The sequence below is a fragment of the Chiloscyllium punctatum genome, chromosome 29 (genome assembly GCF_047496795.1).
Source record: "Chiloscyllium punctatum isolate Juve2018m chromosome 29, sChiPun1.3, whole genome shotgun sequence".
Lineage (NCBI taxonomy): Eukaryota > Metazoa > Chordata > Chondrichthyes > Orectolobiformes > Hemiscylliidae > Chiloscyllium > Chiloscyllium punctatum.
This window is the reverse complement of record NC_092767.1, coordinates 11,514,178-11,586,266: the sequence shown is the minus strand read 5'-3', so window position 1 is coordinate 11,586,266 and position 72,089 is coordinate 11,514,178. Positions and strand designations below refer to the sequence as shown.

The 72,089-nt window shown below is 45.1% G+C and overlaps 3 non-coding genes across 3 annotated transcripts; all 3 read left to right on the top strand.

Annotated features, from left to right (window-relative positions):
• Positions 1-38,156: 38,156 nt before the first annotated feature.
• On the top strand, positions 38,157-38,238 carry trnas-uga (transfer RNA serine (anticodon UGA)). Its single transcript has one exon. It is a non-coding gene; the product is annotated as a tRNA-Ser (tRNA).
• A 1,624-nt stretch (positions 38,239-39,862) lies between these two features.
• trnas-aga (transfer RNA serine (anticodon AGA)) lies at positions 39,863-39,944 on the top strand. The gene has a single exon. It is a non-coding gene; the product is annotated as a tRNA-Ser (tRNA).
• Positions 39,945-42,071: 2,127 nt separating this feature from the next.
• On the top strand, positions 42,072-42,144 carry trnar-ucg (transfer RNA arginine (anticodon UCG)). The gene has a single exon. It is a non-coding gene; the product is annotated as a tRNA-Arg (tRNA).
• The last annotated feature ends 29,945 nt before the right edge of the window (positions 42,145-72,089 follow it).

Here is a 72,089-nt window from a genome sequence, read left to right as displayed (position 1 = left end):
CCCATTATCCTTTGTTTTTTCTATCATTTGCTTTTCGTTTCTCTCTCTTAGTACGGAATGGGAAAGGGGGTTGGGGAGGTGGCGGTGGTTACAATTTTCTTCTCAGGTGAAGGTATGGATGGGACGTGGTTGAATGTCCACTTTTAATTTTCTTGTTGTAAGACCCACGTAACGTTTTTTAACTTTGTTTTGTGTGGGTTGGGAGCGGCTTCAGCTTAGACGAGCCATGGGGGATTAGTGGTAGGATAAGCGTCCCCTGTGGGCAAGGGGGAAAGCCTCTGCTTATTTGTGTTCTATGTTGGTTCATGGTCAAAGTAGTTGTTAGAAGTTTTGATTTGGTTGCTTTTGTCGTTATATTTTCAAGTTTATACGAACTGTTTACAGCTTTCACTCGGTGCTCTATAAATGGGATTCTTCTCTCAGTGGGTCATCGACTGCTTCGGATGGTTATGGCTAACCGCTCGTTTTAATGGTGCACCTGGAATGTTAAAGGGAGTCATTCACGGAATAAGGGAAAAAGAAATATACGTTCAAGCCTTAAAAAAGGAAATGGTTGATGTAGCCTTGCTGCAAGAAACACATCTGACTGATAAGGAACATTGAAAGTTACAGCAGGGAAGGTTCAGCCAGTTTTTTTTATCCTTTAATTCAACAAGTAGAGGAATAGCAATATTCATTCATAAGAACCTTCCACTTCAGTTGTTTGACCAAATTAAGAGTGAATGTGAGTGGTCTCTGATCCTTAAATCTTTAATACATGGAGAGGAATATGGGACCTTGATTAATATTGCCCCAGCACACCCTCTCAAATTACAAATAGATGCACTCTCCCAGTTGATGATCTTTGAAGCAAGTCATAGAATTAAGGGGAGACTTTAACTGATGTATAGACCCCGAGGTGGATAGGATGTCGAGGGGTATCGCGGGTATTTCCCCGCCACCCAGGCAGCTGGTGGTCCTGAACAGGTAGCTGGGTTGGTGGATGTGTGAGATGTCTTCACCCTGAAGATCGGGACTTCACCTTTTTTTCTAATCTACATAAATGTTATACTGGGATTGACATGTTATATGCCACATTGGTCTTTTTGAATTCGGTGCTCTACTGTAGAATTGGGAACATAGCCATTTCTGATCATGTGACAGTGTACATGGAGGTCAAGGATGGTGGCGAAGGGTCAGGCTCACGGCACTGGCACGTGGATCCTTTCCTCCTGAAGTATAGCAAATTCATTGAGTATTTTTCGGCGGAATTTAATTTGTTTTGGAACATTAACTTGTGTACGGCCAGTAATCCGACGGTGCTCTGGGAGACTGCCAAGGCCTAGTCAAGAGGTTTGATTATTTCTTACTCGGCGACTCAGAAGCGGCAGAAGGGAGAGCAGGAACGTATGCTTGAGGCTCTGCTGAAGAGAGCTGAGACACCATATTTTGTCAGACCGTCTGTAACTTAATTGTCGCAGATTACAGCCCTCCGGACTGCTCTGAATGCTGCACTCACACAGATAGCAAAGAGAGAGATTTCCTTTGCGAAACGGAAGTTATTTGAGCATGGTGATAACCAGGTAGATATTAGGAGTACTTGGCCAGAAAGAAGATTGCTGCTATTATCACCCGCGATCCCAAAACGAATAAGGCAGCGTTCAAGAAGTTCTACTCTGAGTTGTTCCAGTCAGCGGGCTGGGAGGACTGATTGGTGACGGTAGAGTCCTTTATTAAGACCTTGAACCTCCCAGGTGTCCGTTCAGAGCTGCAATTTGTCCAGGTTAATAGGAGGCCATCTCTTTAGACTGCCCCTCTGATAATCCGAGATATACAGGAGACAGCTCCAGAGTGGAAAACAACCCGGGCCCAGATGGATTTTCGGAGTGAAATTTAGAAGGAGTTGATAGACATGCGGGCTGGGCCAATGTTGGATATGTACAATTATTGTAAAGTCAGGGCTGCCTCCCATCCTTTCTGAGAGAAGGAAATATTTATCTTATTCTCAAGAGAGGGAAAGTCCCAGAATGCATATGTCATTATTAAATGTGGTCTTTAAAATTTTGTCGAAAATGCCGGCTTTGAAGGCCCATCGTGAAAGAGGACCATTTTTATTAGGGGCCGTACCCCTCTGATAACAATAGAAGAGTGCTAAATATGGGTACAGTGTGCCAGCAAGGTTCGATTCCAGGCTCGGTAATCTCCCTGGATGCAGAGAAAGCACTTGACTGGATGGAGAGGATGGGCACCTTTTATGTCCTTGAATGGTTTGGTCTTAGAGGGGTCTTCGCCAGGTGGGTGGTAATGTTATATACTGACACGAAAGCAGCGGATTTCACTAATAGTATAAGATCTGACAATTTCAGTATTGGCAGTGTTAGCCAATGAAGCTGCCCCCTTTCACCGTTACCGTTGACATTAATGATTGTGCTGTTGGCAGAAGCCATCCGAAGCGACACCAATATCACTACCATGGAGCTAGGACCAGGAAGGCATAAGATCACCCGTTCAGCAGATGGCGTTCCTTATTTTCTAACTAACCCAATGATATCTGTGTCCTGTTTAATACTAATGATTAATTTATTTGGATCTTTCTCGGGGTATAAAATTAACTTTATGAAATCAGAGGCCATCCCTGTTGGGTGTCTTATTAGAGTACCCGACCTTGGGGTGGAATCTGATTCTCTTCCAGATGGTCACAAGGAGGTTTACGTATTTTGTTTATCATCCAAACCTTCGATTAATTATATAAAGCTAACTTCGTGCAGTTGCTACAGAAGATAAGACAGAATCTTCCAATATCCTGTTTGAGTTAGTTCTGATTAAAATGAATGTTCTTCCTTGATTTGATACCCCATGTCAATGCTCCCTTTGACGCTGCCCAGGCAGGCGCTGCGGAGGATTAACACTTGGCTTTGATCTTTCACCTGGCGTCACAGATGGCCTCCTATTAACCCGGACAAATTGCGGCTTCCACAGTGAATGGGGCGTGTAGATTTTCCATAGTTTACGAAATACCAACCAAGTTCCTTGCTTTCCGATGTGGCTGATTGGACTTGTCAGGACCCCTGGTCAATTTGGCTGGAAATCGAGGCCTTCTAGGCAAATTGTCCCCTCATTAATCTGTTGTTCATGGACAAGATGAGGACTGTTATGGAGAATTGCAGAAACCGATTGTCCCTAACACAGTGAAAGCATGGAGAAACGTGGGACAATTTGAGGGCACTTTACAAAACAAAAAACTTCGGCTTTTACTCCCATTGTACGATTGGTAGGATTCCAGTGGGATTTATGGATTCTGGCTTTAGGCTCTGGGAGTCCAGATGAGTTTCCTGTTTGGGAGAATGTTTTGACAGCGAGGTCATGATGAATTTTGAGCAGCTGATCCAGGAATCTGAGGTATCTGGGAGGGACCTCGTTTGTTACTTTCAGCTTCAGGACTTGATACGGAAAAAAGACTATATTAATGGTTCATCTCTGTAAGTCAGATATGGAGACGAGAGTGCTTCGGAGTACGTGCACTCTCTCGTTCAGCGTCTTCTGTCATTTATTAGGAGGTAGTGTCTCAAAGGACATTGACCCTGTTACAACAGCACAGGAAGAGGTTATTCAGACCCTTTAGCCTAATATACAGTTACGGGAGGAGGCCAGTCAGCTCCTCGAGTCGATAACACTGGGCCCAGAGTAGGCCATGCAGCACCAGAACCCTGTTATTCAGCAATAGGATCAAACTATTTAGCCTCCTCAAGTCTGTAACATAGGAACTAGAAGAGGGACTGGAGATTGGTGCATTGGGATACCAGGAGGATTATCAGTCCCATCGAGCCTGTTGCACGGGAATTGGAGAAGGATGCAACCTATAAGATTTCTTATGGGAAAGGAGGAAGAAGTTTACATCATGTGTCTCGTGTATGGGAACAGAAGAAGGCCAATCATTCCCTCAGTTCTTTATCAGGGATGCAGGAGAGACCGTTCAGTATCTGCAGCCTGTGATGGAGGAATATGATAAGGTGTTTTCAGCCCCTCAAACTGTGACACAGCAACAGGAAGGTTGCATAAGCCCTCACGACTCTTACGCATCAACAGGAGGAGGAAAGGCAGGCCATCGAGACTGTGATGTGGAACACCAGAAAGACATCAGCCCATCGATTTTGTGTACAAGGAAGAGAATGAGTCCATTCAGCGACTCCGACCTCTTACAGAGCAATTCAGCGCAGGGCATTTCACACCATGTGCCAACTTTACAGGATTGGAGCGAACAAAGAGATTATAGAGAGGTAAGAATTTAGAATTATCACCTTCACGATGGAATATATAGTAGTGAGAAAACTGTTCAAATTTAAGAAATATTGGTAAAGTCCATTATTCAGGAATTAATGACTAGAAATTTGCAAAGTCAAACCACAATCTATCAGAATCAACATGATTTACATCATGGGGATCCGAGAGATGAAATACTTGGACTTCCAGAAGGCATTGAATAGCTCTGCACAAATGATTAATCAGCAGAATAAGATCGTTTATGGGTAAAAGTAATTTATCAACTTGGTACAGGCTTGGTGAGGCAACAAAATACAGTGAGATGGAAAAATATAGGTAATTTTCTGTTGGCAAAATTCAACGTTTAGGAAACCATATGTCTTGGTCCCCATGCCCCAACTATTTACAATCTATAGTCTTAACTGGTTGAGAGGATAGAACATGTTATATCCAATTAACAGATGACACTAACTCAGGTGAGAAATTACAATGAAGATGTAAGAAGTTAGAAAATGTATATGGATAGGTTGGGGCAACATTTGACAGAAGTAACTGAACAACGAAAAGTATGAGTGTATCCGTTTGGATCAGTGTGGCAGAAAGGCAAATTATTATCAAAATGGAGAGAGACTTCTAAATGATTAGGTGCAGAGGGACCTGGCTGTCCGGGTCCATACTACAGAATACTCAGATGTAGGTACAGCAGATAATAAGAAAGGCAAGTGCAACTTTGGCATTTATTTCTAAAAAAGTGGATTATAAAGGGAGGGAGGTGTGAGATCCCAACTGAGTACAGTGTGCAGTCTTGGTGTCCTGACTGTAGGAGGGATGTATTTACCATGGAGGCAGTTCAGAAGTGGTTTACTCGATTTACTCCAGAGATATGGAGTTTGTCCTCTGAAGAGAGATTGAGCAGTTCAGGCCAATACTGCCTGGAGTATAGGAAAATGAGAGGAGATGTCGGAGGTCTGGACGATGTTAAAGGTGATTTACAATGAAGATGTGAAGTGGATATCTCCTCATGTGGGACAATCTCTAACGATCCTAAACCATAGTTTTAGGATGAGGTGGGGGAGAAGTGAAATAGGGGTGAGGAGAACATACTTCTGTGACAGGGTTGGGAATCAGTGTAATTCACTGCCCCAGAGTACAGTAGGTGCTGGGATATTGAGTAAGTGAAGGAATATGGAGATCGGACAGGAACGTGGAACTGAAGCTGCAATGACATCAGCTATGATTGTATTCAATGTCGGAAAAGGCCTGAGGGGCTGGATTGCTGAACTGATGCTCCTCGTTCTTATTCCGTGCTATGAATGTGTTGCACATAAATGGGGGAGGACTGGTTATTAGACAGGAAGCAGGCACTCTGAAAAAATCAACCTTAGTCATTTTGACGGAACGTCACCAGTGGAGTCACACAGTGACCAGTACTGGGTCCACAGCTCTTTCCAATCTGTATCAATGATCAAGAGGAGTGGAGCAAATGTGCTGTAACTATGCATGCCGATTAAACTAAGATAAACAGGAAACTAAATTATCAAGGCAAGGTGGAGAGTCTGTAATTGGATATGGACAGGTGAAGTCAATGGATAAAAGTTTAGCAAATGGGATTAAAGATAATATATAATCTGTCATTTTCATTAGGAAGAATGGTAGGTAGGGTTCATTCTGACCCGATCAGACAGGGGAAGAGTTTCTCCATCTTCCTGATGTTCCCAGGGACCCCACTGCTCTCAACCACCATATATGTATCCTCCGTCTCCAAATGGTGATGTTGATGTCGGCATACTGGGAGATGGTGGATCTGTCACCCACTCCTGCCTGGAAAGTTCGGGATCATAGAAGCTGAGTGAAACAGTGACCCTAACAGCCACTGGCAGCACCGTCCTCCCCCTTGTGTGAAGCTGCAGGTCGTGTTGAAGGAGGTGACACCGCTCTGTGACCAGCTCCTTGTTCAATCAGTGTCCGCTCACACTCTACTCCTGAGTTAAATTTAACTTGGGAAGCTGTTCCTGAAAAACCCGGTGTGGATACAGCAGATCCCTTTCCCCAAGAACACGCACTCCGTGGTTTCAGATCTTCCTCTCTGTGCAGGCTCTGCTCCATTTGTTGTTCATCTTACAGATGCAGGTTGTAACTACAGTCCCTATGGTCCTTCCAGAGTTGGCTCACCAAATCCTCAAGTCTCCCTGAATGTCTGAGCACAACCTCTAGCAAACCATCCACTAACTTTTCAATATCAGGAATCAGTCAGAAGCCCCTCAGTTACAAGTTAGATGCCTGCTCTTTTACAATTATCCTCGAGAGGTTTCCTCGTGTTACTGACGACACAGTCATCTGAGAGTGACAAGCACAGGGGTTCAATGGACACGCACAGTCCAAGGTTCAAACCCGTGTCGAAAGCTGCCGGAACCCCTGTCCATCGATCACCACATGGGGCACACTGGGAAGTGAGCAATAGCCCAGGACACACACACTCCTGTCCATGGATCAACACATGGGGCACACCGGGAAATGAACAATATCCCAGCACACACACACCTCCCAGTCCATGGATCACCACATGGGGCACACCGAGAAGTGAATAATAGCCCAGCACACACACACACTCTTGTCCATGGATCACCATATGGGGCACACCGGGAGGTGAACATCAGCCCAGCACGCACACAACTCCCTGTCCATGGATCACCACTTGGGGCACACCGGGAAGTGAACAATAGCCCAGCACACACACACACACTTGTCCATGGATAACCACATGGGGCAAACTGGGAAGTGAACAATAACACAGGACACACACACCCCTGTCCATGGATCACCACATGGGTCACACTGGGAAGTGAACAATAGCCCAGCACACACCTCCCTGTCCATGGATCACCACATGGGGCACTCCGGGAAGTGAACAGCAGCCCAGCACACACACACCCCTGTCCATAGAAAACCACATAGGACACACCGGGCAGTGAAAAACAGCCCAGCACACACACACCCCTGTCCATCGATCACCACATGGGGCACACCGGGAAGTGAACACCAGCCCAGCACACACACAAACCTCCCTGTCCATGGATCACCATATGGGGCACACCGGGAAGTGAACAAAAGCTCAGCACACACGCACCTCCCTGTCCATGGATCACCACATGGGGCACACCGGGAAGTGAACAATAGCCAAGCACACACACATCCCTGTCCATGGATCACCATATGGGGCACACCGGGAAGTGAACAAAAGCCCAGCACAGACGCACCTCCCTGTCCATGGATCACCACATGGGGCACACCGGGAAGTGAACAATAGCCAAGCATACACACATCCCTGTCCATGGATCACAAAATGGGGCACACCGGGAAGTGAACAATAGCCCAGCACACACACACCTCTCTGTCCATGGATCACCACATGGGGCACACCGGGAAGTGAACAGTAGCCCAGCACACAAACACCCCTGTCCATGGATCACCACATGGGGCAACCAAGAAGTGAACAATAGCCCAGCACACACACCTCCCTCTTCATGGATCACCACATGGGACACGCCAGGAAGTGTTCAATAGCCCAGCACACACACACCTCCCTGTCCATGGATCACCACATGGGGCACACCGGGAAGTCAACAATAGCCCAGCACACACACACCTCCCTTTCAATGGATCGCCACATGGGGCACACTGGGAAATGAACAATAGCCCAGCACACGCACACCTCCCTGTCCATGGATCACCACATGGGGCACACCGGGAAGTGAACAGCAGCCCAGCACACACACACACCCCTGTCCATGATTCACCACATGAGGAACACTGGGAAGTGAACAATAGCCCAGCACACACACAACTCCCTGTCCATGGATCGTCACATGGGGCACACCGGGAAGTGAACAATAACCCAGCACACACACACACCCCTGTCCATGATTCACCACATGAGGAACACTGGGAAGTGAACAATAGCCCAGCACGCACACACCTCCCTGTCCATGGATCACCACATGGAACACACCGGCAAGTGAACAATAGACAAGGACACACACACCCGTCCATGGATCAATATATGGGGCACATCAGGAAGTGAACACTAGCCCAGCACATACATCCCTGTCCATGAATTACCACATGGGGCACACCGGAAAGTTAACAATAGCCCAGCACACAACTCCCTGTCCATGGATCACCTAATGGGACAGACCAGGAAGTGAACAATAGCCCCGCACACACACGCCTCCCTGTCCATGGATCACCACATGGGGAACACCGGGAAGTGAACAATAGCCCAGGACACACGCACCCCTGTCCATGGATCACCACATGGAACACACCAGCAAATAAACAATAGACAAGGACACACACATCCCTGTCCATGGATCACCACATGGGGCACACCGGGAATTGAACAATAACCCAGCACACACACACCCCTGTCCATGGAGCACAACATGGGGCACACCGGGATGTGAACGATAACCCAGCACACACACAACCCTGTCCATGGAGCACAACATGGGGCACACCGGGATGTGAACAATAACCCAGCACACACACACCCCTGTCCATGGAGCACAACATGGGGCACACTGGGATGTGAACAATAACCCAGCACACACACCCCTGTCCATGGAGCACCTTATTGCACACACCGGGAATTGAACAATAGCCCAGCACACACACACCCCTGTCCATGGATCACCACATGGGGCACACCGGGAAGTGAACAATAGACCAGCACACACACACCCCTGTCCATGGAGCACAACATGGGGCACACCGGGATGTGAACAATAACCCAGCACACACACGCCCCTGTCCATGGAGCACAACATGGGGCACACTGGGATGTGAACAATAACCCAGCACACACACACCCCTGTCCATGGAGCACCTTATTGCACACACCAGGAATTGAACAATAACCCAGCACACACACACCCCTGTCCATGGAGCACAACATGGTGCACACCGGGATGTGAACAATAACCCAGCACACACACACCCCTGTCCATGGAGCACAACATGGGGCACACCGGGATGTGAACAATAACCCAGCACACACACACCCCTGTCCATGGAGCACAACATGGGGCACACCGGGATGTGAACAATAACCCAGCACACACACACCCCTGTCCATGGAGCACCTTATTGCACGCACCGGGAATTGAACAATAACCCAGCACACACACACCCCTGTCCATGGAGCACCTTATTGCACACACCGGGAATTGAACAATAGCCCAGGACACACACACCCCTGTCCATGGATCACCACATGGTACACACCGGGAAGTGAACAATAGACCAGCACACACACATCTCCCTGTCCATGGATCACCTCATGGGGCACACCGGGAAGTGAGCAACAGTCAAACACATACATACACTCCTGTCCATGGATCACCACATGGGGCACACCATGCAGTGAACAACTGCCCAGCCCACGCCTCCCTGTCTATGGAGTATGATATATGACACACCGGGAAGTGAGCAACAGTCAAACACACACCCCTGTCCATGGAGTACCACATGAGACACACCACGAAGAGAACAACAGCCCAGCACTCACCTCCCTGTCTATGGACTACCACATGGAACACACCTGGAAGTGAACAACAGCCCAGCACACACACCCCTGTCTATGGAGCACCTCATGGAACACACGGGGAAGTGAACAGCAGTCTGACACATACTATTTCATTGTTTCTGAGCTTCGCAATGCCAGCTCTCGATACACTACGGATCCAAATGGGACCCACAGCCGGGACGTACAGGAGACCACGAGCCATACGTTTTGCACATTTTTTCTGAGCTTCATAATGAATTCCCCGGGGTTTCCAGGTTGTGAGCACCAACGGCCAGGTTAAGGTACAGAAGGACGGATATTCATGTTATAATTGGATGATTACTTGATCGACAAGTTCAGTAAACGTGGCTCTTCTCAGACAAATGGGATTAACTGGATGAGTAGTACTTTTTCAGGTCCAATAACAAAAATAAGAATATAAAGTAAATGTGGTGACAATTCAGCTGAAATCCACGTCACAGAATCAGACACCATAATCCAGATGCTATGTCTGTGCAGCATGTAGCAGTGTTCAGACCAGGCTATTGTACTGCTCAATACAACCCAGCAATCTGTGCAGACCACACCAGTCCATGAACTGCCTCTCCAGCACTGGGAGCTATGCAGTGAACAGCAGTGAATTGTCTTGCAAACCAGGAGCATTTACCCTCCCAGCATGTAGAGCAGTGTACGCCACCCCAGGGCATGGATCTGTAAACCAGGAGGAGTTACCCAACCAGCATGTAGAGCTGTGTACACTGCCCCAGTGCATTGTTCAGTAACACTGTGTTAGATCACTGCCCAGCGTGGGGAAGCCTGCAGCCCATGCTGGAAGTGACGGGATGTGCAGCTCCAATCCATTTGCAGCTCCATATCTCCATTGTATCAATGGATGTAGAATATCTCAAGAGGAAGGAGGAAAATGGCTTCGGGTTAAGTAGGCAAGGATCAGACAAGGCTCCAGAGGGTTACAAGGTAGTCAGGAAGGAAGGGAAGAATAATCTCAGGAGAGCGAAAAGCGGGCATGAAAAAGACTTGGTGAGTAGGATTAAGGTAAAACTTAAGATGTTCTATACTTTTGTGAGGAACAAGATGATTGCTTTAGTGAGGGTAGGGCTCATCAGGATAGTGGAGGGAACTTGCGCCAGAAGTCGGAGGAGAGAGGGGAACATAGAACATAGAACACTACAGCGCATACAGGCCCTTCAGCCCTCGATGTTGTGCCAACCTGTCATACCAATCTGAAGCCTATCTAACTTACACTATTCCATGTACGTCCATATGCTTGTCCAATAATGACTTAAATGTGCTTAAAGTTGGCTAATCTACGAGTGTTGCAGGCAAAGCATACCAAAGCTCTCTCTTTAGGTCTTTCTTGACTACCTTGTAACCCTCAAGTGCCCGAACTGAGCCTTCACCTCCCATCCTAACATAAGTCACCGTCTTCCTCTTGACCAGAGATTCCACTTCTTTCGTAAACCACGGCTCCCGCACTCTACAGCTTCCTCCCTGCCTGACAGGTACATACATATCAAGGACACACAGTCGCTTTTCCTTGAATAAGCTCCACATTTCTAATGTGCCCATCCCCAGCAGTTTCCTTCTCCATCATATGCTTCCTAAATCTTGCCTAGTGGCATCGTAATTGCCTTTCCCCCAGCTGTAACTCTTGCCCAGTGGTATACACCTATCCCTTTCTATCACTAAAGTAAACGTAACAGAATTGTGATTGCTATCACCAAAGTGCTCACCTACTTCCAAGTCTAACACCTGACCAGGCTCATTACCCAGCATCAAAACTAATGTGGCTTCGCCCCTTGTTGGCCTGTCTATATACTGTTTCAGGAAGACCTCCTGCACACACTGGACAAAATCTGACAAAACACTATAGTGTTCCCGTTCAATATTTCAAAATTTGAAGTTCCCCATTACATCTACCCTGTCTCTGTCACTCCTATCGAGAATCATCTTTGTTATCCTTTTCTCTACATATCTGCAACTATTCGGAGGCCGATAGAAAACTCCCAATGGGATGATCTCTCCTTTCCTGTTTCTAACTTCAGCCCATACCACCTCAGTTGACGAGTCCTCAAACATCCTTTCTGCAACTGCAATACTGTCCTTGACCAACAATGTAACATCTCCCCCTCTTTTACCATCTTCTCTGTTCTTACTGAAACATCTAAATCCTGGAACCTGCAACAACTTTTCCTGTCACTGCTCTAACCATGTCTCCAAAATGGCCACAACATTGAAGTCCCAGGTACCAACCCATGCTGCAAGTTCACCCACCTTATTCCGGATGCTCCTGGCGTTGAAGTAGACACACTTCAAACCAACTTCTTGCTTGCCGGTGCCATCTTGCGTCCTTGAAACTTGATTTTAGACCGCCCTACTCTCAACCCTTTCTATACTTGGACCACAATTTTGGTTCCCATCCACCTGCTGGATTAGTTTAAACCCACACCAACAGCCTTAGCGAATTCCACTCCCCCCCAGGATATTGGTACCCCTCCAGTTCAGATGAAGCCAATCCTGCTTGTAGGGGTCCCATCTACTCCAGAAAGAGCCCCAATTATCCAAGAAGCCAAAACCCTCCCTACTGCACCATCCCTGCAGCCATGTGTTCACCTTCTCTCTCTCCCTATTCCTTACCTCACTAGCAGGTGGCACGGGCAAGAAACCAGAGCCAATAACTCTGTTCGTCCTAGCTCTAAGCTTACATCCTAGCTCCCTGAATTTCTGCCTTTAATCCCCATCTCTCTTCCTACCTATGTCGTTGGTGCCTATGTGGACCACGACTTGGGACTGCTCCCTCTCCCCCTTAAGGATCCCCAAAACACGATAAGTGACATCACGAACTCTGGCACCTGGGAGGAAACACACCAACCGTGAGTGTCTCTCGTCCCTACTGACCCTCCTATCTGTCCCCCAAACTATGGGGTCCCCAATTACTACTGCTCAGCTCCTCTTCCCCTTTCCCTTCTGAGCAGCAGGGACAGACGCTGTGCCAGATCCCTCGACCCCACTGCTTTCCCCTGGTAAGTCCCCCCATAGTATCCAAAACGGTATATTTATTGTTGGGGTGAATGGCCACAGGGGATCCCTGCACTGCTTGCCAGTTCCCTTTCTGTCCCTGATTGTAACCCATTTACCTTTTTCTAGTACCTGAGGAGTGAGTACCTCCCTGTAACTCCTCTCAATAACGCCCACTGCCTCCCGAATGATCCGATGTTCTCGCAGCTCCAGCTCCAATTCCCTAACGCGGTTTTCAAGGAGCTGGAGTCAGGTGCACTTCCAGCAGATGTAGGCAGCAGGGACACTGGTGGTGACCCTTACCTCCCACATTCTGCAGGAGGAACATTCAATTTCCCTCACCTCCATTCCCACTAGTCTAAATTCCCAAAGAGACTGTTGAAAAATAAATAAGGAATAAAAAAAAACTTGTTAACTTTCCAAGCTGTGGCACAGGTACTTTGATTTTGGTTAGAGGAGGAGGGTGGGTGCTTTAACAGATTATAAGGCAAGGTTAGCTTTTCTGGGTGTTTGGTTTAATTCACAAACGGGTTCATTGCTGTGTCGTAACATCACACTTAGAACATTGTGTTCAGTTCTGGTTGCCTTGTTATAGGAAAGATGTAGAAGCTATAGTGAGGGTGCAGAGGAATCCCAAGGGATCAACAGAAATTTTGGCACACACCACACGATCGAGTGAAATATTGAGGAAGACACCACGCGTAAAATAAATACTGGCAGATTCTGCATGTCTGTATAAACGTCAATGTGTCAGTGTTTGTGGTGTGACTGTACTGATGTCTGTATATCTGTGTGTGCACATGCATCAGTGTATTGGCATTTCTCTCTGTGTGCTTTAGTATTTGTGTGACTGCACCAATCTCTATGTGTGCCTGTGTATCGATATGCATATCTGTGTGTATCTGCGTGTCTCTGTGCGTATCCGTGTGCACAGCGGATCTGCCAGCCTCTGTGGTGTTTAAAGTTATGCAATGTCTGCCTCTGCTGGCCTTCACACTCTACTGCATTGATGGCAGTGGAGGGAGAAAACCATAAGGGATTCAGCCTAGGAAGTGGGGAGACGGAGGTAGATCATAGCACCATCGAAACTGACAGCACCATCTGCACATGCACACACACACACACACAGAGTTGGTTACAGGGAGGATCACAATTGTACTGCGGACACTCAGAGTGGCGAATGCTCCTGAGTAATATCTGTACTCTCTCTGCAATGTGAAAGTGATTTGTCTTTGAAGGTTATTCGTTACACAGAGTGTACACCTTAAAGAATATTTCCACTGCAACTGAATCCAAGCAACTCTTACCAAGTCATCTGTAAGGTGATGCGATGAATTTATTACATGTTCTTTAAATTGAGATATTTTATAATTCACCCCTGCAAGGTGTAAGTGAGAAATGTTTGAAAAGTCCTGAAACTGACCCAGTGGTGATGGTAATATATCTAGGTATCAGACAAAACTGTTCTGTGCATCCAAAGATATTTGCAAAACCAAACAGCCATGCAATGTGAGAAATTCGCAATATTTGATGGACTCTGACAGAAAAAAAACTGACACTTGTGCAGTGGCATGGGGAGACCAGCAGAGGGTGGCATTGTATGACTATAAACTTAACAGGGGCAGGCGTAGAGGTGGAAGAGGGGAGTAAGGGCTTATGGCAATTTGAATGGATTTACCCCCAAAATCACAGAGCCATCCTTTCACAGAGATGCACACAAACATACATAGACACATTAAACACACAACACACATACATACCGATATGGAAACTTACACACAAACACATGCACACGCCCGCACACAGACACCGAGTTTTCTTTAAGATAGAGATAAGTATGCTTTTCATGACTAAGGGAATCAATGGTCAGTTGGTGAAGGCAGGAGAATGTGGCAGGGAAACATTTTAACTGTGATCAAACGGCACAGCAGATCCAAGAGGCAAAATGGCCTAATTCCGTTCCAATTTCCTATTTTGTGAAGGGATTCATTTTGGATTTCGAATTTGAATGCAGATTACTGGGTCAAAGGTAGGGTTCGTAGCAGTGTGGAGGAACAAACCGATCTTGGGGTTCATGTCTGTAGGTGTCTCAGTTGCTACCTAAGTTGATAGGGTTGTTAAGAAGGCGTATGGTGTGTTGGTTTTCATTAGCAGGTGGACTGAGTTGAAGAGCCACAAGATTATGCTGCAGGTCTGTAAAGCTCTGGTGAGACCACATTTGAAATGTTCTGTTCGCCTCAGTAAAGAAAGTATATGGAAGCTTTAGAGCGGGTGCAGAGGAGATTTACCAGAATGCTGCCTGGTCGAGAGGGCTTGTCTTATGAAGAAAGGTTCAGGGAGCAATGGCTATTCTCATTGGAGTAAAGAAGGATGAGAGGTAACTTGATAGAGCTGAACAAGATAGTGAGAGTTACAGACAGAGTAAATAGCCAGATTCTTCTTCCCAGGGCGGAAATAGTTGTCACGAGGTGAGCATAATTTTAAGATGTTTGGAGAAAGGTTTTGGAAGATGTCAAAGGCAGTGAGCCACCAGCCCCCTCCCTCTCCCCACAAACCGGGTCCCAGGTACAGTGAGACAGCTGTGCTAACCACTAAGATATCATGTCCCTCTCCCCCTCCCCCCCAAACGGGGTCGCTAGTACTGTGAGACAGCAGTGCTAATCACTGAGACATAAGGCCCCACTCCCCCTCCCCAAATCGGGTCCCTGGTACTGTGAGACAGCCGTGCTAGCCACTGAGACACCATGCCCCCACCCCATCCCCCCCAAACCGTGTCCCTGGTGCTGTGAGACAGCCATGATAACCACTGAGACGACATGCCCCCCCTCCCCATTCCCCAAAATCGGGTTCCTGGTACTTGAGACAGCCGTACTAACCAATGAGACACCATGCCCCTCTCCCCCTCCCCTCAAACCGGGTCCCTGGGACTGTGAGACAGCCGTACTAACCACTGAGACACCATGCACCGCCTCTGCCTCCCCCCAAACCAGCTCCCTAGTACTGTGAGACAGCCGTGCTAAGCACTGAGACAACAAGCCCCCTTCCCCCTCCCTCCAAACCGGGTCCCTGGTACTGTAGGACAGCCGTGCTAACCACTGAGACACCAGCCCCCCCTCCAAAACCAGGTCCCTGTACTGTGAGAAAGCCGTGCTCACCACTGAGACATCATGCCCCCCTCCCCTCTCCTCAAACCGGGTTCCTGGTACTGTGAGACAGCCGTGTTCATCACTGAGACGCCATGCCCCCCTCCCCTCCCCCCAAACCGATTCCCTGGTACTTTGAGACAGCCGTGTTAACCACTGAGACACTATGTCCCAATTCCCCACCCCCATCCCTCCAACCGGGTCCCTGGTACTGTGAGACAGCCGTGCTTACCACTGAGACACTATGCCCCTTCCCCCTCCCACCAAACCAGTTCCCTGGTACTGTGAGACAGCTGTGTTAACCGCTGAGACACAATGACCCCCCTCCCCCTCTCCTCCACTCCGGGTCCCAGGTACAGTGAGACAGCCGTGCTAACCACTAAGACACAATCCCCCCTCCCCATCCCCCCCAACGCAGGTTCCTAGTACTGTGAGACAGCCGTACTAAACACTGAGACACAGAGCCCCCTTCCCCCTCCCCCCAAACAGGGTCCCTGGTTCAGTGGGACAGCCATGCTAACCACTGAGACACCAGGACCCCCTCCTCCAAAACCAGGTCCCTGTGCTGTTAGGCAGCCATGGTCACCACTGAGACACCATGCCCCCCTCCCCTCCCCTCAAACTGGGTCCCTAGTACTGTGAGACAGCCGTGCTCACCACTGAGACACCATGCCCCCCTCCCCTTCCCTCAAACCAGGTCCCTGTACTGTGAGACAGCCGTGCGCACCACTGAGACACCATGCCCCCCCTTCCCCTCCCCCAAACCGATTCCCTGGTTCTGTGGGACAGCCGTGCTAACCACTGAGACACCATGTCCCAATTCCCCACCCCCATCCCTCCAACCGGGTCCCTGGTACTGTGAGACAACCGTGCTAACCACTGAGACACTATGCCCCCGACCCCTCCTCCCAAACCAGGTCCCTGGTATTGTGAGACAGCCGTGCTAACCACTGAGACACCATGCCCCCCTCTCCCTCCCCACAAACCGGGTCCCTGGTACTGAGAGACAGCCGGGCTAACCACAGAGACAACATGCACCCTCCCCCTCCTCCTGTCCCCTATCCGGTCCCTGGTACTGTGAAACAACCATGCTAACCACTGAGACACAATTCCCCATCCCCGCCCCTTCCCCCAAAACGGAGTCACTGTGCTCGATAATACTGGGGAAATGTAAATAAAATTGATGAGCTTAGATCTATGATGTTGTGGCCGTAATAGAGACATGGGTTTCTCGGGGTAGGAATGGTTGCTGGATGTTCCAGGGTTTAGAACATTAAAAAAAATAGGGAGGAAGTAAAAAGAGGAGGTGGTGTAGCACTGCTAATCAGAGAGGGTTTCACAGCTACAGAAGTTAACATTATCGAGGAAGGTCTGCCTACTGAGTCAGTATGGGTGGAAATTAGGAACAGTCAGGCAGCAATCACCTTACTAGGGGTTAAATACAGGCCCCCCAATAGGAGCAGGGAGATTGAAGAAAGCATAGGTCGGCAGATTTTGGAAAAAGTGTGAATGGAATAGGGTAGTTGTAATGGGTGACTAACTTTCCCAATATTGATTAGAACCTCCTTCCAGCAGATGATTTGGAAGGAGCTGTTCTTGTAAGGTGAGTTCAGGAGGGTTTCCTAACTCAGTACGTTGACAGGCCGACGAGGGGAGAGACCATTTTGGATTTGGTGCTCGGCAATGACCTGGGGCAGGTGTCATATCTTGCGTTGGGAGAGCAATTTGGTGATAGTTGCCACAACTGCTTCACCTTCTACATAGCTATGGAGAAGGAGAGAAGCAGGCACAATGGAAGGGTATTTAGTTGGGTAAAAGGAAACTATGATACTATCATACTGTGTTGCGAAGCATGGACTGGGAACAATTGTTCCATGGAAAGGGCACTATAGACATGTGGAGACGGTTTAAGGAACAGTTGTTGCGAGTGATGCACAAATGTGTTCCTTTGAGTCAGGCAGAAGGAGTAAGATAAAGGAACCTTGGATGACGAGAGCGAAGGAGCTTCTCGTCAAAAGAAAGAAGGCAACTTACGTAAGGTGGAGGAAGCAAGGGTCTTGCTCAGCTCTAGAGGATTACAGGCAGGTGAGGAAGGAGCTCAAAAAATGGTCTGAGGAGAGCCAGGATGGGGCAGGTAAAAGGCTTGGCAGGAAGGATTAGGGAGAATCTAAAAACATTTGCACAAATGTGAGGAATAAGAGAATGATCAAAGAAAGAGAATGGCCGATCAGGGATAGCTTAGGGAACTTGTGGTTCGAGTCTGAGGAGGTAGCGAAACCCCTAAATGAGTTTTTTGCTTCCGTCTTTAAGAAAGAAAAGGTCTTTGTAGTGAATGAAACCATTGAGGAGCAGGTAATCCTGCTGCAACAGATAGATTGAGGAAGGTGATGTGTTGAATATTTTGACAAACAATAATATGAATAAGTCGCCAGGGCCAGACCAGATTTGGCCTCGGCTGCTATGGGAAGAGAGTAATGTGATTGCTTCGCCGCTTGCGAAGTCCTTTGCATCCTCGCTCTCCACCGGATTCGTACCTGAGGACTGGAGGGAGGCAAATGTAATTCCTCTCTTCAAGAAAGGAAATAGGGAAATCCCCGGAAATTACAGACCAGTCAGTCTCACGTCTGTCATCTGTAAGGTGTTAGAAAGGATTCTGCAGGATAGGATTTATGACCATCTGGAAGAGCATGGCTTGATTAAATGGAATCAGCACGGCTGTGTGAGGGGCAGGTCATGCCTCACGAATCTTATTGAGTTCTTTGAGGATGTTACTAGAAACGTTGATGAGGGTCGAGCGGTGGATGTTGTGTATCTGGACTTCAGCAAGGCATTTGATAAGGTTCCCCATGGTAGGCTCGTTCAGAATGTCAGGAGGAATGGGATACAGGGAAATTTAGCTGTCTGGATATAGAATTGGCTGGTCGACAGAAGACAACGAGTTGTTGTGGATCGAAATATTCGGTCAGGACGTCAGTGTTCCACGGGCTCTGTTCTTGGGCCTCTACTCGTTGTAATTTTTATTAATGACTTGGATGAGGAGATTGAAGGATGGGTTAGCAAGTTTGCAGAGGACACAAAGACTGGAGGTATCATTGACAGTATACAGGGCTGTTGCAGGCTGCAGCACGACATTGCCAGGATGCAGACATGGGCTGAGAGGTGGTAGATGGAATTCAAACTGGATAAATGCGAGGTGATGCATTTTGGAAGATCGAACTTGCAAGTTGAGTACAGGACTAAAGGCAGCATTCTTGGCAGTGTGGAGGAACAGCGGGATCTTGGTGTGCAGGTACATAGATCCCTTAAAATTTCCACCCAGGTGGTCAGGGTTGTGAAGAAAGTATATGGTGTTTTTGGCTTTCATTAACAGGGGGATTGCGTTTAAGAGCCGTGAGATCTTGTTGCAGCTCCATTTACTCATACCCCTATACTTATTCTCCCATTTCCTCATACTCCGACACTGAATTCTGATTTTTCATTTCACGATACTAATTCTGCCATTTCCTCATATCCCAGTATGATTCTCTCATTTTCTGATGCCCGAGTTCAAATCTCGCATTTAGGAGTGCCCTACTCTAATTCTACATTTTAATGGTGACTTGAACCAAATATCTAATTTAGGTCCACTCCCCACCACTTCTTCCATTAACTATGTCGCTGCAATGATTCTCCCATGTCGTGGTCCACTGCTGTAATTCTCCAATTTCGGCGTTTACTGCATCAAATTCTCAAATTGACATATTCTGCACTAATCCACCCTTTCGTCATGAACTGAAGAAACTCTCCCACTGAGTATTGCCTTGCCCCAACTCTCCTGTTTTGCTGTTTCCTGACATTCATCTTCCACATAATGGTGCACTGCTCAAAGTTTTTTCATTAATTTGGCCCTGCATCGAATGGCCACTTTCCTGCACTTTACAACATTTCTCCGACTTACTGATTCCTGCCCGTGTTCTCCAATTTAACTGTGCTCTGTTCCAACCCTGCATGCTTTAAGCACCCCACACCAATTCTCGAATTCAATATTGCCCTGAAACAATTCTCATGTTCATTGATAACCAAATCAACTGCTCCCAGTGTGGGAAACGCCACTCTGACTCTCTGAGATAGTGGTGCCATACCCCAATTCGCTGTTAAAGTTCCACTGTGCAATTTTTCCATTTTGTGGTTCGTGCAACAATTGTCCCAAATACAGCTTCACTTCCGTGCACGATTCTCCCATTTTCGAGTCCTGCAAGAATCTTCTTTTCATCAGCAACTGCACCTCCACCACATTTTATATTATTCAGCAGCAGTTCTCCCACGTCTTCCACCAATTCTCTACTTTCGTGACATCGGCACCAACTCTCCCATTATTGATGCCCTACGTCAATTGTCCCATTGCGTTGTTTCCTGATACACTTCCTCCACGTATTGGCTTCCCTGCTCCAAAGTTTTTTTTCATTTCTTAATAGGCGGACTCGAATCTCGACTTTACTGCTGCTTGCAAAATTGTTCCTTCTCAATCATTCCCGGCCCCTATTCTTCCATTTAGAGGTGTTCTGCTAAAATTCTTTAATGAATAGGCAATTTGTACTATTTCTCCAATGTAATGGCACTGTGCAACAATTCTCCCATTTACTGATACCCAACAATTCTCCCACTGCCTGACACCCTGACACCTGTCATGGAAATTTAATCGACTGGAATCAACTGCTAGCAAGGGCAAAGGAAAGGCTTTATATTTCAACCTCAGCGAAGTATTAAATTTTGCAAAACATTCTCTGACAGATTTCACAGTAAATGTTAATTTTGTTAATTTTCCATTGCATTTTTCAAATTCTTGTCATTTTACAACAAGGGCAACAACCAAATAAAAAGCCAGGTTGCTATATATCAAAAATAATTTATGAACACCAGGCATTTCCTCAGACGCCACCTCACTCTAACAAGGCTTTGTGGTGGTTTTTCCATTTCCCTGGTTTGCCCGATACACAGCCCATCTTCACACGTCACATTCGTCAACGTCGCTGTAGGGTGTGGACAAGCAATCGGATCTTCCTTCTTTGGGGCCACTGATAGTTTAACATTTCGTATCCTACTGCATTCATAAGCAAGTGGTGTAGGCAGATACACAACTAGGGTTTTATTCAAAGCAGTATGAGTAAGACCAGTCCAACAACTAGTAGAAAGATAAGGGTCCATTACCCCCATCCTCCATAAGGGACGTGAGCCATCGGGAGGAGAAGTCATCTGCTCGTGGAGGCGGTCATTTAGCTGCCTTCATACCATTTATTAAACCTGTTTTTTTTGGGGTCTCATCAGGAACATTAATACAACACGAGGTACCTAACGTTTTGCAGACATCCCCTCTCTTGGCCGTCAGGATGTCTAGTACTAATCGATTTTGTGTCACTGCTTCCTAACCGCCATTAACTCAGTGTTAATGAGTGCCAGGCCTTCCTCCATCGCATTTGCGAATACACCATATGCAAGGATGTTCTGCCAGTGTGTACCCTTTCCAATGCAGAGGGATGCCCCTTCCAGTTCGGCAATTGCTGCCTTTTCGGGCAAACACTGTTGTGTTGGTGAACAGTATCGCAGTGTAGCAGCACCCCTTTCTCCCCGGGGGAGTGGTGGTACCCTTTCTCGCCACTTGCCCATATTATTCCTGCCATCCTGATTAGATTAGATTACTTACAGTGTGGAAACAGGCTTTTCCGCCCAAGAAGTCCACACACACCAGCCGAAGCGCAACCCACCCCTACATTTACTTAACACCTAACACTACGGGCAATTTAGCATGGCCCATTCACCCGACCGGCACATCCTGGTGACTGTGGGAGGAAACTCACGCAGACACAGGGAGAATGTGCAAACTGCACACTGTCAGTCACCTGAGGCAGGAATTAAACTGGGGTCTCTGGCGCTGTGACGCAGCAATGCTAACCACTGTGCCACTATGCCGCTCATGGTCTGACCATTGATAAAGGAACAAGCAATGTTTATGGTCGTATCATTTGTGTATGTTGATGTACAAGAGTCATTGTTCAAGTACAGTATCAAGGTGCACTGGGAGATACCCAAAAGGAGTCTCCCCCGATTGGTGCAAATACACGTTTCTCCCATGCAACCCACTATGTGGAAGGCTGTGGACGGTAGCGTGTCAGGCTTGGGGCTGTAGTTAGCCTGGAGTTCCGGTGGTGACACGAGATTTGCCCAAATTGCCCCCCACTATCATGGTCAGGCTAGTCGCCTCCCGTGGAAGCAGACAGCTGGCATTTCTCGCCAGGCTCTCAGTAATTTGCTGGGCAGTCTACCTTTGGGCTGTGTGCAAACATTTCCAACAAGTGTAGCCAACGTCTAATCTCTCGTTTTGTCTTATGACCACAGCACATGCTCTGTTCCCTTCACATCTAGCAATGGCCCTTCGCAGCTCCCGACCTACTGGAGTCGCATTTACGCCAATTATATCCAGCAAGCAAATTCCCCTCCTGCTTTAAATTTGCTCTCTCGCCACGGCCGTGTCCCTTCGGGTTCGGGTGTGTCATGAATGACCTTTGCCCAGCTTGGGGTAAGGTCCATGATCTGGTTTGATTGGTTGCCATGCCCCACTGCTCCTATCGTCTGTAGTACATTCTGCACTGCATCTCGGAGGGCGCGGGTGGGGCGACTGCACCACTGTATTCACCTGTCTACAGATGTCGGAGAGGGATCTATCTACTCCACACAACGAGACACCCTCATTGCTCTTCTGAGTCTTACTTTGATCATAGAATATCTATTTCCCATGTCAGGTGCCCCTTTTGCCCTGGTGGCTACTACTAAATGCCAGTCACCGGCGCGGCGTGGATCCCTGCATAAATCTTAATTATCCAATTGATAGTTGTCCTTGTTACTGAACGGCTATGGGTCGCATGTAAAGATCTACTTCGTCCGATCAGTTAAGATTACCGTCAGCTGTTGCATCCCAGACGCCCCTGCCTTTATGAATTGTCCTACCAGGGCGCTTGCCAACAGTGTGAACTGGGGAAGCCCCGCATTTGCTTAAGTCTTCTAATAAATACTTGCTCGAAATTGGTTTTGGTGTTGTGCGATGTCTCCTCAGTCCCAGCTGCACGTTTGTAATGGCTGGCGTGCATCCACGTGGCTGTTCCGGCGACCTTAACAGCTATCTGTGCTTGTAAGACGTACTTGAAACGGTCCCAGCCACCTCTTCGCCTTCCTGTTTTCCCTCCTGAAGTATTTCGCCACCATTCAGACTCCAGGTTATAGATCGTACATCTTGCCTTCGGCTGATTGGGGTAGTGCTGTCTTCAGTTGATTCTGTATTTGGGACAGAAGTGTAGAGAGTTTCATGCAGTAACACAACATCTCATCCTCACAGTGGCCTGTTATCTGGCTTCCCTTACGTCTCGGGACAATTCCTGTGTTTGACGGCCTACCAAACAAAATTTCAAACGGGCTAAGGTTAGCTCTCCCTGTCCTCCTAGATCTCATACACATTAGCACAATTGGAAGTGCCTTTGTCCATGTCATCCCTAGTTCCTCTCAGCATTTTCTCAATATATTTTTTTCAGGTAGACTTTTCTCTTTCCGTTGCCCTACCGCTCGTTTGGTGGTAGGCACAGTGTTATCTAATGTTTATTCCCAAATACTCACTAATCTGCTGTAGGGCATTATGGACAAATTGTGTCCCACTGTCACTACTAAGCCTAGAGTGTAGGTTTGCTCGCTGAGCTGTAGGTTTGATATCTAGACGTTTCATTACCTGGCATATGGAGGTTAGTGGGCTAGTGTAGTTTAAGTGGGCTTGGATCAGCGCAACATCGAGGGCCAAAGGGCCTGTACTGCCCTGTAATTTTCTATGTTGTATGTTCTCGGTAACATCATCAGTGACGAACGCCAAGTGAAGAGAAGCTGTTGTCTCCTGCTTTCTAGATGTATGTTTGTCCAGGATGGGGTTCCTGCGGTTTGTGGTGATGCCATTTCCTGTTCGTTTTCTGAGGGGTTGATAGATGCTATCTAGATATTTGTCTTTTTTTATGGCGTTGTGGTTGGAGTGCTAGGCCTCAAGGAATTCTCTGGCATGTCTTTGCTTAGCCTGTCCCAGGATAGATGTGTTGTCCCAGTCGAAATGGTGTTTAAATTTCATCTGTGTGAAGGGCTACGAGGGAGAGAGGGTCATGTCTTTTTGTGGCCAGCTGGTGTTCTGTATCCTGGTGGCTAACTTTCTTCCTGTTTGTCCTACGTATTGTTTGTGGCAGTCCTCGCATGTAATTTTGTATATGACGTTGGTTTTGTCCATGGGTTGTACTGGGTCTTTTAAATTTGTTTGTTTTGTTTGAGACTGTTCGTGGGATTCCGAGAGGTCTTAATAGTCTGGCTGCCACTTCTGAGACTTCACTGATGTATGGAGAGGTCGATCGGGTTTCTGGCTGTGTTAGGTCTACTTGTCGTGGTTTGTTTCTGAGGAATCTGTGGACTGTATCTTTTAAGTATCCGTTCTTCTTAAATACGTTTTATCGGTGGTTCTCCTCTGTTTTCCGAAGTTCGTCTGTGCTGAAATGTGTGGTGGATTTTGGAATAGTGTTCTGATACAGCTTCCTTTTTGCGTGTTGGGATGGTTGCTGGTGTAGTTAAGTATTTGGTCAGTGTTTGTCAGTTTGCTGTATATACAGACACACCAGAGAATTCCGAGAGGCCTCTTAGTCCAATCACAACGCCATAAAAAAACACATAGATCGATTTACCATCTGTCAACCCCTCAGAAAACGAATAGGAAATGATATCACCACAAACCCCAGGAACCTCATCCATAACAAACATATAAATAGAAAGCAGGAGACAACATCTTCACTTTACTTGGAGAGCACCACTGATGATGTTACCTAGCCAGGTAATGAAACGTCTGGATAACAAACGGACAGCTCAGCGAGCAAACCGACACCATAAACTTCAACCTGAGCTATAAACCTTCACAAACCTTGGGACTACTAAGCCTCTCAGGGATGCTCCATCTCGGAATTATTTCAGTTAGGAAAGCTTTGGTTATGGCACTGGCATTTTGTTTTGCCGTGGGGAACGCTTGCACCCATTTGGAAAACATATCACCTATTACCAGACAATACCTTTTTCCTTCGCAGGGTGTTAGTTCGGTAAATTCCAGTTGTAAATGTTCAAATTGTTTTTGGGATTTCGGATGTGCTACATGACTCTCTGTATTCGTCTCCCCACATTATTGTTACAGATAACACATCGTTCACAATATTTCTGGAAGTAATGAGTAAATCCCTCATTGTACCACTGTGCTGAAATGCTGTCATATCTCCCCTCTTTTGACACATGTTCCTTACCGTGTGTCAGTTTAGCATAGAATGGAATTAATGATCGTGGAAGAAAAGGTTTAACATTGGGGCCACACCATACCCATTACCTCAAACTGCACTCTGCTTTTTTCCCACTCAAACGTGTCTTCAAGCCTGGACTTCGACTGTGACTCCCGTCCGTCTGATGTTGGGGTAAGGATTTTTGTCATTCCCATGTCAAACTGATCATTTATCGGCTGCTGGGCTGCTGTCCTTGCCGCTGAGTCTGCCCTTGCATTTCCTTGAGAAACGGAATCGTTATTTTTCGTGTGGGCATCATATGTAAACACAGCGATTGATTTAGGCATTAGGACCGCTTCCAAGAGGTCAGAAATCTGATCACGGTGTGTGGTGGGCTTTCTGGTGAAGGTCAAGGAGTCCCTATTTTTTCACAGGATTCCAACATCATGTGGGACTCCGAATCTGTATCTGCTCTCGGTTAAATATTCGCTGTCTTTCCCTTAGCCAATTTACATGGCTCAGTCAATGCAACCAGCTCCGCTGCTTGCGCTGACAGTTGTGGAGGGAGTGATCCTGCTTTGAATACCTCATGGGTAGTTACTACAGCATACCCAATACAATTCTGGCCTGTCTCCTTGCTCCTGAATGCTGACCAGTTAACAAAAAAAACGCAATATTTGCATTCTGAAGTGGTGAATTCTGCAAGTCTTGTCGAGGCAGCACATTTCATTAATTACAGCGATACAATCATGTGGGTCTCCGTCTCCTTCTCTAGTGAGAGGACTAGGAGCATGAAGGACGTTACATCGTTTTATTACAATGTTAGGCTTCTCCAAGAACACAGTATTGTATCTGAATGTATACGTGCTGCCGACGTATGTGCTGTCTTTTGCTCGGCAAGCAGTAAGGATACTGCATGTGCGATCAGTTTGGTGAAGTCGCCATAGCCGATTATATAGCAACCACAGCTCGCAGGCATTTACGCAATCCTGCCGCTACGAGGTTGGGCTTCGCCGAAAAATAAGTTGCCAGTCTGAATTTTCCCCCATGATCCTGCAACAACACAGATGTCATGCAGCCATGTTTTTCATCTACCCTTTGACAGAAGGCTTGTTTGGATTCGGAATCCCCAGTGTAGGTGTACTTTGAAACGTCTTTTTCAATTCAACTCGGCTGCTGTGATCCATTGCAACGGACCTTGGTTCTGCTACCCTTTTCCATGGGCCATGTCACTTCAGGGCGCCTCAAGATTTGTGTAATGTGGGATAAACGTTCTTCAGTAGGAGCGTATGCCCAAAAAGAATAGCAATTGTTTGCTCATGTGAGGCCTTGGAATTTGCTGAATTACTTGCACTCTGACTTGACCTTCCCTTGGTCTTCCCTTGTTCAGATATTAAGTGACTGAAGAACTTCACCTGTTGTTGCATAAATTTAAGCTTTGCGAGACTGGCTTTGTGCCCTTCCCTCGTGCAACGCAAGGGAATCCTTCTCAAACTGTTCCTCTGTCGGTGCTACTATTAGGCAATCGTCTACAGATTGCAGAAGTGCAGACCCAGGGGTTAAAACAAAAGTCTCCAGATTCCTGCATAGAGCCTCATTATATATGGTGGGTGACTCACAGTAACATTGACAAAGTCGTGTGAACTCATAACATTTCCCTTTGAATGAAAAAGTGAACCAGAATTGACTATCTGGATGCACCATTCCACTAAAGAATGTATTTGCTAAATCCACAGCAGGGAACCATTTACTGTCGGGTGGAAATTGAGCTAATACAGTATAGGGTTTGGGAACATTTGATGCGTGCGAGACAACACTGTTATTGACTGCCTGCAGGTCTTGAACAAACCTCCATTCCTCCGGTTCAATTGGAATTTTTGCCATTTTGATCAGAAAAATGGGAGTTCTCATCGGTGAGTTTACACAGGGGATTATCTCTCTAGCCTTTGGGAAGGACTGAAAGACTGGAGTAACTACGTCCATGGCCTCGGGTTTCAACGGATATTGTGCTCTGGAAGGACGATACTCCGACTTCGTGGTTTCTCGTATTGGTTCAGAACATCATGTTTGCCTTTTACCCATAATTCAGCAGGGACCGTTATTAATCTTGGGTCTGAGAGGTTTATCTGAGGGAAACGCCAGGCCAGCCTTCTAGGCTCTTCAGGGCTAGAGGGGGTTACCACGACTGTTCTATTGCCTGAGTTAGACAAATTAATTTCTTCCTATATGTCGACACGTCTGCATTGAACCACAGACCCACATCGTACCAGAACACCTAACATTTCGTTCTTTATGCCTTTAGTCCCCATGGCCCCAAATCCTGCCACCAGTCACTGGACACCTTCGCCAGTGACACGCGAGGAGCATAGCCTTCCACATCAAAAATATAGAGCTTACATGCCATCGCAGGTACTTTACATAAGTTCACACTGACTGCACATCTGCCATCCCTTCAATAAAATTCGCACAATAACAACTGACTTGGTTTAACCAATCTCGTGAACCAATACTTCTCTTATGGTTCTTCAGGGATATCGTGGTGTATGTGTGCTGTGCAGTGCAGCATATTCCCGCAAGAAAAAGCGGTGTTAATAGGATTAACATGGTTACCTGCTTCCAGGGCGAGTGAATTGCTTACTGAACTCATTGCTCTCTGGCTTAATAGCCACTCATAGACATACACCAGGGGTGGTGGGTTGTATGTTACAGTTTACACTTATGAATCTTCCCTTTGAATTACCTGCAAGCCCGTCTGAGTACTGAGCAAATGCAACCCAAGTCTCACCATGAGATTCTAAGCCATCAAATGTAAAGAACAGAATTCCGCTAACAAAATTGAGAATTAGAATGGATGCACATTACTGATTTCACACATATCTCATATCACGATGCCTGATGCCTCCATTGAGTTCAGGAACATTCCACTCATCTTTATTGGCGTCAACTCTCTGAACTGTCTTGATTTGAGGAGTGAATATGCTGGCCATGTATCTACCAAAAAGGTAACTGGTGTACCTTCCACACATAACACAGAGGTAGTTGTGGTTCTGTTCGCCGAGCTGGGAATTTGTCTTGCAAACGTTTCGTCCCCTGTCTAGGTGACATCCTCAGTGCTTGGGAGCCTCCTGTGAAGCGCTTCTGTGCTGTTTCCTCTGGCATTTATAGTGGCCTGTCTCTGCTGCTTCCGGTTGTCAGTTCGAGCTGTCCGCTGTCGTGGCCGGTATATTGGGTCCAGGTCGATGTGTTTGTTGATAGAGTCTGTGGATGAGTGCCATGCCTCTAGGAATTCCATGGCTGTTCTCTGTTTGGCTTGCCCTATAATGGTAGTATTGTCCCAGGCGAATTCATGTTGCTTGTCGTCTGTGTGTGTGGCTACTAAAGATAGCTGGTTGTGTCGTTTCGTGGCTCGTTGGTGTTCGTGTATACGGATCGTTAACTGTCTTCCTGTTTGTCTGATGTAGTGTTTTCTGCAGTCCTTGCATGGGATTTTGTACACTACATTAGATTTGCTCAAGTTGGGTATCGGGTCCTTTGTTCTGGTGAGTTGTTGTCTGAGCGTGGCTGTTGGTTTGTGTGCTGTTATGAGTGTCCTAGTGGTCGCAGTAGTCTGGCTGTCAGTTCAGAAATGCTCCTGATGTATGGTAGTGTGGCTAGTCCTTTGGGTTGTGGCATGTCCTCGTTCCGTTGTCTCTCCCTTAGGCATCTGTTGATGAAATTGCGACGGTATCCGTTTTTGGCGAATACCTTGTATAGGTGTTCCACTTCCTCTTTTTGTAGCTCTGGTGTGCTGCAGTGTGTTGTAGCCCTTTTGAATAGTGTCCTGATGCAACTTCGTTTGTGTGTGTTGGGGTGATTGCTTTCATAGTTCAGGACTTGGTCTGTGTGTGTGGCTTTCCTGTAAACCTTTGTGGTGAATTCTCTGTTCGGTGTTCTCTGTACCATCACGTCTAGGAATGGGAGTTGGTTGTCCTTTTCTTCCTCTCTAGTGAATCGGATTCCTGTGAGTGTGGCGTTGATGATCTGGTTTGTTTTCTCTATTTCTGTGTTTTTAATTATTACAAAGGTGTCATCCGCGTGTCTGACCCAGAGTTTGGGTTGAAGTTGTGGTAAGACTTTTTGTTCTAACCTTTGCATTACTGCTTCTGCTATGAGTCCAGAGATCGGTGAGCCCATGGGTGTGCCGTTGATTTGTTCGTATATTTGGTTATTGAATGTGAAGTGTGTTGTGAGGCACAAGTCCAGTAGTTTAAGTATGGCGTCTTTGTTGATATGTTCAACGTCCTGTTGTCTGTTATGTCTGTCCAGCAGGTTGGATATTGTTTCTTTGGCTCGTGTTTTGTCGATAGAGGTGAACAGTGCCGTTACATCGAATGAGACCATAGTTTCTTCCTTGTCTATGTGTATATTTCTGATGATGTCCAAGAATTCCTGTGTCGATTGTATAGATTGTCTGGATCCGCTGATCAGGTGTTTTAGTTTCTGCTGTAGTTCTTTGGCCAGTTTGTGTGATGGTGTCCCTGGTAGTGATACTATGGGTCTGAGTGGGATGTCTGGTTTGTGCACTTTGGGTAGTCTATAGAATGTGGGGGTGTTGTTGCTTTCAGGTTTCATTCTTTGTAGGTCAGACCTGGTTATCTGTTCGTTTTTTATAGATTCCTCAGTGTGTTGTTTATCCTGTTGGTGAGCTGTCGGGTGCCGTCAAACTCCCTCTTTTGGTAGGTGTTGGTATCTGCAAGTAGTTGTTGTGCTTTTTGCATGCACTCTGCTTTGTCCAGGATGACCGTCATTCTGCCTTTGTCCGCTGGTAGTATAATTATGTTCTTATCGTTTCTTAGTGATTTTAGTGCTTCCCTCTCCTTGGTGTTGAGGTTATGTGTTTGTTTTTTTCTTGTTATCAGCGGTACGATACTTTGTCTCACAGTTTGTTGTGTCTCTTCTGTCAGTCCATTGTTCCTGTGTGTGCATTCTAGTGCTGCTAGGAAGTCTGCTGTCTTGGCATCCCTGTGGTTGTCGTTGAGTCCCTTGGCCAGTATTGTTCTTTCCATGTCTGTGAGCTGTCTGTGGGAGAGGTTTTTAACCCAGGTGTGTGTTGTGGTGTCCTCTTCTTTGTGTGTTAGTTTGGCCATTTTTTCTTTTAGTACCGTTTTTTTGCAGTGTGTGGTCCTGTTCTGTCCTATGGTGACGGCCTGTTCTATGGTCCGGGTCCATTCCTGATTGGTGGTTTTTGAAATTAACGATTTTTGGCGCGCAATTTCTTGTCTGTATTTGTGTAGTCTGTTGTGAGCGTCTGTAATCATTACCTGGATCATCCTGAATCCGTTCTGTCTGGCTGTGTCCCGGACTTGTGGATTGTTGACTGGTGGTCTGTACCTGACACATGGTGGAAGGATTCGATTCTTTTGGCATTCATGCAGGAACGGGAGCTGTTTGTATGTGGCGCTTAGGCGGTTGGCACAGGATTCCCATTTCCTAGCTTGTCTTAGCATCTCTCGCCCGTAGGTGTTCAAAGTTTGGGAGAAGATTTGTAGCTCGGGTGCGCGTTGTTGTGGTTCTGTTCGCCGAGCTGGGAATTTGTCTTGCAAACGTTTCGTCCCCTGTCTACGTGACATCCTCAGGACTTGGGAGCCTCCGGTGAAGCGCTTCTGTGCTATTTCCTCCAGCATTTATCGTGGCCTGTCTCTGTTGCTTCCGCTTCCTTCTCTCTCTCCTCCAATGGTGACCTCAGCATTTGCAACTGAATATTACTAAAACTTCCTTCCTCCAGAAAAACACATTCCTTGATTTACATTTTTAACTGCTATACAGAAACTGGGCCATAATTATTTAGCATATATTGTATTTTTTCTTGACCATTCCGAGTTGTCTGTCGACCCTCTTTTTGTTCGCTCTTGCTTGCGCCGATTTTCATGGATATTGGAAAAGTGTTCATTCTCTCTGTCTGTCTCTCTAACTGTCTATCTGTCTATCTCTCTCTCTCAGGATACCATAATCTTCTCTTTGCCAATATAACTTGCTTTTACCTCCCGGAGGTCCCTTCTGATTGGGCATGACCGCCTCATTGCCTTGGTTTTCACAAACCAAGAACCCACGTAACTGGTACAGCTTTGGCGACTCCAACGCCGCCCATGGTGACTCCAAGTCTCAAACCACTGTTCATCTTGCTGTCACTTAAACTCTCTCGAGACGGCAATCCTTTCCCTTGAGTTTTACTCGAATACCGTGCGAGAGTTCACTGGTCCCTCTTCCTGGTTCGTATATTCTCTTCGAACAAGTCTCTATGTCAGATTACTTCAGCCACAACTCTTACCCTGACCCGATTTGATTCGGAACGCGACTTTGGGCTGATCCACTTATCCCCAGTCCTCTCACTCAAAAGGGCCAATTCAACGCTCGAGATGAAGTGAAAGACCGTCAAGGCAGTGGCGCGTACACCTCCTGGGAATCTTCAAAATCTTACCCAGTCGCAGGGTCCCAGAAGAGCTCCCGAGTTTACTGCCGTGGAATTTCAATCGACTCGATGCAAATGCTACCAAGAGCAAAGAAAAAGTTTATTTTTGAAATTTGCAGAATGGACCCTACACATTTGCAAGACGCCTCATAAAATGGAGCCTGACGGTTTTCACATATTCCCTTTATACTATATATCGCCTTGCCTTATCACACCTCAAGCCAAGAACCTGGATCAGTCGAGTCCCTTTCCACGCATGGAGTTGTTTTTTTCTAATTCATTGACTGCTGATATTATAGATTATTGGCATTGACAGTCAGCTATAAATTAGGTTGAACTTTACATTTTTTCTGTCTTTTTGCAATGTTAGGTCCATACTTCTTTGTTTCAACCATGCTTTCACAGATTTCACAAAAAATGATACTTTTCTATTACAGGGGATCAGGCTGACAGTGACTGATGGAGTGACCATGATAGTGACACAATGAGGGTGAGGTGTCAGTGTGGTAGTGATGCAGACTGTGTGAGTGGATCAGGCCGATAGTTACGCAGTGAAGGGGGTCAGAGTGATGGTGATGCAGTAAGTCTGAGGGATCAGACCAATAGTGACGCAGTAAGTGTGAGGTGGTCAGGATGATAGTGAAGCACTTCGTGTGAGGGGTCAGTGTGACAGTGACGCAGTAAGAGTGAGTGGTCAGGCTGATAGTGTACGCAGTAATTGGAAGGAGATCAGGCTGATAGTGATGCAGTAAGTGTTACTGTGTCAGGCTGATCCTGACACATAAAGTGGGAGTGTGAAAGTGACGTAGTAAGTGTGATGGGGTCAGGCAGAGTCTGACGCAGTTAGTGTGAGACAGTCAGGGTGATAGTGAGGGAGTAAGTGTTTGCGTTCAGGCTGGTAGTGACACAGTAAGTTGAGAGCGTCAGGCAGATAGTGGCCAATAAAAGTGAGGTGTTCGGGGAATAGTGATGCAGTGAGTGTGAGGTGTCAGGCTGTTAGTGATGCAGTAAGTGTGAGGGGTCAGTCTGATAGTGAAGCAGTAAGTGTGAGGGGGTCAGGCTGATAGAGATGCAGCAAGTGTGGTGGGGTCAGGCTGATAGTGTCACAGTATGTGTGAGGGTTCAGGCTGATAGTGATGCAGTAAGTGTCAGAAAGTCAGAGTGATCCTAATGCAGGAAGTGAGAGGGGACAGGGTGATAGTGATGCAGTGAGTGTGAGGGGGTCAGCGTGATTCTGACAGAGTAAGTGTGAGTGTTCAGGCTGATATTGATGCAGTATGTTGAGGAAGTCAGGCTAATACTGGCCAGTAAGTGTTAAGTGACAAGGTGATAGAGATCCAGGAAATGTGAGGAGTCAGACTGATAGACACGGTGAAATTGTGATGGGTCAGGTTGATAGTGATGCGGGAAGTGTGCGAGTGTCAGGCTGATAGTGACGCAGTAAGTGTGTTGGGAGCAGAGCGATAGGAACGCAATAAGTGTGAACGGCTCTGGATGATAGTGACAGGTCACTATGAGGGGGAGGATGGTGGTGGTCTAGTGAGTGTGAGGTGTCAGGATGACAGTAAAGCAGACTGTTATTGTGATGGTGACATGGCAATGTGATGGGGTCAGGGTGACAGTGACGCAGATGCTTTCAGGAGGTCAGGTTGTAGTGATGCAGTAATTGTGAGGGGTCAGGGTGATACTGACGCAGGGAGTGTGAGATGTCAGTGTGTTAGTGACGCAGAACATTTGAGGGGCCAGACTTATCGTGATGCAGTATGGGCAAGGGGTCAGGGTGACAGTGATGTAGATGCAAGTGTGAGTGTCTCAGGCTGATAGTGATGAAGTAAATGCGAGAGGGTAAGGCAGTTAGGGATGTAGTAAGTGTGCAGGGGTTGTGCTAGAAGTGACGCCGTAAATGTGAGTGTTGAAGCTGATAGTGATGCATTAAGTTTGAGGGCATCAGGCTGATCTTGACGCAGTAAGTGACGTTGTCAGGATGATAGTTACGCTGTAAGTGTATGGGGGCACAATGCTCTTGACGCAGTAAGAGTGGGGAGTCAGGGTGATAGTGATGCAGTGAGCATGAGTGGGTCAGCCTGATAGTGACGCAGTATATGTGAGGGAGTTAGCCTGGTACTGGCACAGTATGTGTGAAATGGTCAGGCTGATATTGATACAGTTAGTGTGTTGGGGTCAAAGTGATAGTGACGCAATAGGTGTAAGTGGCTCAGGATGATAGTGACACAGTGGGTGTGAGATACCAGTGTGATAGTGACGCAGTAAGTGTAAGGGGTCAGGATGACAGTGACACTAAGTGTACGGCCCTCAGTGTGATAATGCCACAGCAAGTGTGGGTTTGTCAGGGTGTAAATGATGTCGTAAGTGAGAGAGGGGCATTGCGATAGTGTTGCAGTAAGTGTGAGGTGGTCAGGCTGATAGTGACACAGTCAATGTGACCGGGCAGTGTTTTAGTGACAAGATAATTGTGAGGCGTCAGTCTGATACTGACACAATAAATGTGATGGAGTCAGGCGGATAGTGACACAGTAAGTGTGAGGGGTCAGCCTGATAATGACACAATAAGTGTAAGGATTCAGGGTGATAGTAACATGTGAAGCGTGAGGGCATGATTGAAAGTGACGCAATAAGTGTGTGGCGGTTAGGCTGATGGGGACGCAATAAAATGGCAAAGACTGTGTGAGTGGGTCAGGGTGATAGTGACACAATAAATGTGAGGAGGTCAGGGTGAGAGTGACAAAGTAAATGAGAGAGGATCAGAGTGAGAGTGACACAGTAAGTCTGAGGGGTCAGACTGATATTGACACAGTAAGTATGAAGGGGTCAGGCTGAGAATGACACAGTCATTGTGAGGGGGGAGAGTTTTATTTATACAGTAAGTGCGAGGCGTCAGACTGAAACTGATACAAAAAGTGTGATAGGGTCAGGGTGATATTGACGCAATACGTCTGAGGGGTCAGGCTGATAGTGACGCAGTCAGTGTGATGGGGCAGAGTTTTAGTAACATGGTAAGCGTGAGGCGTCAGTCTGGTACTGACACAAAAAGTGTAATGGAGTCAGGCTGATCGTGACGCAGTAGGTTTTAGAAGTGAGGGTGATATTAACATAGGAAGTGCGAGGGCGTCACTGATAGTGACGCAATATGTGTGTGGCTGTCAGGCTGATACTGACGCAGTAAAAATGAGGATGTCAAGGTGAAACTGGTGCAGTAAGTGTGAGGATGGCAGATGGACAGTGATGCAGTAAGTGTGAGGGGTTCACGCTGATATTGAGGCATGCAAGTGTGAGGGGTTAGGTTGATAGTGATGCTGTGTGCCGGCGGGTCCGGCTGATAACGACGCAGAAAATGTGAGTGTCTCAGTGTGACAGTGACGCATTACATGTGAGAGGGTCAGGGTGATAATGACAGAAAAAGTGTTAGGGGTTCAGGTTGATAGTAATGCTGTAATTATGAGCTTGATCAGCATGATAGTGAGGGGCTTAGGCTAATAGCGACACAGCAATTGTGAGGGGGGTCAGTGTAGTGGTGACCCAAAACGTGTGAGCGGGTCAGGCTAATCGTGATGCAGTACGTGTGAGGCGTCAGGCCAATAGTGACGCAGTAATGGAAAGAGTGTTGGTGTGCTAGTGACGCAGTAAGTGTGAGCCGCTCAGGATGATAGTGATGCAATAAGCGTGAGGTTTCAGGTAGACACCCATGCAGTAAGTGTGACATGTTCGGGGTGACAGTGACGCAGACACTTTGAGGGTGTCAGTTTGAGAGTGACACAGGAAATGTGGGGGGACAGGTTGAGAGTGACACAGTAAGTGTAAGAGGTCAGGCTGATAATGATATTGGAGTCAGGATAATAGTGGTGCAGTGAGCATGAGTTGTCAGGGTGATAGTGACACACACGGCGTGAGTGGGATAGAGTTATAGTGATGCAGCAAGAATGAGGAGGTCAGAGTGATCGTTTGTAAGGTCTGGCTGAATGTGATGCAAGGAGAGTGAAAGGTTTAGTATGATCTGGACGCACTAAGTTTGCGGGGTCAAGGTGATAGTGATGCTGTAAGTATGAGTGGGTCAGTCTGATAGTGACACAGTACATTTGAAGGGATCAGGCTGGTAGTGATGCAGTAAGCGTGAGGGGGTCAGGCTGATATTGATGCACTAAGTGAGAGAATGTCAAGGTGATGGTGATGCATTAAGTGTGAGCAGGTTAGAGAGAGAATGACGCTCTTAGTGAGTGGGGTTTGGCTGATAGGGATGCAGTCGGTGCGCATGTGTCAGGGTGTGAGTGATGCACGAAGTATGAGGGTGCCAGAGGGATAGTGACGCATTAAGTATGAGGGTGTCAGAATGATTGTGATGCAGTAATTCTGAGGGGATCAGAGAGATACCAACGCAGTCACGCTGTTAGTGACGCTGTCAGTGTGAGTGTTGAAGCTCATAGTGAAGCAGTAGGTGTGAGGTGGTCAGTGTGATTGTGGCGCAGTAAATGTGAGAGGGTCAAGGTGATAGTGACATAGTAAGTTTGAGGAAGCAGTGTTGTAGTGACACGGTAAGTGTGAGACGTCAGTCTGGTACTTACATAATAAGTGTGATGGAGTCAGGCTGATAGTGACACAGTAAGTGTCAGGAGTCAGGGTAATAGTAAAATAGGAAGTTTAAGGGCGTGACTGATAGTGACAAAGTAAGTGTTTGGCAGTCAGGCTGATAGTGACGCAGTCAAAATGAGGGTCTCGAAGTGAAAGTGGCGCAGTAAATGTGAGGACGCCAGATGGATAGTGATGCAGTAAGTTTGAGGGGTTCACACTGATATTAAGGCGGTAAGTGTGAGGGGTCAGATTTAGAGTGATACAGGAAGTGTCGGCGGGTCAGGCTGATAGTGATGCATACAAAGACCAAATATCCAAGGCTCACTGTAGTGCTGAATAGCGAGACTTCTCAAGGCTAAGACAAAAATCAATAGTTCTCATCCTGGTCAAAATTCACAATGCTTCATTCTAAAATTGTCCTCTCCTGCTTCTCGATTCACAATGAAGGAACAAAATTTAATTGCACCACCCGGTTTATCTCTTCAAATATTTTGCAACTCTAAATAAGATTACCTCTCTTGTTTTGAAACTGTTAAAAAAGACCGGATTTGCCCAATTTCAATTCACAGGACTAATGTTCATCCATGATATCAAGGCTAATCGCCATTCGTGGTATTCCTCATATGGCATTAGTATCTTTCCTAAATTGCTCATAATTCCTTACACTGTAGTCCAAGTGCGGTCGAACTGAGCCACAATACATTGGAAATAATGCTTTGTTCTCCTGCTCTGAAATCCTTCTGCAGCTTTCACAACAGACTTCTACAACTGCTACTAGACTTCATTGACTTATTAAACAGTTCTCCAAGATGCAATTCCAAAAATCTGTACATCAGAATTTCTACTTCAAACCTTCGATAATAATCTCCACACATTTCCCTCCTGACAAGTGTGATAAAGTCAAATCGTTGCTATTTATTAAATCATGAGGGACATGGATAGGTTGACTCACCAAGGTGTTTTCCTGCTGGTGAGGAAGTCAAAATTTAGAAAACATTGTTTTAAAATTAGTTGGTAAGGATTTAAAAGGGACGTCAGGGGCAACTTTTTCAGTCGTGTCCAGAATGAGCTGCCAGAGAAATTGTTGGAGACTGGTACAACTGTAACATTTAACGGCATCTGGATGGATATATGAGTAACAAGGTTTAGAGGGTTGTGGGCCAAATGTTGGCAAATGGGACCTATTAATTTCGGATAACTGTGTACCATGGTCAAGTTGGAAAGAAGGGCCACTTTCCATGTTGTATTGTTCAAGGACTTGATGACTCTAGAACAATCGCAAAAACTTTGCAAATAATTCCATCAAGACGATTTCAAGTTCCAAATCTTCGCTCAATCTTCCTCTCTTGTGCTCACAAGTTCATTACCTGATGTCAGAACTTACGGATTAGTTTCTGGATCCCTTTCTTTAAATTGGTTCTGCATTCTTTCTAATTCCGATATTTTTTTAACGAATGTAGCTAGTGTTAATGGACTTAGCATCAATATTCCTAATACCATATTTCGATGAATATTAAAACACAACAGCATATCTACTTTGGCACCAGATGACGAGCAATTGAGTCAAAATCGATCGGACGCAGTGATACAATAATCCTCTCTTCGTGTGGTGTACATCCGTGACTCTATAATTCAATGAAGAATCATTCCCACAACTTCAGCTGTGTCAGGATCTAGTTTTCGGTGAAAGCCTGTCAATCTGCTAAGGTAACGTTTGTCTGGGTCTCTGCAAAGGATTCGGCGACATCTTTGGGTCTTGACAATTTGTTCTTCAAAGAAATTACGTATTTCATGAATTCAGTTCTTTTACTATGAAAATTCGCAATGAGGATGCAGCTGTGATGGCCGAGAGGTTAAGGCGTTGGATTTGAAATCCAATGCGGTCTCCCTGCGCAGGTTCGAATCCTGCTCACAGAGTTGACTCTTTCAAAAGTCATTAATTACTTTGCAGAATTTGGATTTCGTAGAGCTTGAGCTTTGCATTCAATTGAAAGTAAAGTTTTAACTGTGAAGAATCAGAAGTAATTTCAAGATGTCTAATTGAATAAATTATATGTCGAGACACAAAAAGCCATCAACTTCCAACACGAATCAGTTTCCAAACATTTGTCGAACTATCGTGAAATTTGGATGTTTGGGAGGCGGGCGGGGTGGGGGGGTGAAATTAAGCAAAACAAGAAGCAATGCAATACATTTCCCTGCAGGTGATGAGTTTTTTTTAGGATCAGATGAAAGTCAAGCTGAGAAAGTTCAACCTAATTTACAGCTGACTCTCAAGGCCAATTATCTATTATATCAGCAGTCAATGAATTAGAAAAAAAGAGTTACAAGTCGCTGTGCAAAGGTCACTCATCTGCCCCATTATTGTGCCATTTAAGAACACAGGATAAAGTCATTGACATTTGCACTGGGAACATTAGAACACACGAGACTTTGGGCCAAAGTTGGAAACTGCGACTGGAATGATTGGCTCTCTGATTAGCCGCGATGCACACAGGTGGAATGGCCTTTTCCCACTTTGTAAATCTCCGAAGACAAGTTGAAAATAATCTGCAAGGAAAATGTTCATAAAGGGTGTTTTATTTACACAAAATACGACAGTATCTATCGCCTTGTCTTGTTATTTACTTGTGAGGATTCGATACTCTCAGAACCGTGGCCCGGATCGTATTCCGGCTCATGGAATGCTGGTATTGTTCAGCTAACATGTCGGTGTACCAGTACTTCTGCCGATTTTCCGATGCTAGCAGGTCATTGGTTTTGTCCAAAACATTATGAATGTTAACATAATACGAATAGCTGCAGTTGCTGGAAATCTGAGCCAAAAACGAAAATTGTTTGCGGAACGCAGAAAGACTGGCAACAGAAACATCGACTTTCCTGCTCCTCGGATGCTGCTGTGCTTTTCCAAAATTTTCTGATCTAAAATCAGGTTTCCAGCATCTGCAGTCCTCACTTTTGCCTAGTTCCTTCAGTGTCGCTGGTTCCCAATTCAAGAACTCCATCTCTAGCGGTTTCATGTCTGTACCTCCATGCTGTCGAGTTGAAGAGTGAAGGAAAGTAACTCACCCCCTCCATCTCTGGGGTAATTAGGGGCTGAAAGTGAATCGTATCACATTGAAGTGTATCTACAAGCGACTTAATCTCTGTCTTTTATTGGGAGCCATCTCTTTCATTGTAACCATCAGGAAAGACCATTTCGTTCGCTAAAAAGAGAAATGAATATGTCACTAACCTTTGTTTGTTTCATGGCCAAGAATACTCAGATCAATAGCTCCCTTGATTACCTCTGCTGGTCATGTTCGCAAAGAGGTCTAGCAAATTGCCAAGTGTGATTTTCCTTTCAATGAATAATGTTGAATCAATTTTGCTGCAAATATCTTGTCCTAACATTGTGCTTTTCTTCTTTTACATTGGTGTCTCGCACCTTACAAATGACAGCAAAGGTATGAATGGAGATGGAAACATGTAACTCTCGTCAGCGGCAGCTTTCAATGAGATCACGGCTGATTTGGTCAATGCTCAGGGGGCCGTGCGGTCTGTAGTCATGGCCGAGTGGTTAAGGTGATGGATTAGAAATCCATTGGGGTTTCCCCACGTAGGTTCGAATCCTGCTGACTACGTTATGAATGCTTTCCTGCTGGCACTATTCAAAGTTCACAAAGCCTGTTTTGCAAACCAGGCCTGTAATTTGATTAGACTTGAGAAACTCGAGTTCTTCATCAGAAATGCTCCACATTTAAAACATGATCTCTGTTTCTCTTTCCAGATACACTGCTCGACACATCGGGTTTCTGCAGTTGTTAGTGAACGCCCTGAGCAGAAGTGCTGCTTTTCATTAGATTCCTTTCATCCCTTGTCCTCTGTTCTCTGACTCTGGTCATTGGCAACACTTCCTCCTGCTCGTCAGAGTGCTCATTCCCCACCGCTCCCTCTCCCATCATTACAAACGACCGCAGGAAATTGCCACTTAACCGTCTTTGTTCCAAAGTGAAACTCACCAGCCTAGGAACTCTCTCCACCAAACGGGACTTCTCATCCCTGGACATGGTGCAAGCCAGAGGATTGTGAAGAGTTACTGTGAAAATATTGTCAGTTGGCAGATGGAAAAATGTTTAGGAAGCAAACCATATAATTTAGGCTCCAGCTTTGGAAATCTTGAGAAACCCTTTGGGAAATGGAATCAAAGGAGATTGAAGAAGTGTAAATTGTCAGTCCGAGTAGAGGAAGGGACATTGACTCTGATCTTCTCGGCACAGGAACTGATCTGAGACATTGAAAGAATTCTCGCTCCCGTACGCGAGGAATACAAACTTCATCTGGACTGTGGGACAATGAAAAACTCTGGAACACTCAAGACAATATCCAAATATTGACTGAGATCACTACAGTACGAGTACTATAGATGGGTCAGTTTTTGTCCACTGTGTGCGGCAGGGCTTCCTGACACAGTATGTAGACATGCCTTCAAGGGAAGAAGCCACTTTCGATTTAGTACTGGGTAACGAGCCTGGCCAGGTTTTAGATTTGGAAGTAGGTGAGCACTGTGGAGACAGCGATCACAATTCTCTCAGGTTATCTTTCGTGATGGAAAGGGATCGGTGTACTCCACGGAGCTAGAGTTTCAGCTGGTGGAAGGGAAATCACGATGCAATGAGGTAAGATTTAGGAATCGTAGAGTGGGGTGGGAAACTGTAGGGGGTGAGCACATTAAAAATGTGGAGCTTATTCAAGGAAAAGCTCCTGTGTGTCCTAGATAAGTATGTACCTGTCAGGGAGGGAGTAAGATATAGAACGCGTGAGCCGTGCTTTACTAAGGAAGTGGAAACCCTGGTCAAGAAGAACAAGAAGTCTTATGTTAGGAGAAAACGTGAAAACTCAGTTCGAGCGCTCGAAGGTTCCAACGATATCAGGAAACACCTAAAAAGAGAGCTGAGAAGAACCAGGAGGAGACATGAGAAGTTGTTGGCAGATAGGATCAGGGTTAACCCTAAGGCTTTCCATAGGTATGTGAGCACTAAAAGAATGACGAGAGTTAAATTTGGGACAATCAAGGATAATAATGGGAAGTCGTATGTGGAGTCAGTGGAGATAGAGGAAGCACTAAATAAATATTTTTCGACAGAGTTCGCTATAGATAATGAAAATGTTGGCGAGGAAGATACAGAGATACTTGCATCTAGACTAGATGAGATTGAGGTTCACATGGAAGAGATATTAGAAATACTGCAGAGTGTGAAAATAGATAAGTCAGCTGGGCCGGACGGGATCTATCTGATATTGTTCAGCAAATGCACGACAGGAAGGTACAAATCAAGCTGATGCTAACAACGGCTCGTTTTGAGCCGCTAATTTGCAGTGAAGTGGCGGCGCCAATAAAAGGTGTCACGCAGCTCGTCTAATTCCACATCCTGAGCTCGAAATGACCAGATGTCTCTCGCAGAGTTTCGGCAGGGTCTTGCTTAGACGACACCATGACACGTTTTCACTGGAGTGGATCATGAATTCGCGTCGGGACTGCGAATAAAACGATGGAAACTTCCAGCAGAGAAGGAGGCGACCCTGAAGCAGGCAGCTGAGGACAAATGTTTCTCCTTTGCCAGTGAAAGGCACTGCTTCACAAATTGGAAACTTTGAAGTGAAGCAGTGTTGGTGATTTTCTTCGCTGCTTGTTCACCTTTTTAATTCTGATTCCGTGAAAGTCCTTTGCATTACATATCGACATTCTGCCAGCACTGGGCGTGTCTGTTGGGCCAGTGGCGTAATGGATAACACGTCTGACTTCGGATCAGAAGATTGTAGGTTCAAGTCCTACCTGGCTCGAAGGAAATGTCCGACTTTAACCATGCCCCACGTTGACGCTTCCCTGTGATGTCCTGCCGGAACGTCGCTTCTGTGCTTCCACATTTGAAACTTGCATTTGTCCTATTATCCATTTCAAATTCCAGCTCACCACAACGGAGACCTCTGTCGCTTTGGGGGTATCTTTCTGTGTGTCTCCCTTTGTGGGTGAAAATGAGCATAAGTTCCTCAAAAGAGTTACAGGTCGCTGTGCAAAGGTCACTCATCTGCCCCATTATTGTGCCATTTAAGAACACAGGATAAAGTCATTGACATTTGCACTGGGAACATTAGAACACACGAGACTTTGGGCCAAAGTTGGAAACTGCGACTGGAATGATTGGCTCTCTGATTAGCCGCGATGCACACAGGTGGAATGGCCTTTTCCCACTTTGTAAATCTACGAAGACAAGTTGAAAATAATCTGCAAGGAAAATGTTCATAAAGGGTGTTTTATTTACACCAAATACGACAGTATCTATCGCCTTGTCTTGTTATTTACTTGTGAGGATTCGATACTCTCGGAACCGTGGCCCGGATCGTATTCCGGCTCATGGAATGCTGGTATTGTTCAGCTAACATGTCGGTGTACAAGTACTTCTGCCGATTTTCCGATGCTAGCAGGTCATTGGTTTTGTCCAAAACATTATGAATGTTAACATAATACGAATAGCTGCAGTTGCTGGAAATCTGAGCCAAAAACGAAAATTGTTTGCGGAACGCAGAAAGACTGGCAACAGAAACATCGACTTTCCTGCTCCTCGGATGCTGCTGTGCTTTTCCAAAATTTTCTGATGCATAATCAGGTTTCCAGCATCTGCAGTCCTCACTTTTGCCTAGTTCCTTCAGTGTCGCTGGTTCCCAATTCAAGGACTCCATCTCTCGCGGTTTCATGTCTGTACCTCCATGCTGTCGAGTTGAAGAGTGAAGAAAAGTAACTCACCCCCTCCATCTCTGGGGTAATTAGGGGCTGAAAGTGAATCGTATCACATTGAAGTGTATCTACAAGCGACTTAATCTCTGTCTTTTATTGGGAGCCATCTCTTTCATTGTAACCATCAGGAAAGACCATTTCGTTCGCTAAACAGAGAAATGAATATGTCACTAACCTTTGTTTGTTTCATGTCCAAGAATACTCAGATCAATAGCTCCCTTGATTACCTCTGCTGGTCATGTTCGCAAAGAGGTCTAGCAAATTGCCAAGTGTGATTTTCCTTTCAATAAATAATGTTGAATCAATTTTGCTGCAAATATCTTGTCCTAACTTTGTGCTTTTCTTCTTTTACTTTGGTGTCTCGCACCTTACAAATGACAGCAAAGGTATGAATCAATTACCAAGATATCCCTCGTGATGTTTTATGGGACATGTGGGATTTTTTTTGATTTTGGTTCTCCAAACGTTTTTACAATAGAACCGAGAGTTTTAGATGGGAAGTTAACATCACGCATGACTACTGCCATTTTTGTCACTCACACGCATTTTTCCCCTTGTACGATTTATTTCGCTTTGTGGTTACTGCGAGTGGGCTTGTAAACTACACATGCTTGTGAGTCCATTCCTCACTGTTCCTCAACTCCAGCCAAACAGACTTTACATCCTTATTTCCTGAATCAAGGTAATTCTCTAACCATTGCATAAATGTCATTAAAACTTCGGTATTTCACAGGCCTCTGTATATCATCTTTCAATATCAATTGATTTTTACTGTACTGCAGTTGTGCATAAGAAGAGAAAAATGGAATAGAGAATGGTGGACCTACGCTTCATACACCCGTTATTGAAGCGAAAATGCAGATTTCTGCCTATAAAACGATCGTGGAATCATGTGCCGAACCCTCAGGAAACACAGAATAAGTGCAGTGCCACAGGGCATGTCAAGGACAGCACTAGAAGGACAACAGAAATGCTGCTCTAAGCTCCTATTTTGGATGTATTTCTCAATGAGCAATAGAGTGTGACATGTGTTCCATCAGGAGTTACCTCACACAAGGAAGTAACCAGTGCTGCAGACTGTCATATCATCCAAATTCCAAGCCCTGGACTCAGAGACATTCAATATTCTGTGCATAACTGCAAGGAACAGCTGTCCAAGGCGTTTTTACAGTCCAGATGAAATTATGAATGCAGCTCTCCAGTTGTCAGCCTCTTTCTCCTATGTCGTGTTTCGTGCAGTCCATGCGTGGAATCTCGTCAACCACGTTTGAACTGCACATGATGGGGTATTGGGCCTTGTTTTCTCGTGAGTTGTTGTCTGAGTGAGTCCCTCGGTTTCTGTGCTGTTATATGTCCGAGTGTTCGGAGGAATCTGGATATCATTTTCCATAATTTGTTTTTAACACAGGGAAGCATGATTTAAAAATTACCTCATAGCAAATCCACGTTGCAAACTTTGTATGCCATGCATTTGCGAATGAAGGTGGGTGGATATTGGTTCTTGGCAAAGACTTTGTGTGGGCGTCAGTCCAGCAGTCCCTAGTAGCAATACGTACAAACGGCAGGGGCCACACATTCGGCTAGAATAGCACAACAATAATAGGACAGAGCAAGCAGAAGACAGGCAGACAATTCATGGAAGCAGGGCACTCATCCACGGATTCCATCCGTTGGACCCAATCTGCAATCCCAACAAACGGCAGCAGCAGGAATGAAACCAAATGCATTCGTACCAAAACATGAGAGCAGCGCTTCACAGGAACCTCTGCAGCGCTGAGAATGTCACCCAGAAAGGGACGAAAAGTCTGCAAACCATCTTCCTAGCGTCACCGAACTTTTCAACAAGAACTCCAGAAGCATCCGAACTTCACATCTTTCTGCTCCAAAACACTCCGCCTTTCCACAACAGAGAATTGCACACTCAACTACCACGTGTAAGATGAGAATTGCAGCCCCTACACGACCAAGGGCGGCAGTAAGAGTGAGGGGAAACAGCTGCCACTGTCATTCCACAGCTGCAAACGCTCTCTTTGAAAGGTACATTATCGTATGAATGTCGGGGCAGCAGTAGAATACGGGAACTAAACAGCCTGCGCTGTGTATTCATATTCTGGACAATGTGAGTTGTTCACAGTTTTCCCTGAAAGTGAGTGGACGTCGTTATTTCACCGCTGTTGTGAAGCCAGATCCTGCACTGAATCTGCTCCCTCGTTTTTTGTTGTTGTGGCTAAAAGGTGGGCAATCGCAACGTGAAACTTTGTTATATTTTTCTCACATTTCCTTCATTACTGTCCTGGTGAGGGAGGCTGGAGATTGGCTCGCTCGATCAGATGGAGGCACCAGCACATTGTTGACCTAATTTAATCGAGAATGTAATTGGTCATATTCACTTTGCATGGTACATTTTTCTGTTTTGTTTAATGTTACTTGAGCACTTTCTGTTACTTGGCAATGCACTAAATCTCCAGAATGTCGGGAAGCTCCGTTTGGAATTGCTTCGGTGTTATTTGTGTGAGCAGTTCTTGACATACACGTCTCGCACTGCCCCACAGACAGAAGTAATCAGTTTGCCTGTCTGATAATGACTCTGCCTTTTGAGTTTTGCACCTGGTCCACGTTAAGAGCTGTCAGTTTTTGGATTCACTGGAGAGTTAAGGGGATAACACGATTTGTGAGGTTTTTTTTTAGTCAACGAAATTATTTGATGGAGAACTTGGGAATGTATCAAGGAGATTGGTCATTGTCTGTAAATGTCTGGAAAACATTCCTCTCTGTGTCATTTCAAAACATTACGCCTCAAGAAAAAAATAAATTTCAAACACGCTGACTTAGTAACACACAGCATGCGTTTTTGCAAATGGTCTATTCGAACTGTTGTCAGGTACTGGAGTGTCACAGAATTGCCGAGCACGGAAGCAAACCTTCCTATCCACCTTGCACCTGTTGAACAGATGACCGGAACTAATGTAAACATGTTTGCCAATATTTGTCCCTTATCTCTCCGAACAATTCCTGTCTGCATACCCACTTAGATGCCTTTGAGGTGTTGTGAGTGCACCAAACTCTGCCACTAAATGGGGCAATTTATTCCACACACACAAAAATGTCTGTATTAAAAACAAGTGTCGCTCACGTCCCTTTCAAATTGTACGGCTCTCACATTAAACCTATGCTATCTCACTGTACATTCATGTGACTTCTGAAAAAATGTAGATTGACTATGTTCTCTGTTCGTCTACCTCATGATTTTGTAAACTTTTCCAAGAACATCCCTCAGGCCTGAAGCTCCGGGGAAAACTGTCGAAGAATATTCAGCGTCTCAATAATGTCCACACCGTGCAAACCTTTCAAGTCGTTGTAAATATTTTTTTTTAATTATGCTAAGGTATATATAGAAAGTGCCAGGGGAAATTGCCTGAAGTGAAACGATGCTGAAACATTAGTCTTGACAGGTTTGGCGCTTAGTTATCGTCAGGGAGCGTCGCCGAGTGGTTTAATGTAGGTAAAAGCAATGAATGCAGATGCTGGAGACCAGATTCAGGATTAGTGGTGCTGAAGAGCGCAGCAGTACAGGCAGCATCCGAGGAGCAGTAAAATCGACGTTTCGGGCGAAACCCTGTATTCCTGATGAAGGGCTTTTGCCTGAAACGTCGAGTTTACTGCTCGTCGGATGCTGCCTGAATTGCTGTGCTCTTCCAGCACCATTAATCCAGAGAGGTTTAATGTGCTGCGTTTAGGATCCAGTCTCTATTGCGTCGTGGGTTTGAAACCCAACTTTGCAATAGAACAACTACAGGCAGCTTTTTATGACGGAGCTACACAGGTCCTGATATTGCTTTATGGGTGTGTTTGTTACTCCTCGGGTCTCTCACCCTCTCTGCGATAAACACGGGAACATGAGCAACTGATTCTTAAAATAATGTGAACTACTGCTGTCCACATCCTCTCGATCACTGTGCGTTTGGATGTGTACACGCACAATTTTGCTGCCAGTTGCTGTGTCTGAAATGGTCAGAGCATTTGGCTGAAATGTTGGTTGTCCAAGCCCAAAAAGAGCACAGGGCATCAAATATTTCACATCAAGTATTGAGAGCGACCATGTGCTGACAATACAACCACGGGAACCCATCCATGATTGACCCTGAGTCCGCAATGAGTGAGACGGTCACATGCAGCAAAATGTGACCCCACTCTCTACAAGCCCCTGCTGCCAACAGAAAGGGGCCCCTGCAGTTTCAATCAGCGACTTCCTGCCCACCCCGGGACACAGCTCATGGAAACTCCTTCCTCAGGAACGGGTGAAAGGGTAAAAATGTGTGAAAGGGTAAAAAATTCTAATTCAAATTGGACATGTCTTCAGAAGATTGCTCCTGCTTTTAAAACATTTTATGATCAGAATTCCTTTCTCGAATATTAGAAGTGGTAAACTTTGTAGGCAGGTAGAACAAAGAAAGTGTTGATTGTGAGGACTGTGTCTCTTCAGCAGATGGGATTCCTTCCACTCTAATCAGAAATTATTTGGTTTCCCAAGGTATTTTCCCGATTGATTTGCAGTCTGCCAGAGTGTTTGGGAATAACTTCGGTGACCTAAGGATCAGGGTCAAAATATGAAAATATTAACAGAGAATCGAAAATCCCGGGGCAAGGCCTAAATGGATTGTAATGGTCTGAAGGAATAAATCTGAGAATTGAAACACTTCGATAATGTTATTTGCAATGGGGAGGAGTGAACGAGATCTTTGAAAATTGCCATGTCAGCTGAATTAAACTCAGTATGAAATGATAAATTAACCAACACCAATCCTGTCCTGGTACGCTCAGTCGGTAGAGCTTGAAACCTTTTATCTCAATGGTGTGGGTCGAGACCCACGCAGGGCGCTGTTGTTTGTTAATAGGTTTGCCCCTCTCCTTTAATGTTGCAAGAGCGAATTCGCTCGCTGAGGCAGGTTTTCTTGACACATGTTTTCCTCCGTTTTGATCATCTCTTGGTTTCTGAGTGAAAACTGTCTCCACTGTACTGCAGGTGCAAGAGACAAGGTTATCAGTTCAGCCGAATATGCTATAAACGATGTCCCTTCCAAAACGTGAGGTTCCATTCCAAACGTGCCCCAACCAAAGTGTTCAGAGACGTCGAATGTGAATGGCCAGATGACAGTGACAGCTGCATGTCAAATGGTGCTGCAATACAATTAACTGAATGAGAATGCCCAGATGGAAACCGAATGGAACTCTCCCTGAAATTTTCCCAATTCGCACGGTCAATGATGCTGTTGTGTACCCACATGTTTTTACGTAATGAACAGCTTATTGTCAGTAACAGGGGTGGGGTTGATGCAGGATAGTGAGGTTGCCGTGTGGGTCAGAAGTGATTTGTTCGAATAGAGAATTCAAACGTCCTCAGAGCAGTCATAGCTGACTGGTCCAGGATCAGACTTTTCCCTTCTGTTTCAGTACCAACAAAAGAAATTGCAGGAAAATCTCAGCAGGTCTGGTAGAATCTTGGAATGGAAAACCGAGTTAAGTCTTCAAGACCAGTGTCACTTATTATGCCATGTCTACCTATTTTATTGAATATCTCCTGACTCTCAACTTTATACTCAGTTTCTCTTTTATTACTCCGTCTCCAAACATTCTGCCAGTCTCAAAATTTAATAGCAGAACTGTTCCATCTCTCACCTCGACGAGTTATGAGAGGAGGACTTCGAAATGCATGATTAACTCTGTTTCTATTTCCTTAGATACTGGACGGTCAGAGACCAGAAGGCATCGGAGGACAGTTAGAGCTTTCAGCCCGTCTGGTCTGCCCGCCATTCGGTCATGACTCATATCGTTCCCAAACCAATTTTCAGCCGTCTATCTGTGACACTTATCTCCCCTGATTTTAGGATCCAGTCTTTTTCCCAGAGTGCGAATGAAACTGTCCCAACCGTCTCCACATCTGCTGGCAGCTGTTACACCGTATCTGTGTGTGATCGAGCTCAATTTCAGTCCCACACAGCAAACACGTCTGTTCTGAGCAATGCAATCCCCGTTGCATGACAGATCGATCGGGTCTCTGACCCCACGGTTTTTCTGCGAGGCAGTAGTTAGCTCCTTCACCACCCACGGCAAGGACCGGTGCTTCAAAATGTGGGGACAAAGAACGATAGGCACAAGAGTTTGTACAGGTTAGGTCGAAAGGGTTATTGTCAACTTCAGTGGAGTCCCTGCTTCAGAGTCTGGGTTTGAATCGCCCAGGCTTGGATAAAATTCCAAGTCAGGAAATGAAGATTTATTTCTCTTCTTGTGGCTACTCTGAATGAAAACCTTTTTCTGCTTCAACAGAGAGCACAGACCCGGTTCTGCCAGAAGGAATCCAGTGATTGATTGCAAACAACTGGAATCATAGAGTCATAGAGATGTACTGCAGGGAAACAGACCCTTCGTTCAAACCTGTCCATGCTGACAGGAAATCCCAACCCAATTTGGTCCCTCTTGCCAGCACACGGCCCATATCCCTCCAAACCCTTCCTACTCATATACATTTCAAATGCCTCTTAAATGTTGCAATTGTACGAGCCTCCACATCCTCTGGCAGCCATGGCAGCACATACACGAATAAATTGTCACTGCAAATCCCCTCTAAGGATCTCGCCTTTCTGAACTGAAACTATCTCGTTGTTCATTCAATGTCGCTATGTCTAATTCTTGGAACTCCCTCCCTATCACTGTGTTGAGCACTTCGAGGACGAAGTAACGTAACTTACCATCTCTTGAGTAATTATGGCTGGGCAGTGAAACCTATCCCAAAGAGTGACGTGCATTCTCCAGAATTTCGTTTGAAAAAAACTGCAGTTTCCAAGTGGACATCCGAAAGTGGTCCAGAACAAAAGTAAAGTTTCGAAGGTAAAGTAGGATAAACTGAAAGTCAATGATGACTGAGATGAATGACGCAGAAAGTGAGTGAGGAGCTGTTGGTACAAGGATCAATGTCAGTGCTAATGGTTTAGCCCTTACTGCCCACTGTTAACACCAATTCACACACCAATCCTGGTAAATTCACCACAATTACCCTGGTCTCTTGGTATGAGTTTCCCTCTGCGCACATTCAGGCTGTAAATCGTCCCCGAGAGGATGAACGCATACTGTTTATCCTGTCAGGTTAAAGAGGTGAAAGCATCAGTTTGAAATCAAAGCAAGAACAGATTGCCTCTTCCCGTACATTTTCAGTGGACAGTCACCAACTGTGAACTTCTTTCCTGCACAAGCGGACGTTGATATAAATTCTCATCGAGCAGCTTTATTACAGAAAGGTAGTCCGATTAACTGTGATCAAATACTTCATTAAATGCCCTTATTGATTTGAAGAACCGTGTCTGTGGTGTCGTCAGTTAAAGCATATCGTAATAACCAGACGTTAATAGTGTCAAATGCTGTCAAATGTTCTGTACATTGGAAGTTCATTGTTTAAACTTCTTGTAAAAGCAGTATCATTTATCCAACATCGCGAAAGTGACGGCTCACCATGCTTCTTGTGTTTGAGCTCAGACCGTTATTATTTAGTGCTACCAAGCCCTACCACCTGATGTGGACCCATTAGTCTATGTTCTATCCTCCTAATTCAACGCAGAGTTCTTTTTACTCTGTTCGACAAGGATTTGCCTATCTCTTCTACTATTATTCTCCGTCCGTCTTTTCAATTTTTTTGGGAATAATGAACAGACGCAGGAGACACTGTAGACTTGCAGGACAATGTTGTAGTAATAACGCATCCAGTGAGATAATGGCTCTCATTGTTTGCTGTCACCAGTCATTGATTTTCGGCAAACGGCAATGGCATCATAGAAATCCTATAATTGGAGTGAAACTGCTTTTTTTCTGGTCTATTATGAATACTATTTAGAATTGTAAAAACTCATAACGTTTTGAGTGAACAAATGTCACCTGATCTCAGACCTAAGTAACACAGACATTACTTGGAGACTGTGAGCCGAGTTCTACACACTCTGGCCGGGGGTCGGAGAAAGCCACGGAACAGCCTCCGATTTTAACACTTTTCCAAGAGTAGAAATGAAAAATGAGGGATATTGACAGACAGAGAGTGGGAGAATGGAGAAGAGAGAGAGATGGTACAGAGAGACAAAGGGACACAAACAGAAATTCTCCATTCACCATGGCTGCTCATCGACATAAAGGAGAAGAAAAAGGTAATGTAGGCCAGCCTTTCACCAACTCAGGGCAACAGCAACAGCATTACAGCCGATAAAGGAATGTTGCATTTTTACAGATGACGTCTGTCAGCTAATGAGAGATTCTGGTAAGTATGCTGTTTTGCGAAGTGAAATTGACAAACACCCAGGCAATAAAACAATAAAAAGCATAAGTAGCCTGAATCTGTGATATGAAACATTAAATCTCTTTGTCTCCACAGATGCTGTCAGGCCTGCAGAGTTTCTCTGTCAATTCCTGTTGTTGATTCAGATTTCCATGATTCACACTTCTTTGTTTTATGCTAGTCTGAATCCTGTTTGTGACAATACTGGACGAATTGCCAGTTCCATACAAATTCCCCGCTTTGGGAAGGTTGTCAACAACATAAACGGTCAGAGGAAATCCCCCATTGCGACAGCAGTGAGACCACTGAGTCCTTAACAGTAGACTTCCACGGAAAGTGAAATATGGCGCTGTATGTTTTCTCAATGAATCCACTGTTATTTTTTCCATTTGTGACCATTTTAGCTGCACATTCAGTTTATTTATTTCTTCCATTTCTATCAGCTTGGAAAAGGCCTTTCCGCCCATCTGCAGTGCGGGTCATTGGACATTCATCTTTTCGAGTCCAGGAGCTACTATTTCTTGGAGGACCTTCTGCACTGCATCTCGGGTGGGGTGGGTGCGAGGCTGTACCACTATATTCACCTGTCTATAGATATCGGAGAAGGGTCTATCTATTCCACACCACCAGTCTTCCTCATCGCTCTTCTGAATCTTGGTTATTATTACCCTTGCCATGGCACCTCCTTCTTTCATAACAAGAAACCGATATCCCGTGTCAGGCGTACCTGTCGCCGTGATGGATACTACTCAGTGCCAGTAACTGGGTACACAAGGATCTCTGTGTAAATATTTATTGCCTTGTTTATAGTCGTCCTGGTTACCAAACGGGCATGGGTGGCATGTAAAGGTCAACTTAACATCCTTGGTTAAGATTACCGTCTGCTGTTGTATCCCAGACACCCCTGCCTTCACGACTCGTCGTGCCATGCAGCCCCATATTTCTATGAGTCTTCTAATCATTACTTACACTTATTTGGATCCGGTGTTGTCCGATGTTTCCTCAAGGTCAACTACACGCTTGCAACAGCTGGCGTGTATCAACGTGGCTCTTTCGGCGATCTTAACAGCTGTCTGTGTTGTAGGGAGCCCTTGGAACGGTCCCAGCCAGCTCTTCGCCTTCATGCTTTTGCTCCTGAAGTCTTTCACCAATATCCAGGCTTCAGGTTCTAGATTGTGCATCTTCCCTTCTGCTGATTGGGGTAGTGCTGCCCTTCTTTTGATTCTGTATTTGAGACAGAAGCGTGGTGAGATTTATACCGTAACATAATATCTCGTCCTCACAGTGGTCTGTTATCTGTTTTACAATCGGTCTTGGCCAATTCCTGCATTGGGCCACCTTCCAAACAAAATCTCAAACGTCCTAATATTTCCTCTTCCTCTCCTTCATATATATTAGCACAATTGGAAATGCCTTTGTCCATGTCACCTCTAGTTCCTCACAACATTTTGCCAATTTATTTTTAAGGATAGTTTTCTCTCTTTCCACGGCCCCACCGCTCGCTCGGTGGTAAGTACAATGTTGCCTCACCTTTATTCCCAAGTAATCACTGATCTGCTGTAGGGAAATATTTATAAATGGCTTTCCAATGTCGCTGCTTAGCCTTTCAGGGATGCCCCATCTCGGAATTATTTCAGTTAGCAAAGCCTTGACTACTGCACTGGCATCCTGTTCAGACATGGGAGCACTTCCACCCCATGGGAAAACATCAACTATTACCAGACAATGCCTTTTCCCTTCCCTGGGTGTTAGTTGGGATTGGGGGTGTTCTGCCTGATTCATTTGTATTCACCTCCCCACATTATTAGTGTCACAAATAACACATTATTCACCTTATTTTTATGAGTAATGAGTAAATTCCTTTCTGTACCAGCATGCTGAAATATTGTCGTACATCCCCACTTTTGGCACATGGTCCTTACCGTGTGTTACTTTGGCATAGAAAGGGAATAATGATCGTGGTAGACAGGGTTTCCCACTGGGGCCACACCACACCCATTCCCCCATTCTGCACCCTGCCCTTATCCATTCACGCTTCTCCTTCGATGTGGCCTGAGACGGTAACTCCCATAAGTCTGCTTTGGATTACAAATATGTGACATACACATGTCAAACTCATCACTTGGCGGCTGATTGGCTGCTGTCCTTGCCGCTCAGTCTACATTTTCATTGCCTTGAGAACTTGAATCATAATTTTTCCTGTGGGCTTCACATTTACATACAGTGATTGATTTTGGCAATCGGACTGCTTTCAGGAGGTCAGAGATCAGGCCATATTATGTGATTGGCTTTCCAGTGGAGGTCAAGAAGCCCTTGTTTTTCCACAGGGATCCAATATTATGTACAACCCCGAATGCATATCTGTTGTCGATGTAAATATTCACTGTTCTTCCTTCGGCCAATTTACATGCCTCAATCAAGGCAATCAGCTCTGCTGCTTGCGCTTACAGATGAGAAGGAAGTGATCCCGCTTTGACTACCTCGTGGGTAGTTGCTACAACATAACAGACACTGGCCTATCTCTTTGCTTCTGAATGCTGACCTATCCACAATAAAACCCCATATCCAGATTCTAAATTGGTGAATCCTACACGTCTGCTCTCGGGGTTCAAATGTCATTAATTACAGCGACACAGTCATGTGGGTCTCCGTCTCCTTCTGTGGGGCGAAGTCAAGCAGCATTAAGGACGTTACATCGCTTTATTGTCAGGTTCGGCTTCTCCAATATCATAGCATTGTATGTGAGCCAACGTGCAGCCGACATGTGTGCTGTGTTTTGCTCAGAAAGCAGTAAGGATACTGCATGTGGGACCAGTCGGTTTAATTCAACAAAGCCGACTATGTCCCTGGAAGCTACAACAGCCTTTTCAAATGCAGGCACGACACAGAGGCATTTATGCAATCCTGCCGTTACGGGATCGAAGTTGTGGTGAAAAATAAGCTACTGGCCTCAATTTTCTACACACAATTCTGCATCAGCACAAATGTCATGCAGGCACGCTTCTCATCCACTGTTTGTACAAAAGGCTTGTTTGGATTTGGAATCCCAGCGTCGGTGTAGTTTGGAGTGCCATTTCAATTCAACAAAGGCACTCTAGGCCTCAGGGGTCACTGCAATGGACTCGAGCTCTGCAAACCTGAACCATGAACTATGACACTTTTAGGCGCCTAAAGGTTTGCGTAATGTGGGTTAAACATTCTAAGTACGATCACATGACCAAAAAGGAGAACAATTGTTTCTTCATGTGAGGATTTGAATTTTGCTGGTTTGCTTGAACTCTGTCTTGACCAATGGCCTTTCCTTGTTCAGATATTAAGTGACCTAAGAACTTCAACCGTTGTTCCAGAAGTTGTAGTTTTACGAGACGAGATGGCAGAGCATCGCAAGCCTACGTTTCTCACATTGTTTCTCTGTTGATGCTGCGATTAAGCATTCGTTTACATACTGCAGAAGCGCTGACATCCCCCCTCACCCCCCGCCCCGGTTAAAACAAGAGTCTCCAGTCTCCTGTGGAGAGCCTCGTTAATTATGGTGGGGACTCACAGTAATCTTGAAAATGTCACGTGAAATTGTACCATTTGCCTTTGAATGGAAAAGTGAACCAGAATTGACTGTCGGCGTGTAACGGTACACAAAACAAGGCATTTGCTAAATCCACAATAGACAGCCATTTACATCCAGCGGAATTTGAGCCAATATAATATAGGGGTTGGGAACATTTGGGGTGTGCGGAACAACAGCGTTATTGATAACCTGCAGGTCATGAACAAACCTCTCGATTCCCCCGATTCACCTGGAATGTTTGCCTGTTTGAACGATAAAAATGGGTGTTCTCACCAGTGACTATTCACGGGGGATAATCACTCCAGCCTGTAAGAGAGATTCAAAGACTGGAGTAATTCCTTGCACACCCTCGGGCTTTAAAGGCTCTTTTGCTTTGCCAGGACTATACTCAGACTTCGGGGTTATTCTTAAGGATTCGTTTGATCCCCACATCGTGTTTGCCTTTTGCCCTGAAATCAGTTGGGACCCTTCTTAATCTTGGGTCCGAGACATCTACCATAGGTAAACGCCAGACGACACTCCTGCCGGGCATTACCTGGACTGCCCTGTCTGCCTGAGTTAGCCAATTTTGTTTCTTCCTATACGTCCTTATAACTGCATTGAATCAGATACCCACACCGATCCTGAAGATACAACCTTGCGTTTTTTTGTGCCTGTCGTACCCATGGTCCCAAATTCTGACACCTGTCGCTGGATGCCTTCGCCAATGATCCGTGAGGAAAAGAGCCTTCCACATGAAAAAAAAGGGTCTACTTACCGTCACAGATACTTAAAAAAGTTGAAAGTGACAGCACATCTGTGATCATTCCAATAAAATTCGCACAATAACAACTGATCTGGTTTAACCAATCTCCTGAACCAATCCTTCTCTTATGATTTGTCAGGACCATCGCGGTGTATGAGTGCTGTGCAGTGCAGCATATCTCCAGCAAGGAAATCGGTGTTAATGGGATTAACATGACTACTTGCTTCCTGGGTGAGTGAATCGCTCACGGAAACTATCGCTCTCTGACATGCATCAGGGGTCGTGATTCGTATTATCCAGCCTGCACTGTTAAATCTTCTTTTTGTATTACCTGCAAGCCTGTCGGGCTACTGCGCAAATCGGACCCCAGTCTCACTATGAGATCCCGAGACATCAGATTTAAAGTACAGAATTCCGATAACAGAAATGAGAATTGGAATGTTTCCCCATTACTGGTTTTGCACAATAGGGGTGAGGTAAATCTCTCACGTGCCACGACTCCTGATGCGCCCATTAAGTTCAGGAAGCTTCCGTTCATCTTTATTTGCATCGACTCTCTGAACTGCCTTGATTTATGAACTGAATATGTTGCCCTTGTATCTTCCAAAAAAGTAAGAGGTGCACCTTCCACATATCACATAGATGTAAGCATTGACTTATATGCATCATCGTTGTCCTGAAAATATAGTTCATGCTTCGCAAACTCAGTGCTCAGTATAGAGGTGGGACATGTTTCAGTGCCCATAAGGTTAGTAGTAGAGATGAGCATAAGCGAGTATTCATTGCCAAACATAAAGCAAAGAGGTTTACCTGTAACTTTGGGCCTGCCCACCACCTCAGCCTTCCTCCATTAGTCACCCTGCTGCCCAGCCTCCAGGGCAGATTGAGGCTGTCTGGGCGTGCGCTGCCTCACTCAGTGGTCCAATGCTCTGCAAACAAAGCACCCGCCAGATTTACCTCTGCCAGCCCTTCTTTTCACGCAGCACCTCCTTCCAGCGGCTGGGCGACCATTTGCATCATAGTAAACTGAGCTTTAAATATTTGCTGTTCCATCTTTAATTTCCGTTTTTCCTTCTCTTGGACCAGAAAGTTTTCAGCATGTAGCTCGTGGAGTTCCATCAAATTCAGGTTTCCCGTGTCCCAGGTAATACATTGGCAAGACGCCTCATGTAATGGGCGCCTGATAGCTTTTGCATATTCCCTTTAAAGAACAATTCGCTTCTTCTTATCAACACTTCAAGGTCAGTGGCCTGAAACATTCGAGTTCCTTTCCAGATATGGAGTTGTTTTTTTCTAATTCCTTGGCTGTTGATATGGTAGTTTGCTGGCCTTGTAAGTCTGCTATTAGTTCGGTTTAAATATACATAGATTTTCTTTCTGTCTGCAACACTTGCCCTCTGCAAAGTCAGGCCCTTACTTTTTTTGTTTCCCAATGCTTTTATTGGTTTCAAAAGAAATGTTAATTTTCCTTTACAATGGACATCACATTATTTTCACAGGTCGGTGCAACATCGAGGGCCGAAGTGCCTGTACTCCACTGTAACGTTCTATGTTGTGACATACATTTCCTGCTGGTTTCTGATGTCTCTCCTCACTGTGGAAACTTCCAGACACATCTTCCAGTGATTTGTGTGCACTTCATTCAATCCACAAAACTGTAGTTCCTGCTGAGAATGTGATCTCTCTACAATGGAGAGAGGAAAACAGAGTCGGTGACAAAGCTGAGATCACTTTAGTTCTGTCCAGAATCAACAAAAATTACCCCAGTCTTCCAGTGTCCTGCCACTTTAAGATTGCATTGTGTACCCAAGCCATCATACCAGTCTCTGGTCTGCTGCAGTTCTTCTTCAAGGCACAGCGCAAGCTGGATGATCAGGCAACTCATTTTCTACTGAAAGACCATGCAGATTTCAGGAAACAACATCGAGTTCAATCATTTTGGATCCTGTCCGCCCTCTTCCACATTTTTCACCCACCCATACATCCCATCAGTTCCGAACACGAATCATTGGACTCCAATCGTTCACTGTCCTTTCTCATCATAGATGGACAAGAGCCGCTGATTTTGTTCAGACATTTTGGCATTTCATCAAAGTGCATTTCTTTTTCCGATGTAATCGCAAGACTGCAGGAACGGTCTGATTGCAGGAGGAGAAGTTCACAGGAAATGAAAATAATGCCAAAGGCTGGACCATTCCCATTGTGAAGGTAGATGAGCTAAGCTGGGACTGTGTAAATAAGCACAGAGAAGGCTGAGTGAGAAACTGATTAACATGCACATATTATGAAGAGGATAGATATGTATGACAGGAATAAGGCTTTTTGGGAAGGAATAATAACCAGTGACATAGATGAAAAGCAGGAGAAAAGCGGTTTAGAGGAGATTTAGGGAGAACGCTTTCACCCATAGAGTGCTGTTCATCTGGAATTTCTTATTTGAACGTGTGGTAATGCTACGTGTGATGAGGACATTTCAGCGGTATGTAGCCGAACACTTAAAGATCCAGAGCACACGTGGATAAGGACCAGATTCTGGAAAGTGTGACGAGGTCAGACAGACGTGAGATGGGTGTCCCAAACGAAATGGTTCTACGGCAAACTATTGTCGTGTAACCTGGGTGAGGCCGCGACTCTGTGGTGCTTTGGAAAGCGCGTTGAATTTCTAAGTCTTTCTTAAGACTGCCATTCAAAAGTTGTGGATGCAAATCTCATCAGAGTCGAGTTTTAGTTTATGGTTTAAAAGGTGTTCAGACCAGACTCGGCTGCTCATCTGCAAAACCTATAACATTCATGCAGAAACCCAACTGTCTCGAAATGCAACATTTTCCTCACAGCGATGAATAACTTCGATGTCTATTTATGGTAGAGATTGATAAATATGTGTTAGCCACTTGGCAAAACGATGATATTGATACGCTGGAAAAAGACATAAAAGTACTGTGTGAGCTATGATGGTACAGAATGGTGTGGCGGGGCAGGAGCGGTGTTAAGAATGGCCTCCTTCTGCTCCTTTCTGCTTGAGTCTTTTCTGGCCCAGGTTTTTAAACAACCACAATGAGAATAATGTGAATCTACACCAAGTAATATTTTCTGTCTCACCTCCAATCTGGAATAGATAGCTCCTGTTTCAGCTTTAGGTCAGACAGTGGAGGATTCTCACAAGTTCTCTGTCAGGCTGAACATCCCTTCATATAGGTTTCCAAGTGGACACATGGAGCAAACGATTACATGGATGATGGGAATTGAAGGACAGATTTCCCTCTTGCTCGGCTCGAATTCTGGCCAAGGTAATGAACGTGAATTTCTGACATTTTGAAACTTACTCTGGATTCTTGCGACTTTACTAATTAAACTAAAATTCAATTTGCCCTTGCATAACATGATTAATTTTTCACTATTTATAAAAAAAAACCATGCCACATGCCCTTGGATGTAGTGATGTAGAAGATTGTTGACATTGTGTACAGTGTGGGTCATTGTGCCGTATGAACATTCCAAAGGATGCTGGTGAAGTACCGGTGAATCGAATTCTCTGATGAATTGATACCGATAGAAGGAAAATCCCAGCACAGTAGCGACATAACATTGCCTGTGATCAGTGCAGGAAGCCACGGTAAATGAACACAGAATTCAATTCTGCCTATTTTCACCACATTTTACTATTCATTTTCCTGAACCTGATGCTCCATAATCGATGATCCATCATCAGTATAACCTCCTCTGCGCTGTGTTTCATTTCAGATCTTCAGTAAAAAAGGAGTAATTGGTTTGAGGGGCCCAGTGGTAAGATCAGTCGCCATTGGTCATCAGTACACGGCAGCTCCAGTGGTGCAATTCGTCAGTTTGATGTAATTGCACGACAGACTGGAAGTGTGTAAGGTGCCAAAGTTGCACATTTGGTTCTCGCCAGGTGTTGGTTTTATTGATAGTGACCAGAGATGATTGCAACTTCAAGCTGAAGAACAGTTCAAAGACCGAATATTACACCGCAATAAAGTTCATTTTGGCCCTAACGTTGCATTGACCTGTGATACCAATCTGACGAGTATTTTACCATTATAATCCGCAAGTTTATACAATGACCATTTCATTGCCCTGAAAGTTGTTGAGTCTACGAGTGTTGAAGGCAAGGCGTTCAGCACCCTTACTACTCACTGATAAAGGAACCTACCTCGGTATCTATCACCCTCAATTTACATCGATGTGCCCTTGTGCCAAAATTACCATTTGAAGAAAAATGCCTTCACTGTCCACCTTATGGCAACCTCTGATTATCTTCTATGTCTCTCTAAATTGACCCCTCAAACTTCTTATCGCTATCAAAAACCGCCTCAAGTCCCTCAAACCTTCCTCGTAAGACCATCTGCTCATAGAAGGCAACATTTTAGAAAACGTCCTTTGCACCCTTTCCAATGCTTTCACATCCATCGTATAATGTGGCGACCAGAAATGCTCGCAACTCTCCGAGTGCGGCCACACCAGTTAATTTCTGGAGCTGCAAAGTGATAATTTCACTCTGAAACTGAATCACTCTCCCAAGAAAAACTAACACACCGTACTCCTTGCAAACGAACCTGTCTACGTGGGTGGTAACTTTCCGAATTTTATATACATGGGCACCGAGATCGCTCTGCACGTCTACACTTCCAAGAATATAACAATTAGTCAAGAAATCTTTATTCTTGTTGCTCCTTCCGAAGTACATTATCTCACACTTTTCCACATTAAAATCCATTTGCCACTTCTGAGGTCAGCTCGGCAGATTGTCCATGTCCCTCTGTGACCGTGAGCAGATATTGGCACTATTGACAACATCGTTAATCTTAATGTCATCTGCAAACTTATGAATCCATCATTCCATGCCCTAATCCAGGTCATTTATAAAAATGACAAACAACAGCGGACACAAAATGGAACCTTGTAGTACACCATCAGTTACTGAACTCCAGGATTATCATTTCCTATGAACTGCCACACTCTTTCTTCTTTCAGCGAGCTAATTTCTGATCCAAACCGCTAAACCATCCTCAATCCCATGACTCTGTATTTCATGCAACAGCCGACAGTGCCTTACTGAAAACCATAACCACCACATCAACCACTTTACTCTCATCCACCTGTTTGCTCACCTTCTCAAAGACCTCAATAAGGTTTGTGAGGCACAACCTGCTATTCATAAAATCGTACTCACTATCCCGAATCAACGTCTTCCTTTTTCGAAGATCATAAATCCTGTCTCTCATAATCTGTTCCAAAAAGTTAGCTGCAAGAAAGCTAAGGATCACTGTTCTATAATTACCAGCATTCTCCCTACTCCACTTCCTGAAGAAGGGGACAATATTTGCTAAACTCGGATCTTCTAGCACAAATGAAAAAAACACTGACGAAATAAAGCTTATAGTCAAAAGTTCTGCAATCTCCTCCCACGATTCGCAGAGAATCCTCGGATACATCCCATCAAGTCCAGGGGACAAACCTATTTTTGACTTTCATAAATTGCTAAAAATTCCTCTTTATAAATGTCAGTTTCGTTTATTCTAATAGGTTGCATCGCAATACTCTCTTCGACAACATTGTCTTTTTCATTTTTGATATGATAAAGAAAATACATTCAGCGTCTCTGCTATCCTTGAACTCCGCTGACAACTTTGTACTTCTGTTCTTGAAAGCCCATAATCATATGCTAGACATTCTTTTATTCTTGAACTATCAATTGAAAGCTTCAGGATTGTTCCTGCCAGACAAAGACCTCTCCTGCCTCCTTTTTGCTCGAAGTAGCTCTCTCTTTAGGCCCTTCCTGGTTAGCTTTTAATTTCCAAGCGTCCTACCTCAGCCTTCATATCTCATGTTTACATACGCCTCCTTCTCCTTCTTCTCAAGAGATTCAATTTCTTCAGTAAGCCCAGCTCCCTGTGTCGACCTCATATTTCCTGCATGACGCATACATACTTACCAAGGACATGCAGTTGCTTTTCCCTGAACAAGCTCCATATTTCAGGTGTGCACAATCCTTGAAGTTACTTTCCACAGGCGGTGCATCTTAACTCTTGCCTAATCGCATCATAATGGCCTTTCTCCCCGCGATACCTCATGTCTGCAATAAATACCTATGCCTATCCATCACTAAATAAACAGAACCGAATTGTGGTCACTATCAACAAAGTGCTCACATACCTCCAAAGAGAACAGCTTTCTGATTTCATTACACATAAGCAAATCCAATGTAGCTTTGCGTCTTGTTGGCCTGTCTACATGCTGCGTCAGGAAACCCTCCTGCACACATTGGACAAAAACTGACCGATCCGAGGTGCTGAACCGATAACATTTCCAATCAATATTTGGAAAGTTAAAGCTACCCATTACAACTACCCTGTCACTTTTGTTCCTATCCAGAATCATCTTTGCAATCTTTTCCTCCATAAATCTAGAACATTTTTGTGGTGATCACTCCATTACTGCTTCTAATCTCAGTACATTCTACCTCAGCAGATTCAGTCGCGTCCTCACCAATATCCTTTTTGCTACCATATTACTGTCCTTGACGAATAATGCCACATCTCCCCCTCTGAAACGACCCTCCTGTTCTGACTGAAAAATCGAAACTGTGGTACCAGGAACAACCATTCTCTTCAGTCCTCCGTTCATGTCTCTGAAATGGCCACAACATCGAAGTCCCAGGTAACAACCCATGACACCTCCCTTATCCCAGATGCTTCTGGCGTTGAAGCAAACACACTTCAACCCACCTACATCCTTGCCAGTACACTCTTGTAATCCTGAAACGCTATTTATGACAAAACCACTCACAACCACCTGCAAACTGGAGGTACAATTCAGCTTCCCACTTCGCGGCTGAATTCGTTCAAACTCTCATGAAGAGCTTTGGCAAATTATCCCCTGAGGGTATTGTTACTGTTCTAGTTCAGGTGAAGACCATCCTGTTTGTACAGGTTCATCGACTCCAGTATGAGCCCCAACTATCCAGGTATCGGAATCTCTCCCTCCCGCACCATCCTTCCTACAACATTTTCAAATGCTCTCTCCCTACACTTCACCTCACTACGACGTAGAATGGGCAACAAATCAGAGAGAACAAATCTGATTGTTCTAGATTTAAGATGTCACCCTCGATCCCTGAAATTCTGCCATACATTCACATCACTTTTATTACCGATGTTGGTGCATATGTGGACAATGACTTGGGGTTGCCCACCCTCTCCCTTAAGGATCCTGAAAACACGATGTGAGATATCACAAACCCTGGTAGCTGGGAGACAACACACCAATCATGAGTCTGCCCGATATCCACAGAATCTCAATCTGTTCCCATCGATATGGAGTCCCATTAACAAATGCTCTCCTCCTCTCTTCCCCACCCTTCTGAGAAAAAGGGCAAACTCTGTCCCAAACACCTATACCCAATGGCTTTCCCCTCGGAAGTCATCCCACCCAAAATTAACAAATATGGTATACATGTTACTGAGGGCCACGACCACAGCAGATGCCTGCACTGTCTGCCTGTTAGCGTTTCGATTCCCAACTGTATCCCATCTATCTATTTCTTGTACCTGAAGTGTTACTGCCTCCATATAACTTCGCTCAATTCCACTCAGACTCCAAATGATCTGACATCAAGCTACAGTTCTCAAACGCAGTTGCCGAGGAGAAGGAGTTGGGTGCACTTCCCGCAGATGTGTATATCTGGGACATTATTGAAGACCCTAACCTCTCACATTCTACAGAAAGAAATTTCAATTGTCCGGCAATCCATTCCTAATATTGCAAACATATATACATGTATATAAAAATTTGTGTGCACTTGCATGTATGCGTGGGCACATATATAAAAGTTGCAAAAGGAAGTTGATTGAAATGGCATTTGTTTTTTTTAAAAAATGATTTTGTGGAGTGTTCTGTCCTTAGGAAATACCTCAGTTACTTACAACCAGCAGAAATGCTCCCTGAGTGAATATCCATCTCTCAATAGAGATACAGAGGTGAGGTTTGAAGATGTTGACGTTTCTAATATCGCTGATCCTGTGCTGTGTTAAATTCTGGAAAGGACGTTTGTTTGGTTCATGTTACTTATTTTGTTGCAACCTTGCACAGGCCATGAAAACAATCCAAAAATTATTAGATTTATCTCCTTGGACAATGTTGTCGGCAAAACTGGAACAGAAATGATAAAGATTTTTGAAGTACTGCTTTAAAGATAATAGGATTCAAACAGGAACATTTTTCGAGTCTTGTCACTGGACACTTTGGGGGAGATGGGTGAGCAGCAAATGGTCTCACTCCCTTCTCTGTGATTGCAGCCAAATGTCCAAGGCAATAGATGAAAAAAAAGGTGCATTCCACCGACAGGTCAGTTCCCACTCACTATAGTATAATTTCGCTTTGATTGTCGCCATCGTATAAAGGGTTAGGTGAGTGGGGAGCTCGGGATTCTGATGGTAAACTGAGTCATAGCGATAATTAATCCCACACTGTTGGCATCACTTTATATCATAAACCAATTATGCAGCAGACTGAGCTTACCGACTTCCCTTTAATGCTGAGCTAACAGAAACAGCTCAGTTCTTTTACAATTTATGGAAGTTCACGTAGAACAAGCTTTTAAAACCTTTCTTCAAAACCAGCACTTTCTACACTTAGTCGAACTCAGTTGGAAGTGAATTGTGGTATATTTCCAATTAACGTTAACCAATTAGAAATTGTGCACCTAACACTGACCTGACCCGGCCGACTAGACTCCATGTCTTGGTGAAATTCACTCATTATGTTTCTGCACGCACTTTTACAAATACTTTAGAATCAGCTTCTGACACATTTTTCCTGAAAAATAATCATTTTCGATTTCAATTAGTGCAGAATGAAAGAAAAGTGCTCCAAACTTTTCCTTATCATTCATCGCTGGTTTTGAAGTTCGAAAGTCTAGTTATAGATCCATCTGAATGAAGGATTTTCCCTCCTGTTTACTCTCAGCAAATTCACATCATCAGGGAAACTTCCATATGGACGCAACTCAGTTTTACCTGGTTTCACGCCACATGATCTATTCATCTGTTCCACCATCCCAAGAAACCCCACCTTGTCTTTTCTAATGGCGTTATGCCCCAGTAGTTCGTTGGCTTCCTTTCAATTCTTTTTTGTTTCTCAGCAGACGCTGTCCATTCTTCCTAACTTCTTTTGATTCCAGTCATCGGCATCCATTTCTTTTATCATCTCCTTTATATCCCAGGGAAGTCCATCTTGAGAAAGAATGCTGTTCTGATGCAACACATGAAAACCCGCTCGAATGGTGTATACTGTCATTACCAGTATAGGGAAGATGGGAGCTAGTTCAGTTAAAGGTGAACCGGTTGGTTGTCACACAATGGATCAACCACTGACTGGGAAATGGCTGTTTTTCTTCACTTTTCTCCCCTCTCTGAACATGTGCTAAAACAACACAGTAAGTTATCATAGAATGCCGACAGTTAAGAAACTGGCCATTTGATGCAACAAATTCACACCGATCCTCCAGGGATGAACCCCCACAGAACAATTCCTTACCCTATTACTCTTCATTTGTTCCTGAATAAGGCACCTTACTGACAGTCGACCCATTTGGATTCATGCCATGTCTCAGGCTCTGTGAGGCAGCAGTGCTAACCAGTGAGCCACCTTGCGGCCCTGCAGCAATATTTCAATGCACATGCGGAAGCGTGGAAAATGCGTTTCCTGTCAAAGGTGGTACGTTTTTGTTGTTGTCCATATCAGGAACAATAATCCTGATTCCCTGACCAGGCAATGAAACCAAACCACAGCGGTGATAGTGCTGAATTGTAACCACTAGCTGACATTTAGGACGGCAGGTGCAATTGCATCTTCTCTTAACAGCATAGTTTTTTTTTTCCTGCGATGAGGCGTTTCTTCTAAAATACTATTCGTGACACCGAGCTTTTACAGCACAGAATAATGCATTATGTCAACGCCAGTCCTTCAAACATCCATCCATTCTCATTTCCAGCTTCCAGTAGCCCGCAGCCTGACTTCTGAAGTGTTCATCTTAAAGAGACGTTCCCTGCAAAGGTTTAATCTCAAGTGAAGAAGGAATGAGACTGAAGTCAGATACCATTAAATTTGATCATGAGCTGCGGGAGAACTGAACCGCATTTTGAACCAAAGAGGGAAATATACAGACACATCTTGTGAGAATGACAAAGGCCTTAGGAGAGGCCAACATTCAGAAAATGAGGAATTGAACTGTTTGCCTCTTCTTTCTTCACTTCGGGCTTTAAAACCCGATTCTGTTTACATAAGCAAAGGGGTAAACAGGCAGGCGACTGTCCTTCGAGGATTGGCACAGTCGTGAATAATTGGTACATGCTAAACGTTGAATTCTCCACCTGTTGAGGTAGCCTGGCTAGCCGTGCTCTTCCAGCCTCCTACCTGTTTCATTTGGATTCCAGCAGATTCCTGCCTCTACATAAGGAATGGAAGCATTCAGCCGCTTTGCTGTATGTTTTCCTTCCCCACTATTTCACAGTTACTTTACTGAATCACGTTGGTCTTCCGGCTAAACGAGAGCAATCGTGGCATCAGTCGCTTGTCGTCCTTATGTTCCTCGAAGTAGAAACACAGAGGGGGATTTCGAAAGTCAAGCAGATGAGGCCTGGTCCGTGGGGAAAATCACTTCACGATGTTCGCTCAGAAATAATTCCAAGCAGCACGGAAAATGCTTCTGTGAATGTTTGTTGCAACAGTTGTAAACAAATTCAGCAAGGCCCAAGCGAGAGTCGAATACACGACCAATGGTTGATAAGACCTCTGAGCTATGGAGCCACCGGCAAGGAAAGCGTTTTCTCCGACTAACAGAAAATGATGAACTCTAGCACAGCAAATTCCGTCGTCCGAGGTTCGTGATGCAAGCTTCGTTTTCTGTTTTAAAACACAACTTGAAACCCATTTCTTTGATCACTTGTTTGATATAACACTTTGTCAGCTTCCCAATATTTCATAATGTGACTGGGATCAAAATTTGTTTAAACTCCCTCCAGAGGAACAGCTTTGAAGTTTCCATTATGTGAATGGCACGATGTGGTATTGATAGCAATTAATTGCCCTTCATTTCAACAAAGATTAGTTTTTCTTCTTCCGTAGTTGACTAATTCGTTTCCTATAGCATTGTGCGATTTATGTCGTGAAGAGATTTCACAAGTTATGGCCTTGGTTGATGAAGTTGAGGCACCAAACGGGGAACAGTTCAAATCGAACATACTCCGGAGATTGGAATTCCAGGCTATGTAGGTATCTGAGAGTGCGTTTTAAAACAAAATCTTGGGTGTCGTGTTCACTGGCTGGGTTGGCATTTATTGAACAATACTAATTACTCTTGAGGGGGCTGGAGGACATTACAGTGATAGACAGAGCGAAGACAGTCAAGAGATTTGCAGAAATGATAAAAACGTTGGTATTTAGCTGCCCGGTAATGGGTGAACAGCCCTTGTTGTTAATACTCCCATGCGCAGCAGAGTTGTTGAAAGATCTCAGGACTACATCTTTGGATGAATAACCCGCAATCCCTGCCCTTCCAGCATGTGGGAGCCCGTGTGGAAAGATAAAGCTGCGAAGGCAGCAGTGCAAGTTTGGGAAAATGTGCAGTGGTAAAAATCTCATCCAGGTAAGGAACAATGAAATGCAAGTACACCCTTGAATAGAGGCAGAGGGAGTTAGGCCAGAGGAGAAGGGGAATTTGAGAGGACGGATGGAAGTGTGTTACCACCGTTTAATCCAAATGAATGGATGAGAGTTTGAGCTGCAGAAGAGCGGAGACATGGAAGAGTTAATGATGTTAATGAGGTGTAAGTCGGCTGACATGGTGACGATGGGGATATGTGGTTGAAAGCACAAAACACGGTGAAGGATGTCACTATGGTTATGGCGTGACTCGTTCAGACTCAGACAGTTGCGAGCGAGAAGGTTGAGTCAGTGGCGAGGCATTTTCTCCTCGCACATGGTCAATGATGCTTTCCAGCTCATCTCATCCATTTGCCGCACCTCCACTCTCAAAACCCATCCCTCCAACAAGGACAGAGCTCCCTTATTCATCACTTTAAATTCCAGCAAACTCCGCAGACATCATGTCATTCTCCGACATTTCTACCACCTGAAAATGAACCCCACCAGCTAAGATGTGTTTACCTCCCCACCCCTATCCGCTTTCTATAAAGATCATTCCCTCTACGACTCCCTTGTCAAGTGAACGCCCCTCGCCAAACCACCCTCCCCTCCCGCCCCATTCTCATTCCAACACGGGATTTACAAAACCTCCACCCACACCTCCACTCTGTCGCAGGCCCCAAAGGAGCCTTCCACATCCATTAGAGTTTTACCTGCACTTCCACACATGTCATTGAATGTATCCATTGCTCCTGATGCAGTCTACCTATATTGCGGAAACAGGATACATATTAACAGTTCGCTTCAGAAAACACCCCCAGGACACCCTTAACAAACAACATCACTGACCCGTGGCCGAACACTTCAACTCTCCCTCCCAATCAGCCCAGTTCATGCAGGTCCTGGGCTTCCATCGCTCTCATGAACTGTCCTATGTATCAATCTTCCTTCCCAACTATCCGCTCCACACTGCTCTGCGACCAATCACCACGGCACCCACCTCCATCCGCCTATCACACTCTCAGCTACTTTGTCCCAGCCCCATCCATTCCAATTTGTCTCTACCCCCTCGGTTTACAAGCTTATTTCCTGATGATGGCTCTTGCCCGATTCTCCTACTCCTTGAATGCTGCCTGCCCTGCTGTGCTTTTCCAGCAGCACACTTTCGACTCAGGAGGGAGTCAGTGGATTTTGATTTCGGGACTGAAGACAGAGGTCGCAGCTTTGCCATGATGCAATTCTAAGAAATGTCTGCTTCAACAGAACAGCATGTCAGACAAGGCAGGACAGCGTTTGACCTGGAAGGAACAGGGAGGTGATCGTGTTTATATCCACCGGTAGATCTATTTGTTCTCTGTGGTGGATGCCGTGTGCATGAAAGATTCTGACGAAATTCTGGTCACATTCTAAGTGTTGAAAATCACTCAACCTCAGACCATATCTTAGAAAGTATCCAGAGTATTGTGAAAGTTGCTTTCCCACTCTCATTTTTGGATAACATCAATTTTACAGGATATTCGAAGGGGAAGATTTACAAACCAATCTCTCCGCCGTGATCTGATAAAGTCGCACATTTTATCACAAGTAGAACTTGATCAGAGAGAGAACATGAAAGGAAAAAAAACCCTCTGGTTACAGTGAGAGAGAAATCATTCTCTTATTGTGTGCGTGGACAATGGTTCTACCCATTATCAGAGTCACAAACCACAAATGCAGTCATACTAAGGAAAGTCTATGGAAATGTGCGTATTCATTTCCTTGTCTGAGCTGAATTCCCATGGAGGCAAAGATTCCAGGAAAAAGCGATTCACCTGCAAAGAGTGTGGAAAGGGATTCACTCTGTCTCTGACCTGCTGCAGCACCTTCGCGTTCAAAATGAGGAGAAACCATTTCAAAGTCTGGACTGCCGAAAATGCTTTAAAACGTCCAGCACAACCTCATACTAATTAGAAACCTTTCATCTCGCCAGATTTTGGAAAATGTCATCAAACCTCTGTGTGCTTCATCTCTGAGAAATATGCTCACATTAATGAGAGACCTTTTAAGAATTCTGGAGACATGCCGTCTGATCTATGTGGTCACCCGGGAGGAGAGACATCTTCGTTTCCAAATCGATGGGACCTGCTGTAAAAGTCCGAGTGACCGCATGGCTCATCACCTTTCTCACAATATTAACGTGTCTTTCTAAATGTCCTGACTGCAGGAAGTGCTGCACAAGTTCCTGGAGACGAACATGTCATCAACGTGTTCACACTGTGGAAAGACATTATTCACTCTCAAAGTTCCAGGTGGCAGTTTATCATTAATGTCTTCACATTGAAGAGAGACCTATCAAATGTATAGTCCGTGGGATGTGCTTAACAGTCTCTGTAGAACTGATGTCCCTTCGACAATTTCACAATGTGGGAGACGTTTCAAATGTAGTTATTCTAGGAATAGGCTCAAGAGTTCATCTCAACTCTCAGTACACCAGCAAGTTTGCAGTGGGCAGAAAGCATTTAATTGCTCCATGTGAGAAACACAGTTAGCTCACTCATCGACCCTGCTGAGACAAAAGAGGGATCCCACTAAGGGAAAGAATTCACTCACTCATCGACCCCGCTCAACTGCGATTTAACCTTGTTGTTCATCATATTCAGATCTGTAAGCAAAGTTTTGATATTCTGGATAAAAGTCAAATAAATCAGCTTTGTATTAAATTCATTGTCAAATGTCATTGGAAGGATGGGTTTACCGAGTATTTGAAGCATCAGCACAGGTTCTCAGGGGAAAGTAATTTCTGAAAAATATATTAGACATCGGTGAGGAGATAATGAGCAAGTAAGACGAAGTCGGCCCTGTGGAGGTGACCAGCTGGAATTTCCAAAAGGCTTTTGGCGAGGTGCAGTATGACGAACTGCTCAATAATCGGCAACTTCTACTTTAGACGACGGTGTGTTTGGAGTTTCCACATCCTCTCCGTTTCTGCCTGGATTTCCTCCTCAGACGAAAGATGTGTCGGTGACCTTCTTTGGCCATGTGGAATGCAGAGTTACAGGAATTGGGTAGAGGTGTGAGTTTGGGTGTGATGTCCGTTTCAGGATTAAAGGAATCTTCCTGGGCGGAATGGCCTGTTTCCACATTGCAGGTATTTTATTCGGACAAAGTTGATCGCAAGGATTAAGGCTTTTGTCATATGAATTTCTTTTTTTTAAAAAAGTCACAATTTCCATATAAACATATGATTTCAATTGAATCTGTTGAATGATATAAGGAGGGGATTGGCATTCTTAAAGAGGACATCATAAAGGTCAAACGGGAATGTCCGATCACCTTAGCACGTAAAGTTAAGGATATAATCTAAAGAGATTCCACAAGTACATTAAGAACTAGAGACGAAATAGGACCACTTTAAGTTGAAAGAACTCACTTCTGTTTTTAACCACAGCAGATGGAGAGATATATAATGTTCACTTCGTGGAGAACGAAATGAACCCCACAACTAAATATTGATGTTTATAAAGTCGTTTCCATTGTAAAGGGCAAGTGCTGGAGGACTTGGAAAATATGAAGAAGGACATTTCTCTGGGATTTGATCTCATGTATCCCAGAACTTTGTGGCACGTTAGGGAATGAAACTGTTGGACATTTCGTAGAAATAATTGTGTAAGCTATTACTATGAATGAGGCGCCAAAAAATGGGGAGTTGCTAATTTTGTGCTTTTGTGAAGAAAGGGTTACATGGAGAATCCTGGGAACGATACACCTGTGTTTCTGACGGTAGTCTTATGTAAGTTGTTGGATGCAATTCTAAACGATTGGATTTAAATGCATTTGGAGATACAAGGAATAAATAGGAATAACCAGAATATTTTTGCGCGAGGGAAGTTGTATCTCACAAACATGACTGAGTTTTCAAGGGCATAATTAATATGATTGATCCGGACAAAGTGGTAGATATTGCTCACTTGAACTTTAATAAAACCTTTTTCAAGGTTCCACATGTTTGCCTGATTCAAAAAGTGAGATCACAGAGAGTTTGATGAGATTTCCAATTCGATTTTAAGTTAGATTAAAAGCAGGAAGCTGGGAATAGCCGTGGAAAGTAGCTTTCAGACTGGAGGACTATTACCGATGGTGTCCCACAAAGATCGATGCTTAGCCCACATTCATTTTTAAAAATTTAAATAAATGATTTAGGTGAGAAGATAAAAAGCGTCGTAAGTAATTTGCAAAATTTGTAGGAAAAGAACAATAAAAAGGTGATGGAAAATTGTGAAGAGATGTTCTCGTCAGGTCAATTCCTCTCTCTGTCCTCGAGTTTTTAAAGCGTCGGGGAGTGGGGTTGGGGCGGGACAGTGAAGAGCCATCAGTCCATCGTACAGACGAGGTTATCAGACGGCCATCTATTCTCATCCCAGTTTGCAGCATTTGCCCCATAACTTTGAGTGTTCTGACTTTCCAGGGAAAATGTCAATGAGATTCGCTCTGTGAGCTTAAATGACACAACAATGGTACTGACGGTTGACTGGGTTGCAACTCCTTTGAGGAAAGTATTGTCATGATCAAACACAGAGGCAGACACGCCGGCACATTCCCCGACAGTGACAAAGTCCTCATCATTTTACGCAATCCATGTGCTTTACGTCCGCAAGTTTTTCTGGTGAAAGGCAGTTTTAAGTGGAATACAAGCCATTTCTCGATAAAATGTGAACCGTTGCTGTGA